General features: G+C 34.0%; 2 protein-coding genes and 1 pseudogene across 2 annotated transcripts; all 3 read left to right on the top strand.

Annotated features, from left to right (window-relative positions):
• Positions 1–16,155: 16,155 nt before the first annotated feature.
• LOC108468252 (uncharacterized) lies at positions 16,156–17,513 on the top strand. The gene is made up of 3 exons (XM_017769144.2): positions 16,156–16,371; positions 16,461–16,883; positions 16,995–17,513. Exons 1-3 carry the CDS (start codon positions 16,156–16,158, stop codon positions 17,511–17,513), a joined length of 1,158 nt encoding a protein of 385 aa, XP_017624633.2.
• A 7,358-nt stretch (positions 17,514–24,871) lies between these two features.
• Positions 24,872–31,284, top strand: LOC108468253 (probable pectin methyltransferase QUA3; annotated as a pseudogene).
• Positions 31,285–53,918: 22,634 nt separating this feature from the next.
• On the top strand, positions 53,919–54,692 carry LOC128296594 (secreted RxLR effector protein 161-like). The gene has a single exon (XM_053032027.1). The coding sequence runs from the start codon at positions 53,919–53,921 to the stop codon at positions 54,690–54,692; it is 774 nt and encodes a 257-aa protein (XP_052887987.1).
• Positions 54,693–72,089: the final 17,397 nt, after the last annotated feature.

The raw sequence follows: 72,089 nt of genomic DNA, 5'->3' as shown, positions 1-72,089 counted from the left end.
AAATTGGAAATAGTTAAATCATCCTTGTTGCTGTCAACAATCCTTTTATTTCATAGTTTGTAACATTTGGCTTTGATGTGACCTAACTTCTTATAATAGTAACATCTCTTGTCTTGTTTTCTTGATGCTACCAAAACTGAGGCTTGCCTATTTGACTTGCTATTCGAACCAAACTCATTGTCGAGTTTGTCTTTACTCAACAGATAACCCTTCACATCCTCAAATGAGAGATTATATCTGCTATAAAACAGGGTTTCCTTGAAAGACTTGTATGAATGAGGTAAAGAGCACAATAAGAGTATAGTCTGATCTTCATCGTTAATTTGAACCTCAACATTCTTTAAATCATTCAAAAAAGTAATAAATTGGCTGATGTGATCTCTAAGGTGCTCACATTCATTCATATGGAATGTGTACAACCGTATTATTTGTTAGACATAATTGAATCATGCATAGAGCTTTTTTTATCTAACCTATCTCATTCTGATTTATCCATGTCTATAGACTTCTTCTCTATAAGGACCTTCTCAAAATCGCCCTAAATCAAAATTGTTTTCATATGAACTTGCCACAAATTGAAATTTGTGATGTTATCAAACTTATCAATATCAAACCTTGTTGCTGCCATATCTGAACGAGTTGATTGCGAAAACTGAACTAGTTTTGATACCAGTTTATTGGGAATAAACTCGATTAAGCAACGAACAAGTAAAATAACGAAGAAATTGAAAAGATTGAACAAAATAATTTACGTGAAAAACCCCCTCCGAAGAGGATAAAAAAAAAACGGGCAATGATAATTTCACTAAAACGGCAAAAATGAAGAGTACAAAGATGGAGATAAAACTAAACCACGAAACTCGGAATAAGAATTCTCAAAATATAAACACAAAATCACTGAAAGCTTGTAAAAGTTAATACCTAAATGTGTAATGAGTTATTTTTCTAGGGTGAAAAATAGGGTCTATTTATAGGCTAAATTTGTAGGTTAAATAATATTAAAATAACCTACACTAATTAAGGTGTAAATAGGAAATTAAAAACAGAGTTTAACTAAGAGAAAAAAAGCTGAGAAATATAAAACATAATACAATATCATTAACATCTCTAATTAATTTGACAGTATACTCTAAAGTCAAATTATTATAATGGTTATTATTTAATGATAGCTATTTAAAATAGAATTTAAACTATAAATTGGCTTCAAATATGAAAAGATTAACGTTTATAAATCATAAGGTTGACCTTTTAAAATATGAGTGATATTTGATTAAGGAATTATTTTAATTTTTTCTTTGAAAAATTCATTTATTATATGACTTATAAAGCATTCTCAATTTACTATGGATAACCTTATTTTTAGCAAAACTAAAAATTGTATATTTTTAAATTTAAAAATACTTTAATATTATTTTAGTAATCAAATTAAAAATATTTGAGTTGCAGGAGTATTTATTATTCCAAAGGAAGTTTTTATTTTTTTAATTTTTGTACTTTAAAATTAATATTTAAGATCTAATCTAATCTAATATACTTAACATTTTCTTTTCTCAATTTAGTTTTGATTTTGCTTTCTACATTAATTTATAATATTTTTAAGAGGTAAAGTCGTAACACGAATTTCAACTTATTTTTATTAAAAAAATCATATTTTCTAGTACAAATATAAAATTTATATAGTTAATTTAATTTTTCTCTTTTAGTTGCGTATTGATAGCTTAAATTTTGTGTGTTTTATTTATTATTTGTTATTATGTTTAATTAGATAATAATAAAAAAAGGGATCAAAAAGAAATTATTTGATATGTAGTAGTGTGAAACTCAAAATGCTGATAGAAGGTCAAGATCTTTCTAGAGTGACATGTTCAACCTAGGTTTCATCTTACTTTTCATAAAGTATTTTAAATTGGGAATAATATTAGCCATTCAAATTTTTAATTTTTTAATTTTTAATGTTTTCAATTTATTATCATCTTTAAAAGGATTTTTACTATTTTTTATGATTTTCAAAATTGAATGAATTAGTTTATTAAAAATTTAAAAATATTTTTAATTACATTATAAATTTATTAGGCTTAATGATAAATTTGGCCACTAACGTTTGCATGTTTTATCAAAATAGCTCTAATTGTATTTTTGAGTTTTTTTTTTACCATCAACCTTTGTTTTTTTTAACTGCATTTTCTAATGATTTAATGAATAAATTTAAGGTTTCAATATTTCTTTTCTTTCAAAAGGTTTCAATCTTTCATACTTTTATTTATTGAGAAGTCTTTTTGCTGAGTTAAAATTTTTAAATAATTAAGTTTATTTTCTTTAAATTAAGAGTTATTTTTTAATTTAATGTATTATTTTTTATTATTTTTCCCATGCAATTATCTTATTAGATTATTTAAGCAATAAATTACATCTTATTAAAAATATTTCACATATGAACTTCCACATCATCTACATTTACTTTTTTAGCGGTATTTTTTCATTAAAACGGTTAGAAAAAGCAAATTAAAAAAAAACAAAGGTTAATAGCTAAAAAATGCTCAAAAATAAAATTAGAGCCATTTTGACAAAATATGTAAACGTTAGTGGGTATTAAAATATAAGCTTAAGGGTTTAAAAAGTGCTCAAACTTTTTCCAAAAAAGCAATTAAGCCTTTTTTTTTACACTCAATTGGGTATTTGAACTCTTAAAATGCATTAAAAAGACCATTTGACTATTTTGACAGTGAACTGTTAAAGTTTAACTGCCTCTAATTTTTTCAGTTAAAGCTACCATGTTTCACAACCATGACGTAACACGTGGCGAAAAATGATAAAATAAAATCAATAAATGTTATAAAATTATTAAATTTTAATAAAAATATTTAAAAGTTATTAAAAATTAGAAAAATTTATAAAAAATCATAAAAAATTGTAAAATTTTATAAATTCGTAAGAAAATTATAAAAATATAAAGAAATATAAAGTTCGTATAAAAAATATAAAAATTATTGTATCTCATTATCGTGTCTCTCCAATATGCCCAAGCCAATCATAATCAACCCAATGTTTCCTTAGTTTTGCTTACCTTTCTCCTCCTACTTACATTTAATCTTTTCTTGTTGGCTTAAACCAATTTCTACCCAAACTTTTGAAATATTAGAAAAAGTGAGCATCATTGTAGCTATTGCTGCATTTTGTCATGCCATAGCATGCACTATTTGATTCATTGTGTTGCTTTCTTGTCGATGTTTGTCATGATGTGTACTTGTGTGTTCAAAAATTATATGATTTCATATGTTTGTAATGATCTATAGTGAATTTGTATGTATGTATGTATGTATGTAACACTCCCCATAGAAGCAACTCCCATAGCAGTTTCGATGCAAAAAACTTTATCAGCTTCTATCAATTCATTCATCGGTATAACTCTTTCTTCTACTTGATTTTATAAATTTTTATAATATTTTTACTATTTTATATTTTTACTATTTTATAAAAAATTATATTTTTTTCTATAGTACTATATATTTTATATATTTTATGATTTTTCTAAAAAATTGATTTTTATAAATTCTTTACTTTTTTATAATTTTGTGATATTTATAATTTTTCTATTTTTAATAATTTTAAATATTTTCTAAATATTTTTTCTAAATATTTAATATTTTTCTATAACTTCATTGATTTTTAATTTTTATCACTTTTCACCATAAGTTACGCCGTGTTGCGACACATGATGATTTTAATTAAAAAAATGGGGTCATTAACTTTAACGGTCAACAATTAAAGTTAAAAGTCAAAATGCCTTTTTGATACATTTTGATAGTTCAAGTACCCAATTGAGTGGAAAAAAAAAAGGGGGCTTAATTGCTCTTCATGAAAAAGTTCAATAGCTTTTTACACCCTAAGCTTAAAAAATACTCACTTAATAGTTATGTAAAAAAATAACATTATAAGGAATTTAAATTTAATAGACAAAGTTTAACCTCGTTTACAATCAAACTTATAATTTTAAATTCGAAAAAGTAAAAAGTAAAAAAATACAAAAAACTTAAAGGTATTATGAATATCTTATTAAGTGAATGTCCATCAAGATCAAGATAAGTTTTGATGTACTTTAAATTCTAATAGTTATTAGAATTAGATCTCTACTTTATTTATACTTCTTATGCCTATAAATAGAGACTTTGAAGAAGCATTGTAATCATCCCATCGATCAATAAATTACATTCTCTATTGCTTCCTATATTTTCTTTGTTCTTTACTCTCTCTATCTCTCTTTATTTTATAACACGTTATCAGTACAATCTTGCTCAAAGTGATAGTTCCTTTTATCGGTGATTAAATTTATCTTGCTCAAAGTGATAAAAACCTTTTATCGACGATCAAATTTATTCTCCATGATTTCCAAGATCTTAGATGGCAAGATGCAAAGTTTTTACAGAAAGTTTCTTTTATTTAACGTTTCATATTTGATTTTTTTTAGCTAATTCATGATCAATTATAATTATTTTGATTAACTTATTTTATTTTTATGTTATTAAGAACGGTGAAGGATTTGATATCACTATCTATATGAAATTGTGAAATAAGATTCATTCTCAAAGTTTGCTATTGATAAATTTTGATTGGATTCAAAGTCTACTATTGGAGTTTAAATTTGCTTACTTATTGATAAAATCATCAAGACTTCGTTGAACAAGTTGAACAAGAAATGTACATCGACTTAATTAGATCTCTATCTTTACATTTTTCTCAATAATAGCATCTTTAGATATTAAATCAATTTGATATATGGTTTAAATATTTGAGATGATTTTACTTTAAGTTTTGGTTCCATGGGTTACTTATGGTTTCAAACATCTTATTTGTTCATGAAAATGAATATTGATTAACTTCTTTATGTTGCTATAGTAGGTTTTATAATTAAATGATGTATCGGCTAAAACATATCAATATGTAAATTTGTGTTAATAAACCTATGTAATTTATTATTGTTCATATTTGATTTTGTTCGAATATAGTTTATGTTCCTTTAATGTCTCTTATTATTTTGGTTATACAATTTGAAATTTTTCAATACTCATATATCGTAGTTCTAAAGACAATTTTTCAAAAATGTCTAAATTGATTTTGGGTTGATTCTAATATTGAATTTCAAGTTTAATTATTGCCATTTTTAATTCTTGAATTCTTTTTGTTGAAAACATTTTCATAAACTTAAAAATGAGAATGACTATATTAATTTGACCGTTTGCATTTCTATAAATTCCGTTTGTATAATCAATTTAAAACAACTTGTGTGGTTTGATTTTGTAAATGCCTTATATTTTCTTACTATACAACCCTAGGAAACTTGTAGCACCCCAAACCCGGCCCAGAAGTTATGGCCGGATCCGGCATGCCACATCAAAACGTAAAAAAAAAAATTTCCATTCTAAGTCCAGAAAATCGTATTTGATGTTCAAAAGATTAATTCATTAGGGGTTAAAGTGAAAGGAAGTCATGCACCGGTAGGAAACCGGAAAAGAGGTGGTGAGTCCATCGGATCGCTAATACCAAGCTCCTTCGGATCCAATCCTAGACATGCATACCGCCATTGCCACACCTTAACGTCATGGATATTTCTAGGAAACCGATTTGATTAAGTCATTTTTAGGAAAAGTGATTAATTTTGGAAAATACTTTCATTGCGGAAGCTTTGCTTGTTGTCGTGTTATTTTGAAATCAACTGTTGTTTTTGAAAACGCGCCCTAAAGCTATCCAATTTCAACAGTTAAAATAAATATTATCTATCTTAATAAAACATATAAAAACCATCAAAAATAAATAAGCGGCCTTATTACATTTAAAAGCCCAAAACCTCAAACGTAATTAAAAGGATGTCCAGTTCACCAGAAGAAAATCAAACTTTCAGAACGGGTGGCCACTCCGAATTCCCTCACGACCCAAGCCCACTATGGTTGGGGATTTCTGCGTGGATGAAAATAAAAGGGGTGAGTTTGGGAAACTCAGTGTAAGGAAAACCCATTCAAAGCCCAAGTCACTCAAGCCTATTGGGCCTAAGCCCATTCAGTAATAAGTGGTATGGGCGAGCCCTTTTCAGATTATAATAACCGGGCCTTAGCCCTTATTCAGATAACAAGATGGCCCATAGGCCCATTTCAAAATACATGCAACATCAGTAAACATATACAAGCCCATTTGGGAGACTACTCAACCCACCAACCACTACACTCCACCGTACCACCATACACTCCATGTGGGAATAGCTCAACCCACCCAAATTTCAACACTCCACAGCTTGCAACCTTTGCTCGCTTCATTATCAAAGAATTGAGGCAAAGCCTCCAAGACGTGGACAAGCCACTTTCAGTACTTCCTCCGTCAATATCCCGGTCCATGCATCGATAATAACAACATGGCATGCATAAATAACAACAAATCAAACATGCATTTAGGTCAATTTAACCCTAGGGGTATTTGGTAATTTATCTCTTAAGGGTAAAACTATAAATTTTCACTTTTAAAGGTATTTCAGTAATTTATCTATTTTAGGGTTTTTCATGCATATTCCTACCTTTCACGTACTAATGTAATCACTACCGAGGGTTCTTACCGAATTGGGCAGATTGGCCCATCATTCCAATTTTGGCTCATTAAGCCCAAAAATATCGAGGCACGTAAATCATGCACTTTGCAGTCCAAATTTTGCAGCTTACCAAAAACATTAATCGATTTACCTCACGAGCATTCGCACACTCGCAAATCTACAAAATACCGGTTTCGGCATTTGACTTTTCGACTTTTGCCGATCCAGACTAAGAAAGAGGGTGTTAGTTACACACTGCTTTGCGATTTATATGCCGACGAGATCCACACACGAACCGCCTACAATTGGATTACTAACACGTTAATCTAACTATTCAAATACAAACTACGATTAACCCCTTACAATATTCGCCAACCACACCTACAGATCATTGTAAGCTTATAAGAAAACAATAAGCAACTCATTAACAAATTTTGTCAATGTTTACCACATAATCATAATTTCACTGCAAGCTGTCTTCCGAGCAACAGTCACTAAATCATTTACAAATGGAGCTACGAAACTCCAAATCAAGTTCCGTTAATTTTCCTTGAAAATAGACTCATATATCTTCTATCCATAAAATTTTCAGAATTTTGGTTTAGCCAATCAATACCAGATTTTTCTCAAAGTTTCCCATGTTTCACTATTTGACTAATCTGACCACTCTTCATTACGAATCAAATTTCTCATTGTACAGAATTCAAAATATGTTCTTGTTTATTTCATTAGAAACTAGACTCAATAAGCTTTAATTACATAATTTATTCAGCTACATAATTTATTCAGCTTCTAATTCATTTCCCACAATTTATGGTGATTTTCCAAAGTCACATTACTGCTGCTGTCCCAAGCAGATTTATTACCAAATTCACTCTTTCACACATAACTTGCATGCATGTTATTTAAACATGTATATCACCAATCAATCATCACATATCTATGATTTTACTTAAGTATAATCTCCATTTCATCATTTTAAAGCACAACATGTTAGCCAATTTTTCCCTTTAGCATCTAAGGCACATGCATGTTCATTTGTTTGGCTCAACTTCACCTATCTTCCATTTTTCATCAAAAGAACATGAAACAACAACCATTTCCTTCATTTTAATTCATGACCAAATGCTCACAATACAACCAAAACCAAAATATGCTTCAAGAGTTAAGGTAGAATCAAGAAGAACTTATGAACCTCAAAATAGAAGCAAGTTACCAAGAACTTACCTTCAATTTTCCTCCTCCTAATGACCGAATACTCAAGAGCTTTCTCCTCTCCTTTCTCTTCTCTAACTTTCAGCTATGATGAACAAAGATGGACAAAACTTTGTTCTTTTCACCCCTTTTTCTTTTAATAAAACTTCATATTCCATCCATTTAATTCTTTAATACAAAAGACATGAAATTCTTATCATGAAACATTTACCTAACCCATTATCATGAAACATTTACCCAACCCATTATCATGGAACATTTACCTAACCTATTATCATGGAACATTTACCTAACCTATTATCAATTTGTATCAATTTGTACCATAAATTATGGATATCAAGTGTACATTTTGTCTACAACAACATGATGGCTGGCCACTTCATGTAAAATGGGAGGTTTGTCATGCAAATCCTCCTATTTTGCACTCCTATTTATTTGGCCACTTCAATTTAGCCTATAGCATTTTCAAACATTTTCACATAGGTCCTATTTCATAATTTCACCCCCTTTTTCTTATGGAACAAAAATTAACTAAAATTGTCGGGTTCTATCTTAAGCTTGGGCCTTCTAGAGGCCTACTAACATAATTAAACCTATGACAACATTCACAGAATTCCCGAAAATTGGGGCGTTACAAAACTTGTTGCTTTCGTAAAATTATTAAAGGTAGTTCATACACTTTATATTTGTTAATTATTTAGAGAAATTATATGAGCAATTATAAATGGAAAAGTTTTAATGAACATGAGATGTATGATTTTGAAGTAAATCTCATACATGTATGCAATGGTTTATGAATTTTTTGTTAGCACTAGCATTATATCAGGTTTGATATTTTAACTGTCAGTTTTATTCGTACATTTGATTTGCAATAAACTCCATGCATGACTTAGTTATTTCTTTCTAGTTAATTGATGATGAAAAACTCTTGTGAAAAGGACTTTAAAAGTATTTTGGATTGATCTAATGCTTTCTTAAGGCCAAACAAAATAATGAACTATTTGTTTCACTGATTTTACTCCATTCCTCGAAATGAATGTAGTAATACATGACAATTATAAAATGGAACCTCTTGTCATTATTGACAAATAAATAAAAAGAAGATGAAAGATTTGAAATGTTGCTTTTTGTTCATTTTTAGAACAAAATGACTAATGATTCATACTAATTAATCATTCCTTAAAGCGAATGATATCTATATAATCTTATTGGTAAGGAATATGATATATGCTTACATTATTGTCCAAATTATTTTTTGCACATTCCTTGAAGTGAATGTTTGCAATAAATATAACAAATTGTATAATCACTTTTGATTATTAATGTCAATTTGAACATTTGAAGATTTTGGCAAATTCCCTAAAGTGAATATTGCAAATAGTTGTTTGCAAATTATATTTCTTTTATTGAGTTAATAACAATATTGACTTCACATTGATGTAGACATTTCCAGAAGTAAATATCATAATATTGCTTACATGTGGATACAAAATAAAAAGAATAACGATAAAATTATCAATTGTCAAAATTTATATTGACATTATTAGTACAATTGAAAAACATGTTAAAGTAAAACAGAAGTTTAGTGATACAAATACATTTACTATCTAGCGTGACCAGTTAGACCATCCTGGATTATATATGATGTGAAAATTAATTGAGAATTCATATAGACATTTATTAAAGAACCAAAAGATTCTTTAATTTAAAGAATTCTCATGTGTTGCTTGTTCTCAATGATAATTGATTATTACAAACTCACTGGCTAAAGTTGAGATTTAATGTCTTGCATTTCTGAAATGAAAATGGGCTCATTCATCCACCATGTGAATGATTTTGATATTATATGATTTTGGTAGATGCATCTACAAAATAATCACGTGCGTTATCAACTCGTAACCTGTCGTTTGCAAGATTGCTTGTTTAAATGATTAATTTCAGATTATGCAATTAAAACAATCCATGTTGCTAATGTTCGTGAGTTTATGCCCCAAGCTTTCAATAGTTATTGTATGTTGTAATAGCCCAAATTTGCCCGGGCCCATAAAATAAATAAATAAAAGCAGAAACAAAAATTAAATAAATTAATAAAAGTTTTACAGTCCATTTACAAAACCCAAAATTGTTAGCCCATTTACATAGCCCAAAGGACCCATTAACCCTATACCCGGTTATACCTAAAACCCAACAGCCCAAATACCCAAACCAAACCTAAACAAGCGAGGCCCAATGCCTAAACCGAATCTGAAAACCCTAGGGTTTCCAGAAACTTCACGCCGCAAGTACCCCAAGCGTCACGCCCTTTCGTCTTGCGCCGTTCTAGTGGGCTTCATCGGTGCCGTGACTCCGGCTCCATATCACACCGTAATCAGCGCACGAATCGACGCCAGCACATTCATCACCGGATTTCTCACTGTTACCTGCAAAAAGGGAAAGAAACAGCAGAGACGAAACAAATATAGCAAGAAATAAAATCAAGATTGTAAATATATTTTTCAGTGGCTATAAAAGCCCGAATCAAGAACGATGTAAGACTACTGTTTTTTTTTTATATACACATATATACAATAAAAGACCAGCAGTGGATTAAAGAAACAGAGGTGATTATTTCATTTTTTTTTTTCTTTATAAATACATACAAATATCGTAAAATAAAACGAAAAAGACTTACCGCCGGATTCGCGTCAAAAAATGAAGCTTTCCAGCTTCCCGTCAGATGTGGCGATTTGATTTGCATGGCGCAGAGGCGTGGGAGCCAGTGGACGGAGGCTCGACTGAGTCTCGAGAGGTTGGCCTCAATCCTCTTCCAGAGGTTTTTTTAATTTTTTTTAAAGACGGGTTTAAAATGATTTTTAGGCTGAAAGTTGGCTTTTATAGCCTCATAGAAACGACGTCGTTTTGCTTAAAACGATAAGCTTCAAAACGGCGTCGTTTCAAAGCTAGGATCCGCGCGCTTACCCGTGACCCGGATAAGATCCGCGCTTTTTTGTTTAAAGGGCAAATTGCCTAATTAATCCTTCCGCATTTTTAATTTCATTTTATTTTATTTTAATTTGGCCCTGACCTTTTATTTTTGTTGCAATTTGGTCCTAGCTGCAATTATAAAACTTATTTTGGGAAACGACACCGTTTTGGGATTAGGGTCAAATTACCCAGTGAGTCCCTCAAGCTTTATAGCGTGTTTCAATTAGGATTTTTTATTTTTTTAAATTTTACCGTAGAGCTTTGTTTCCATTTAATTTTTGTCCTTTCTATTTTTTTCATATATAGTTTATTTTAAATATTTTATATATTATTTATTTTTACTATAAATATTATGTGTATATATAAATGATTTATTATATATATTATTTTTACTCATGCGCTGTTTATTATTATTATTTATCTATGTTTTATTTATATATTTTATAATATATTATATCATTTTACTATATATATTATTCATTATATTATTTTTATTATATTTTATATGACTTCAATATTTATTATTATGTATAATTTTAAAATTTGCATACTATTATTAAATAATATATATATCATTGCTAATTATTTAGTATGCTATGAAAAATTCTAAAATTTATTATAAAGTTTTGCACATATTTAATATAGTATTATTTATATAAATATATATTAAGCTATTATATCATATAATATATTTGTATTTTTTAAAATTACTCTTTTATTAATTATATATTACTTTAAATATTTTTTCCCTCATTTATTTTTCAAATTGTTTTTTAATTTGTTTGTTTTTATCCTTTTGTATTTATTTGGTATTGTTTTAATATGTTAATTTTATCTCATGGGATATTTGTTATTTTTATGTTATTTTGTTATTGGTATATATTCGTATGAAAATTGATTATTTATGTCGTTATTTTAAGATTATATTCGCATGAAATACTATTATATATGTGTAATTTGTATTGTTATATTCATTATTTTGCTATTTTGTATTTTGCATGAAATAATAATGTGTGTATATTTATGTTATTATATATGCATGAAATGCTAATGTATATTATGTAATTTATGTCGTATTTATCATTTTCTATATTATATTTGCATGAAATGTTAAAGTATGTAGTTTAATTAGTTTAATATTGATTTTTTAATAGGTTAAACGCATCATCGCTTTTAAAGTTTTATATTTCATTTAATCCAAAGGAATTTTAAAAAACGAGGCAATATCTTTTGTATTTAGGAATTCGGGAAGTAGTGCCCTAACATGCTGGGTTGCGATTTCTCGTTTGTCTAAATGTCTAAAGTATCCTTTTAAATAGATTTTGTAAATCACAAGATGATTTTAGTTACTAAAGTTTAAGAATATCGTGTCCAATCATGCTGGATATGATGTTTGCACTATTTTGAAATGAAAGAATCTTGATTTTCAGCTCAAATTATTCCATTTTTTTTTTTTAAAAAAAATGATCCTTTTGTTAAATTCTTTCAAACTTTTGACATTAAGACAAAAAACTATTCAATTTGGTACCAATATTGGGCATTGCGAGGGTGTTAATCCTTCTTCGTGCGTAACCGACTCCCGAACCTGTTTTCTCGCATTTTTCGTAAACCAAAATGTTTTATAAAGGTGATCTAACCACACCTAAAAAGGTTGGTGGCGACTCCCGTTTTTAAAGATTCCATCCCTTTTAAAAAAGAGGTTTCGACAGCTTAGCGACTCTGCTGGGGACAATAAGATAGTCAAGCCAAAATTTATTATTTTCTATCTTAATGTCAAAAATTTGGAACGACTTAAAAAAATATCGATCCTTTTTCATATGTTTGTTGCATATGTTTGTTATTTTCGAACACATTGCATTTGCATAACCGTTGTGGTCGCACCTTTAAGTGGGAGTGAGAAGCTATACTTTCATGAGGTTTTCACCTCCGCATGGGCTAGTGGATTGCTTCCGGGATACATCTGTACCTATGTCTTCGTGGGATTTTCATCTCCGTATGGCCATAGAGAAATGTGTCCCCCTGAACCGAACTTGGTTCATATGAGCCTATAATGGGTGAGGACCGAGGAATCTAGTGGTTCAGGTACCCTCACTTTAGAACTAAAACGCATATAGTGAACTTTAAGTGCTTACCCTAGGGAGTATAGTGATAGCCTTTAGTAAGCTACCTTTATAAGTGCTTGTTTATTATACTTTTTATATATGATACTGACCTATTTTATTTTGCTATCATTGCATGTCACTCAACATTTAAAGGTGTCGATTCAAAGTTTGATTTCTAGATTAGAAAGTTTTGTAATGAGGAACGAATATCTTGATAAAGTGGAGGACAACACCTCTCTCTGTACTTGGTCAGGGAAAACCCAGTTAGAGAAAGGAGATAGTGTCACCGAGGGGTATACATCAGAGTTATGGGACTTCACTCGTATTAATTCGACACAGAATGAGTTTCAGGAGTTGAGAGACATTTGGACCCAATGGAATGACGAGACTAAGCAGTTGTTCTACCAGAATTATGGAGATCTTCCCTATTTGTTAGACATCAAGGTGGATAAGCATCTATTTTTAGCTATGGTACAGTTTTGGAACCCTGTTTATAGTTGCTTTACATTTGGAGAGGTAGACTTAGTGCCTAATTTGGAGGAGGATACAACTTTGCTTCGTTGTCCGAAAATTCAAGGTAACAAAGCTTATGTTAGGGCTGCTAATCTTCCGACTTTCATGAAGAAATTAATGATGATCACAGGGATGAGTGAACAGTGGGCCGCAGCTCGAATCCAACAAAAGGGTGAGGGTAAATGCATTCCGTGGACAAGTTTGAGGGATCTAATATTGGCACACCCAGATGTGAAGAGAAAGGTTGATGTCCTGGCCTTAAGTATTTATGGTTTAGTGATTTTTCCAAAAGCTATGGGATACATAGATGAGGCAGTCACGAATTTATTCGATCGACTAGGTAAGCAGAATACACCTGTACCTACAATCCTAGCTGAGACATTTAGATCTTTGAATGCATGTCGGAGAGTTGGAGAGGGAAGGTTCATTGGATGCGCACAGTTGTTGTTAGTTTGGTTCCACAGTCACTTTTGAAAGGTTGATAAGGTTCCTTGCCGAGTGTTCTTTAAAGATTATTCTCCCTTAAAGGAAGCAGCAGCTATACCAAGGAGGGATGACATTACAGAGGAAAGGTGGTTGGAAATACTTCAGAATCTCCAAGAAGAAGATGTTATGTGGAAAGCCCCTTGGATGACTCCTAGCGAAATCCTTTATCGTTGCGGAAGCTTTGATTGGGTACCTCTTCCTGGAATTTGGGGAGTTGTTGGTTATGCATCATTACTCGTCTTAAGGCAATAAAAGGCAGAGCAGTTTATACCGGCAACACAAGGGCTAGCTCAGAGTGATTTCTTATATAAGGGAGATCATTATAAGAAGAAGATGCGAGAAATTTCTGAGGCTTGGAAGAAGATTTGCTGTGTGAAGATTCTGACTAAAGGTCCGACCACAACTCTTGAATACAAAGGGTGGTTTAGTAAGAGGATCAATGATAACATCCCTAGGCCAAGTTTGGGGGCTGCTCGATCGATGAAGGAAAATTTACGAGTGATTCCATCCAAGTTAGAAGTCATAAAGCAAGAGTTCGAAAGGAAGAATTTGGAGCTCGGGAGAAAGATAGAGAGGCTTGAGGAGGAAAAGATTTACCTAAGCTTAGACGTCGACGTTCAGAAAATTGAGGTCGAAAAAGTGAGGAAAGAAAAGAGGAAGATTAAGGAAGACCGAGATGACTTGAAGACGCAATATAAGAAGACACAGTTATCAATGAAGAGAGCTGGATTGGGGAAATCTTCAGAGCAGTGGCAACAAGAGGTTCAAGAAGAAAGAGCCAAAGTTGAGTTTTGGAAGAAGAAGTTTCAAGAGATGCAAGCGCAGAATCAGGCCCTAGAGAAGGAGAATCAAGGATTAAAAGCTAAAGTGACTGAGTTTGGACGATCTTTTCATCATCACCGAAGTCGTAACTCTGCGGTCGAGTTAAAGGCAAGTCTGAACAAGATTGAGGAAATGAAGCACAGTATTGAAGGGTTGGAAGCAGCATTGCAGAATTGTGAACTTTAGATTGAGCAGCTCGAGGCAAGAGAGAGACATTGGAAGGGAGAGCTTCACCATTTTCAGGATCAAGTTAGAGATAGAGACTATCTCATGGGAGAAGCTATAGTCCAGATTCGAGAGGTTGCTGATCATCTGCAAGATATGGCAATGCAAGCCAATGTATTAAGTACAAAGTATGAGTCAGTGTCAGATAGAGGTTAAGAGTTAGCTTTGTTATTGGATAGGGTTAAAACTCTGGGCCTGAGGGCGAAAGCGTATTTGTAATTTGCTTTATGTAAAGATTTTTGTTTCTTAAATAACATTTTCTAAAAAGAAACTAAATCAGAATCGATATCTTTTTGCATTCATGCACTTACATATCATCGTATCATATGCATTCAAATTTATAGAAAGACCCTAATTAGTTAAAATTATTAGGGAGGAAGAGAGAGTAAGAGAAAGGAAAATCTGGAAGCAACACATCCTTACGGTACACGCGCTAAGACAAAGAATATGGATCAAAGACTTAAGCAGATTCAGAAAGAAATGTAAGAGCAATTGCAAGAACAATTGGTGAAAATCCAACAGGAGATGAATGATCAAATGTTGGAGGCTCAAAGGAATATGATGACTGAGATGGCTCAGCTGCTGAAAGGAGCGACGGATAAAGGAAAGGCTCCTATGACCGTCATTGAAGAAGATAATGAAGATCATCCTCCGGGCTTTACTCCACCCCATGTACAAGCTGAACCTAAGGCATATCTCCGAAGGCCGTCCATCACAATAAGGCCTCAACATGGGCAAGTTGATGTTGGAATACCTATAAACTTTCAAACTGGCTCAGAATTCAACCCAGGAGATAACCCTACCAATCCAGTTATCCCTGATTTAGATGTGGCTTAGAGGAAAGAGATGAGGTTTGAATCATCAAGGCAATTAGAGGAACGTTGTAGATGGTTAGAGGAGAAATTTAAGGTATTGGAAAAGGCTGATAATCATCAGGGAATTGATGCCAAGGACTTTGGTTTGGTCCCAGATTTGGTGCTTCCCCATAAGTTCAAAATGCCAGAATTTGAAAAGTACAATGGGACTACTTGCCTAGAGGCCCATATCACCATGTTCTGTAGGCGGATGACTGGCTATGTAAACAATGATCAATTATTGATTCATTGTTTTCAGGATAGTTTAGTTGGGGCAGCAGCTAGGTGGTACAATTAATTGAGTCACGTAAGGATTGGTTCTTGGAGAGACTTAGCGTAAGCCTTTATGCAGCAATATAATCATGTGACTGACATGACTCCTGATAGAATCACTTTGCAAAACATGGAAAAGAAGCCTAATAAGAGTTTTAGGCAATATACACAGAGATGGAGAGATGTTTCCATGCAAGTTCAACCACTGCTCTTGGAGAAAGAAACTACCATGCTATTCATTAACACCTTGAAGGCCCCATTCATTACTCATATGATTGGAAGTACCATCAAGAGCTTTGCTAATATAGTTATGGCAGGAGAAATGATTGAGAATGCCATAAGAGTGGCAAGATAGAGGGGGAAACTGCTAAAAGACCGGCCCCAAGAAGGAAAGATAATGAGCTGAACAATATGAGTAGTTATAATTCAAAAAAGATTACGGTTAGTCAACCCAGAGCAACTACAGTTGGGCAACAGGATTTTCAAAAGCAGGGATCTGGTTTGAGACAAAATTCTGAGAAGGTCTCATTTACGCCTATTCCGGTGACGTATCGAGAGCTTTATCAAAGTTTATTTAATGCGCATGCAATAGCTCCTTTTCATTTGAAACCACTGCAACCTCCATATATCAAATGGAACGATGCAAACGCCAAATGTGAATACCATGCAGGGATATCGGGGCATTCGATCGAAAATTGCACTGGCTTTGAAAAAGCAGTGGAAAGACTTATCAAGATAGGGGTTGTAAAATTTGACGATACCGCTAGTGATGAGAACCCGTTTCTAAATCATGGCGATCAAGGGGTAAACATAATTGGGGATACTGGTATGAAGAGGATTAAAGAGGACGTCGCTGGGGTAAGAATGCCGATGAAAGTAATCTGGAAAGAAATGGTGAAAAGAGAAATGATAATCTTTGAAGAGGGAAATAAATGAGCTAAGGACTACTATGAGTTCCATGTAGAAAAGGGACACGAGATCCACGAATGTGAGGAGTTTAAGGCTTTGATACAAAGCCTTATGGATAATAATGAGCTGGAATTCTATGAAGTTGGCTCAGATGAGGGACATATATGCACATTAGAGGGTAGACCAAAGAATCAAAGAGTCAACCGGCCAAGGATCATTATTTCTCTACCAAGGAATAATAAAGTTGAAACACAAACAGTACCAAAAGTCATTATTCACAAACCTGTTTCCTTTCCTTATAAGGATAATAAGAGGGTACCTTGGAATTATGACTGCAATGTAACAATGTCGGAGAAGGAGGATATAGCTAGTGCTTATAAAGAGGTTCAAGATGAGGGTTCTTACACACGTAGTGGGAAGCGTTATGATGTAAAAGGTGTCAGAGTTGAGCCCGCAAAAGCAAAAGCCTTTGACAAAGGAAAGGGGATTGAAACACTGGTTAATGAGCCAGTAAAAGAAGAAGAAGCCAGAGAATTTCTAAAATTCTTAAAACACAGTGAGTACAGCATGGTTGAATAATTGCGCAAACAACCAGCTCGCATATCAGTGTTGGCTTTGCTTCTGAGTTCAGAGGTACATCGGGAAGCATTAATGAAGGTGCTCAATGATACTTACGTTACTAATGATATATCCGTCAATAAGTTGGATCGTTTGGTTAGTAACATAAGTGCTAACAATTTCATCTATTTCAATGATGATGAAATCCCACCTGGTGGCATGGGATCAGCTAAAGCTTTACACATCACCACTCGCTGTAAGGGGCATACATTGCCGAGTGTGCTTATTAATAATGGATCAGCCTTAAATGTCTTACCATTATCCATATTGAACATATTACCCATAGACAGTTCTCACATGAAAACATGCCATAATATAGTGAGAGCATTCGATAGTACGGAGAGAAAGGTCATAGGAAGAATTGATATTCCTTTGATGATTGGGCCAAACTCTTATGAGGTGGACTTTTTAGTGATGGACATCAAGCCCTCTTATAATTGCTTGTTGGGGAGGCTTTGGATACATTCCGCAGGAGCGGTGCCCTCATCTTTGCATAAAAAATTGAAGTTAGTAGTAGATAGACGGCTGGTCACCATAAATGCGGAAGAAGACATTATAACGACAGTTACCAGTAACGCACCCTATGTAGAAGTAAATGAGGAGGCTATTGAGTGCTCTTTTCGTTCATTAGAATTCGTTAATACAACATTCATTTCAGAGGGGAATGAGGTGCCGGTGCCCAGGATATCCAGAACCATAAGAATGGGTTTGCAGATGACAATAGGGAAAGGAGCCTTGCCAGGAAAAGGATTAGAAAGATATCTTCAAGGAGGGATTCAAATTCTAGAACTAAAGGAGAAGAGAGACCGTTTTGGCTTGGGTTACAGGCCAGATCACAAGCAAATAAGGAAGGAAATAGAGAAGCGTCAAGAAAGAAGAAGGGCGCGTTTAAGTGGAAGAGAAGTTGAGTGGGAATTGATGACGTTACCTCATATATCACAAACTTTTATATCATGAGAGATAATTCACCCTAAGAGAGGGTTGCTCGGAAAAGGAAGTTATCACATCAATGCTGTGCATAATGAAGAGTCTGAACGAGGAAACCTTGAGGGCATTCGCCCTTACGAACCGGGAAGCTCTTTAAACAATTGGGTTGCAGAAGAACTTCCTGTAGTTTTTAAAGATTTTTCAGAGTAATTTTCAGAACACTCTTATTGCTCTAAAGCCTAGGAATAGTAAGATTTCATTTGTAAAATAGGCTCATGTTCAGATATTTGTATTTCAATAAAAAGCAACTTTTGTTATGAATTCGAGTGAATATTCTTTTATACCGTTCAATATTCTTTTGACCTTTAAATTCTTTCAAATTTTTTTTTCCATTTCATTCATAACATATAAATAAACGTTCCTAAAATTTATTCATTCTTTGTATATTCTTTCGTACCCCGCAAGTCCCTAGATATCAATAACATAAGCACTGATACTACAAATCCTAGATTCTCTTTTGAGCAAGACATGTGTTTAGAAGAACTTCAGGATTTTAAAGATGACAAGGATTGTGACATGTCTCCAGATTTGTTGAGAATGGTGAAACAAGAGGAGAAACAAATCCTACTCCATGAGAAAGGGGCAATAGAGGATGTAGCCTTGGAGGAAGGGAAAGAGGTGAAAACTGGCACACATATTGCTAAGGAAACAAGACAAGGTCTTGTTGAGTTGCTACGTGAATTTAAAGATATATTTGCATGGTCATATCAGGATATGCCGGGATTGAATACTGATATCGTGGTCTATCGTCTTTCCATAAGACAAGATTGCAACCTAGTTCAACAAAAATTGTGAAGGATGAGGCTTGATATTGTGCTAAAAATAAAAAAAGAAGTCAAAAAGCAGTTTGATGCTGGATTCCTACAAGAAGTTAAGTACTCAGAATGGGTGGCTAATATTGTGCCTGTCCCTAAGAAGGATGGGAAGGTACGAATGTGTGTTGATTACAGAGATTTAAACAAAGCTAGCCCGAAGGACAATTTTCCTTTACCGCACATCGACCCTTTGGTAGACAATACAGCAGGATATTCGTTGTTCTCCTTTATGGATGGTTTCTTAGGGTACAATCAGATAAAGATGTATCCTGAAAACATGGATAAAACCACATTCATAACATTGTGGGCACCTTTTGTTACAAGCTAATGCCCTTTAGGTTGAAGAATGCAGGAGCAACATACCAAAGGGCTATGGTGACCTTATTCCACGATATGATGCAGAAAGAGATTGAGGTGTATGTTGATGATATGATTGCCAAATCTCGAACAGAGAAAGAGCATATTGAAGTCTTGAGGAAGTTGTTCCTGAGATTAAGGAAGTTTCAGTTGAAGCTTAATCCGGCAAAGTGCACCTTCGGAGCTAAGTCGGGAAAATTATTGGGCTTTGTGGTCAGCGAAAAGGGAATAGAAGTTGACTCAGACAAAGTTAGAGCCATACGAGAATTGCCTCCACCACATACTCAGAAGAAAATTCAGGGTTTTCTTGGAAGGTTGAATTATATTGCTCGGTTTATTTCACAATTAACCAAGAAATGTGATCCTATATTTTTCCTCCTTAGAAAACATAACCCAGGTACTTGGGATGAGGAATGCCAGAATGCCTTTGATAAAGTCAAGCAATACTTGTTAAACGCTCTAGTACTATCTCCACCTAGTCCAGATAGACCATTAATTCTGTACTTATCAGTGTTTAGTAATTCTATGGGATGTGTGCTTGGTCAACATAACGAGTCAAGAAGAAAAGAGAAAGCGATATATTACCCCAGTAAGAAATTCACTGAGTGTGAAATGAGATATTCGCCAATTGAAAAGTTGTGTTATGCTTTAATTTGGAAAACTCGAAGGTTAAGGCAATATATGCTATATCATACGACTTGGCTAATTTCAAAACTTGATCCATTAAAGTACATGATGGAGTCAACAGCCCTAAATGGAAGAATGGCAAGGTGGCAAGTATTACTTTCAGAGTTTGATATAGTCTATGTGAGTGAAAAGGCTATAAAAGGAAGCGTGATAGCAGAATTTTTGGCTAGCAGAGCTTTAAAAGATTATGAGCCATTGAGCTTTGATTTCCCTAATGAGGAGTTGATATATGTGGCAGCTATTGAAGAATATCAATGGAAGTTGAACTTTGACGGCGCATCCAACGCAGTAGGAAATGGAATTGGGGCAGTCTTGTATCCCCAAATGGTGATCATTATCCATTTACATGTAAATTGGATTTTGACTGTACGAACAATATGGCCGAGTATGAAGCATGCATCATGGGGATTCGAGCAGCCAAAGAGTGAAAAATTAGAACCCTGGAAGTATATGGAGACTTTGCGTTGGTAATATACCAGCTTAGGGGTGAATGGGAGACAAGGGACCCCAAATTGATTAATTATCAAAGGGTAGTTTTAGAGTTACTTGAAGAGTTTGATAACGTCACTTTCAGTTATCTCCCACGGGACGAAAATCAGATGGCGGACGCTTTGGCAACATTGGCTTCCATGATTAAAGTAAATAAACAAGAGGATGTGAGACCAATTCAGATGAGCATTTCTGAGGTTCCAGCTTATTGCTGTAACATCGAAGAGGATGAAAAGGATGACCATCCTTGGTATCAAGATATATTACGGTATGTGAGAAATCGTGAATATCCTGAGCAGGCAACTGAGAATGACAAAAGAAATTTGAGAAGGTTAGCCTGCGAATATGTACTAGATGGAGACATCCTTTATAAAAGAAGGAAAGATCAGGTACTCTTGAGATACGTCGATGCTATGGAAGCTAGACAAATCCTGGAAGAAGTACATAAAGGTGTTTCTGGGACACATACTAATGACTTTACGATGGCAAGGCAAATCATGAGGTTTGGATACTATTGGTCTACTATGGAAAGAGATTGTATCAGCTATATTAAGAAATGTCATAAATGCCAGATATATGGGGACAGGATTCATGTACCACCTTCACCCTTACATGTTATGACTTCTCCATGGCCCATTTCCATATGGGGCATGGATGTCATTGGGCCAATATCACTAAAAGCTTCGAATGGGCATCATTTCATTTTCGTGGTTATTGACTACTTCACAAAATGGGTAGAGGCAGCTTCATATGCTAGTGTTACCAAGTCGACAGTAAGGCGTTTCTTGAAAAAAGAGATTATTTGTCGGTATGGAATGCCTGAGAGGATTATATCGGACAATGCATTGAACTTGAATAATAGCATGATTGTGAAAGTTTACAGCCAATTCAAGATCAAACATCATAATTCATCTCCATATCGCCCAAAAATGAATGGGGCAGTGGAAGCTGCCAACAAGAATATTAAGAGGATAGTAGGGAAAATGACTGAGACCTACAGATACTAGCATAAGAAATTACCATTTGCACTCTTTACCTATCGAACGTCAATCAGAACCTCTACTGGGGCAACTCTTTTCTCATTGGTTTATAGGATGGAGGCAGTGTTGCCCATTGAAGTAGAAGTACATTCTCTTCGAATTTTGTCAAAAATAAAGCTGGATGATGCAGAATGGATTCAATCACGGTATGACCCATTGAACTTGATTGAAGAAAAGAGGCTAAGGACTATTCGTCATGGTCAGATGTATCAGAAGCGAATGATGCGAGCTTATGACAAGAAAGTTCATCCAAGAGAATTCCATGAAGGGGACCTTGTATTGAAAAAGATTCTTCCCATACAGAAGGACTTTAGAGGAAAATGGATGCCAAATTGGGAATGACCGTATATTGTGAAGAAGGCTTTCTCTGGTGGTGCACTGATTTTGACAGAAATGGATGGGAAAAATTTACCCAATCCAGTGAATTCAGGCTCAGTCAAGAAGCACTTTGTCTAAAGAGAATGGAAGCCAAGGTGAAAAACTACAAAGGGCACTTTGAGACTTCTAAAAAAAAAATGGAGAGGCCAAGGTGAAAACCCGCAAAGTGTGCCTTGAGACCAAAGGGGTTTTGAGTTGAAAACCCGAAAGGGCTACTCAAATTTCGAAAAACATGCAGTGACCTTGCTATACTGGATTTGAAGAGAAGTGGAGTGTGTTATATACTGGGCCATCAACAAAGTACTGTGGATCTTCTAAACACATGTTAAACTCAAAACAGTCTTCATGGAATTTGTATACAGAAGCCCAAGCTGTGATATGTTGGACATCGAATTTTTGTTCTGTTTACTATCTTTAGATTCTTTTTCTTTTCAAAGATATGTTTTCAGATTAATTTCCTATTGTATTCTGATGATTTATCTAACTACTCTTAAGATCAAATTATTTGTCTTCCAAAGTGTGTTGCATTGAAATAATAATTGATGAACTAAATATTTTTACAAACGAAGTTTTGCATATTACTCTGGAAATCTCTAGAGAATACGAGAAACTAAAACAGAACAATTGTTTGAAGAATTCCCATGAATAAGGTTCGGAGGTATTCGAGAAAATTTCTTCAGTCCAAAGGATAATTGGACAATTCAAATGATTCAATCTTAGGAGAGGATCGTCTCCAGCAGGTCGTAACATTCGGAGAATGGTACAATAGGACCAATCTGATTCAAAACATAGGAGCAGAGTATGATTGATACTTTGAGTAAAATAAATGTAGAACTTTGATGGATGAATGAGTAAAGACGTCCAAAATAGGAGTCATTTTCATAACGTCTTGCATCATAATATGTCTATTTGGGAGCATTTGACTCATTTCGATCATGGCACCTAAATCATTAGGCATAAGTACATACACATTCTATAGGTTATGTCCCTTAAGGGATAATGTAGATCACCGGTGACATCTGGCGTCTTTGTATTAGACGGGGAACAGATCGAAGATAGAAGATCTGATATTCGTGTGTTTACATCGAAGCAGATCGAAGATTTGGCGTCTCTGTATTAGACGGGGAACAGATCGAAGAAGCAGATTTGGCGTCTCTGTATTGACGGAGAGCAGATCAAAGAAAGCACATCTGGCATCTCTGTATTGACAGAGAGCAGATCGAAGATAAAAGATTTGGCGTCTCTGTATTAGACGAGGAACAGATTGAAGTAGATTTCGCATCTCTGTATTGGCAGAGAGCAGATCGGAGATAGCAGATTTGGCGTCTTTGTATTGATAGAGAGCAGATCGAAGATAACAGATGTGTCGTCTCTGTATTGACAGAGAACAGATCGAAGATAACAAATTTAGCTTTTCTGTATTGACAGAGAGCAGATCGAAGATGACAGATTTGGCGTCTCTGTATTGACAAAGAGTAGATTGAAGATAAACAGATTTGGCATCTCTGTATTGACAGAAAGCAGATCGAAGATGACAGATTTGGCGTCTCTGTATAGTCAGAGAGCAGATCGAAGATAGCCGATTCGACATCTTTGTATTGTTAGAGAGCAGATCGAAGATAGCAGATTTGGCGTCTCTGTATTGGTAGAGAGCAGATCGAAGATAGCAGATTTGGCATTGGCAGAGAGTAGATCGAAGATAGCAGATTTGACGTCTCTGTATTGTCAAAGAGCAGATCGAAGATAGCAGATTTGGCATTTCTGTATTGACAGAGAGCAGATCAAAGATATCAGATTTGAGGTCTCTGTATTGGCAAAGAGCAGATCGAAGATAGCAGATTTGGCGTCTCTGTATTAACAGAGAGCAAATCAAAGATAACAGATTTTTCGTCTTTGTATTGACAGAGAGCAGATCGAAGATAACAGATTTGTCGTCTCTGTATTGACAAAGAGCAGATCGAAGATAACAGATTTGGCATCTCTGTATTGACAGAGGGTAGATTGAAGATGACAGATTTGGCGTCTCTGTATTGACAGAGAGCAGATTGAAGATAACAGATTTGGTGTCTCTGTGTTGACAGAGGACAGATCGAAGATGACAAATTCGGCTTCTCCGTATTAGGCAAGAAGTAAATCAAAGATTCCAGCTTGGTGTTCCTGAGTTTGCAGGGAGTAGGTTGAAGATAGCAGATTTGACATTCCTAAGTTACGATGAAGCAAGTTTGAAGCTATCAGAATACCTTTGAGGAAGATAAGGATTAAGATTCCGAGACTAGGCCAGGCCGGGTAAATTTGGTCCTTTTATAATCTTTGCTCTATTCCTGTTACACAGTAATGAGCAAAGAGGGGTAGCTGTAATAGCCCAAATTTGCCCGGGCCCATAAAATAAATAAATAAAAGCAGAAACAAAAATTAAATAAATTAATAAAAGTTTTATAGTCCGTTTACAAAACCCAAAATTTTTAGCCCATTTACATAGCCCAAAGGACCCATTAACCCTATACCCGGTTACACCTAAAACCCAACAGCCCAAATACTTAAACCAGACCCAAACTAGTGAGGCCCAATGCCTAAACCAAATCTGGAAACCCTAGGGTTTCCACAAACTTCACGCTGCAAGTACCCCAAGCGTCACGCCCTTTCGTCTCGCGCCATTCCAGTGGGCTTCATCGGTGCTGTGACTCCGGCTCCATATCACGTCGTAATCGACGCACGAATCGATGCCAGCGCATTCACAGCCGGATTTCTCACTGTTACCTGCAAAAAGGGAAAGAAACAGTAGAGACGAAACAAATATAGCAAGAAATAAAATCAAGATTGTAAATATATTTTTTCAGTGGCTATAAAAGCCCGAATCAAGAACGATGTAAGACTACGGTTTTTTTTATATACACATATATACAATAAAAGACCAGCAGTGGATTAAAGAAACAGAGGTGATTATTTCATTTTTTTTCTTTTTATAAATACATACAAATATCGTAAAATAAAACGAAAAATACTTATCGCCAGATTCGCGTCAAAAAATGAAGCTTTCCAGCTTCTGGTCGTCGTATGTGGTCGATGGAGCTCCGAGAGGGTTGGCCCTCAATCCTCTTTCAGAGTTTTTTTAGTTTTTTTTAAAGACGGGTTTAAAATGATTTTTAGGTTGAAAGTTGGCTTTTATAGCCTCATAGAAACGGCGTCGTTTTGCTTAAAACGATAAGCTTCAAAACGGCGTTGTTTCAAAGCTAGGATCCGCGCGTTGACCCGTGACCCGGATAGGATCCGCGCGTTTTTGTTTAAAGGGCAAATTGCCCAATTAATCCTTCCGCATTTTTAATTTCATTTTATTTTATTTTAATTTGCCCCTAACCTTTTATTTTTGTTGCAATTTGGTCCTAGCTGCAATTATAAAGCTTATTTTGGGAAATGACACCGTTTTAGGATTAGGGTCAAATTACCCAGTGCATCCCTCAAGCTTTATAGTGTGTTTCAATTAGGATTTTTTATTTTTTTAAATTTTACCCTAGAGCTTTGTTTCCATTTAATTTTTGTCCTTTCTATTTTTTCATATATAATTTATTTTAAATATTTTATATATTATTTATTTTACTATAAATATTATGTATATATATAAATGATTTATTTTATATATATATTATTTTTACTTTATACTGCTTATTATTATTATTTATCTATGGTTTATTTATATTTTATAATATATTATATCATTTTACTATATATATTATTCATTATATTATTTTTATTATATTTTATAGTACTTCAATATTTATTATTATGTATAATTTTAAAATTTGCATACTATTATTAAATAATATATATATCATTGTTAATTATTTAGCATATTATGAAAACTTCTAAAATTTATTATAAAGTTTTGTACGTATTTAATATAGTATTATTTATATAAATATATATTAAGCTATTATATCATATAGTATATTTGTATTTTTTAAAATTACTCTTTTGTTAATTATATATTGCTTAAATATTTTTTTCCTCATTTATTTTTCAAATTGTTTTTTAATTTGTTTGTTTTTATCCTTTTGTATTTATTTGGTATTGTTTTAATATGTTAATTTTATCTCATGGGATATTTTTATTTTTATGTTATTTTGTTATTGTTATATATTCGCATTTAAAATTGATTATTTATGTCGTTATTTTAAGATTATATTCGCATGAAATACTATTATATATGTGTAATTTGTATTGTTATATTCATTATTTTGCTATTTTGTATTTTGCATGAAATAATAATGTGTGTATATTTATGTTATTATATATGCATGAAATGTTAATGTATATTGTGTAATTTATGTTGTATTTATCATTTTCTATGTTATATTTGCATGAAATGTTAAAGTATGTAGTTTAATTAGTTTAATATTGATCTTTTAATAGGTTAAACGCATTATCGCTTTTAAAGTTTTATATTTCATTTAATCCAAAGGAATTTTAAAAAACGAGGCAATATCTTTTGTATTTAGGAATTCGGGAAGTAGTGCCCTAACATGCTGGGTTGCGATTTCCCGTTTGTCTAAATGTCTAAAGTATCATTTTAAATAGATTTTGTAAATCACGAGATGATTTTAGTTACTAAAGTTTAAGAATATCGTGTCCAATCATGCTGGATATGATGTTTGCACTCTTTTGAAACGAAAGAATCTCGATTTTCAGATCAAATTATTCCAGTTTTTTTTTTAAAAAAATGATCCTTTTGTTAAATTCTTTCAAACTTTTGACATGAAGACAGAAAACTATTCAATTTGGTACCAATATTGGGCGTTGCGAGGGTGTTAATCCTTCTTCGTGTGTAACCGACTCCCGAACCTGTTTTCTCGCATTTTTTGTAGACCAAAATGTTTTATAAAGGTGATCCAAGCACACCTAAAAAGGTTGGTGGCGACTCCCGTTTTTAAAGATTCCATCCCTTTTAAAAAAGAGGTTTCGACATATGTCAATCAGGATAAATGTTGAACATCCTATAGCTCATGTTCACACATAAAACGATTTAGTTGAATCGTTTATCAAATGCCTCCATTTAATAGCTAAACCATTATTTATGAGAACAAAAATTCCTATTTCAGCATGAGATTGTATTGATTTACATGTTGTACGCATCAAGACAATAAATTATAAATACTCCCCTTTACAATTGATTTTTGGTCAAGAGCCAAATATTTCCCATTTTACAATTTTTGGATGTGCGGTATATGTTCCAACTACTCCACCATAACGCACAAAGATGGGTCATCATAAGATATTGGGAATGTATATTTATATAAGTCTCCTTATATTATTAAATATTTTTGAGCTATTAATTCGAGATTTAGTTATGACATGAGATGTTAGTTTTCCTAACATTAGGGGGAGAGAATAAAAAGTTAGATTAATAAAGTACTTGAAATGAATTATCAATGTCTAAGATCCTCGTACAAAGCAATGTGAATGATGTGTGTTTTACGTGACTAACTAAAATACGACTAAGGCAAGCGCACCTATTGAACAATAGTATAGCTACGGTGAGTAAAGATATCGTATCTACGAGGACTAAAAATATTAGAAATGACCGTTTTCCTATTATCTAGTCGACAAATTGGAGTAATTGTTTTAAGCTAATATTTACTAAACTAATTTACTAAGAACTCAACAGAGAATGAAATAGGAAAATAATCGAAAGATAACTAATGAGAGAGACAATACCCAGGAAAGAATCCACCTATTATTTTGAATCTGAATTAAATTATTTATTCACTTGGTGCTTGATCCATAGAAATCCCTAAATTATGTTAATATCTCTTTCGAGAGTAAGAACAACTGACTCTAGGTTGATTAATTGAAATATATTTCTAATTAAAACCCCTATTGTCGCATTAACTCGATCTATGGATTTCCCTATTAGATTTGACTCTAATCCGGTAGATTTATGTCGTCCTATTTCTAGGATTGCATACAACTCCACTCAATTATGCTAGATCTACTCTTAAACAGGGACTTTTTCTCTACTGAATTAAGCACATTAAACATAAATTAATATCCCAGAAATATTAAAACAAGAAATTAGCACACATAATTGAGAAGAAGAATCAAGTATTTATCATGTAAAACATAAATCAAATAATAAAATTCATCATAGGTTTCATCTTCCTTAGGTATCTAGGGAATTAGTTCATAATTCTTAAATAAAGCATCTCAAAGTCAGAATAACCACAAGACATAAAGAAACTCATAAAAACTTCAAGAGAAATTAAAAGGAGATCTTCAATCTTGATGGAGATCCGCTTCAGATTTGGCTTATAATGGTATTCTTCAAGTGTTTTCTTCGATATTCTCTGATGGCCCCCATATCTCTTCTTCTATTTGGTATTTATAGACTATAGAATGCTCAAAAAGCCTAAAAATTGAATTTTTCCACGTGTTTGGGAAGTAGGTTGCGAAATCGACACGAGCTCCAACCCATGTGGCTCCTTAAATCTGCTCTATTTCTCCAATTTTCACTCATTTCGCTCTCAAATGTTCACCTAAGTATAAGAACATGAATTAAAGGGATTAGAAGCATCAAATTCACCAATTTGCATAAATAATCATCCAAGAACGCATTAAGAATGAGATTAAAATATGTTAGTTTTATCATTTATCAGTGAACCAGAAGTTCAACAGATAATTTATTTTACAAATCAATTGTCAGATTCATTAAATCTGACAACTCATTCAGTGGCCTGAAAGCTTGCACAAGGTAAAAAAAATTGTGTTTTTTCTTGGTTTTATTATTATTATAGAAATTATTAAACTATTCCATTAAGTTGTGTAATGGTTAGGTATGGCATTCAAATATGCCACACAACAAAATTGCTACTAGAAAAGGTCACCAAGGATGGATGAAAGAGGAAGGTCCTTATTTCATTTTTCCTGGTGGTGGAACCATGTTTCCTGATAGAGCTTTACCATATATTGACAAGCTCCGACGTTTCATGCCCATCAAAAGTGGAATTATTAGGACTGCTCTTGATATGGGATATGAGGTAAGTTGATATATGGTATTAGCACCTTGTTGTGATTATTGATTTGTAATGTTTGAATATCATGTATATGAATCCTTTTTGCAAGTCGTAAGTTTTGGGGGTTCATTGTTGGCTGAACGCATTTTGACACTTTCATTTGCTCCAAGGGATTCTCACAAAGCACAAATACAATTTGCACTGGAAAGAGGCATACCGGCCTTTATTCTAATGTTCGGCACTCGCAGGCTCCCCTTTCCTGCATTTGCATTCGATTTCATCCACTGCTCTCGATGCCTCATCCCTTTTGCAGCTTATAGTGGGTTTTTTTTCTTTGAAATGCTTTTGATATATTCGTTTCTTATATCAACCTCGTTTTTTCGATGTTACATGAACAAATATTGGATTGGTTTTTTAGATGCAACATATTTCATTGAAGTGGACTGCTTACTTCGTCCGAGTGGATTTTTGGTCATCTTTGGACCCTCTGTGCAGTGGCCTAAGAAAGAAAAAGAATGGGAAGAGATCCAGGCTGTGGTAAGAGCATTGTGCTATGAGTTGATTATCGCCGAAGGAAACATGGTTATTTGGAAAAAGCTTGATAGAGATCCGTGTCTAAACCCAAATGAATTCAGGATTGGATTGTGTGATGAATCAGATGACCCAAATGTTACATGGCGATCATCACGGACCTGCTTAGTTTAGATTTATTTAGAATTCTAATGAGATTTGCCTTTTAATTTCCTCCCAATTTAGTTGCACGTTTGATAGTTTATGGTTGCCATTTCTATCTTGTTTATTGTGTTCTGAAGTTCTCTTGTTTTTGGTTGATAGGTATGTTAATTTGAAAAGATGTATGACTCCATCTTTTATTAATGGAGGATATGCTATTGGGAAAATTCCTGGGTGGCTAGAAAGGCTATTAAGGGCTCCTTTGAGGGCGTTGATCATGAACAATGGGATTGACTTGTTTTAGGCAGACACGAGGCGGTGGGCAACAAGAGTTGCCTATTATAAGAATACGTTGAAGGTTAAGGTTGGGACGCCAGCAATATGCAATGTCATGGACATGAATGCATTTTTCGGAGGTTTTGCAGCAACACTCGAGACTGATCCAGTATGGGTGATAATTATTGTTCTTGCTCGGAAGCCATTAACTCTCAATATTATTTACGATAGAGGCCTTATCGAAGTATACCATGATTGGTGATTTACTATAGCATTTCTAGCCTTGTTTACTCCTAATTGAATCAGAGCCAATGGTTACTAACAATTAGTTTCCCGTTTGATAAACTAGAGTATAGTATACTATAATGCTTAGCCTTAAAATTTCTACGATACCCTTGAAAATGTATTGGTTCCTTTCTGCTCAAGGCAAACCTTGTATTGCTTATCCCTCGTTGATCGGATCTCCCATAGAAAACTGTATTATCTATAGGAGAGTTAAAACCTTCCAACTAGATCCATGTTTAATCCTTATCCTTAAATCTTTTTCATGGATGCTCGTCTTTCGGATTCCTCTTTCTTATTCTCCAATGATGATACGGTGGTCTTAACGGGAAACTGAAATTAGTGATTGGTGTTTGCAGGTGTGAGCCTTTCTCAACGTACCCCCGGACTTATGATCTCATCTATGTAGCTAGCATAGATTCACTAACAAAGCTTCCAGGTTCGAGGAATAGCAGGTAGATACATTGATCCTCTATTGCTATTGAACGGATTCATCATATCTTTCGTTTGCTTTCGAGTCAAGTAACATTTATCTGGTTCCAACATTGTTGCTGCAGTTGTAGCCTGGTGGACCTAATGGCGGAGATCGAAGGAACGGCTGTGATTCAAGATTTGCCAGAGGTAATAAAAAAGGTGGTTCATAGCACATATACTAAGCTGGGCAACTACCATAAATAACAAAGAACCTGAATCACACGGGAGAGGCAAGATTCTGGTTGCTACCAAAACCTTTTGGCACCTATAACTGCTTCTTTCCAGCATCCCATTGACTCGGCCTTTGTTCTTTCTCATGTAGGGTTTTTTTTTTTTTGAAGCCACGTTTATGTCCTCCCAAGCATAAAATATATGCAATCTTTATAATCATAAAAAGCATCTTTTATTTAATTAAAAGGTATCTGGGTAAATTTAGCATTACTTTTAAAAAAGAGGGTGAGAAAAGATTTTAAAAATCTAGGTTAAGATTTAAGTGTTAAATATTATTGTAAAAATTACTTTTACATAATAAAATGTCTTTTTAGAAATGGTGTTATAAAGTAAAAATATGTATAAAATAAGGTTTAAATTGTTAATATTATTATATTTTAATAAAAATATTAAAAATAATTTATTACAATATATGAAATATAAAATTTGGATATTTTAAACAATTAATATTAAATATTTGTAAAACTTTCTTTGAATATATAAACTATATTTTAAATATTAAAATATAATCATTATAAATTTAAATAATTATATATGTATTTTAAATATTACATAAAATACAATAGATTATGAATAAGAGTTATATCATTTGACTCCAAAATTTTTTTCGTGAACACAAAGCTATCTATTTAAATTTAAAATCACTTTTGAATATTTAAATTTAAAATCACTTTTAATTTCAAAAGTTATATGTTTAGTATTATTTATGATTCCAAAATCTAAATAGACAAGTAAAAGAAATCATATAAAATTTAGGTCACCAAAATACACAACAAAATTCTTAGCATTAGACTTAAAAGGTATGATTAACATTATTACTGGTATATTTTTTTTTATTATCAAGAAACTATAGATTTAAACAAGAAGTTGAAAAAACAACCCTGCCAATCATGATTTGAAACTAAAAGCAAAGGTAAATAAAAAGCTTTTCAAATCAACTCATGTTTTTAAACTAAGGATTTTAATCTTAGTTGTTGATCTTCATTGCTGTTGCGGTTAAAAAAGTGAGTTTAGAAAAATGCTGGTAGAAAAGTTTGATTTGTTAATTTTAGATATAATAGTAGAAAATAAAAAATTAGTTAAGTTATATGATATTTAAATAATTTAATATAATGATAAATGAAATATAAATCTTAAATATTTTTAATTAATTAATATAAATTATTTTAAAATTAATGTTATAAAAATATTTTTAAAAATTGAATATAATCATAAATGAGATTTAAATAATTTAATATAATGATAAATGGTATTTAAATAATTTAATATAATCATATATAAAATATAATTTAATTTTTATATAAATTTTAAATAATTAATATAAATAAAAATATTTTGATTATTTTCACCCCAAACGCAAAAACTTAAAACTAAAAGTACTTAAATTTCAATTTTTAGATTTGGGCAGAAAAACACTTTTTAACTACAAAAGTCAAGTGTATATCTCATTGTTGCTCCACTTAAAAGACATTTTAAAGATGTTTTAAAGAAAAAAATATTTTTTTTAAAAAAATAATTAAACAATAGGGTATTTCAATATTTTTAAGAGATGTTTTCTTAAAATAAAAAAATTATCGGACAAATTACCAATAAAAGCCCTTTTTTTTTTAAATTTACCGAAATGAGCTAGGTCAGAAATTATTTACCGGAATGGGCCAGTTTCTACAAAACGCGTCCACGCCGTCGTAGCGTTGTCGGGGAAAAGCAGAAAATGCTTTGAAGTTGTCATTCATCGAGGCAAAGCGCTTCCTTGAGGAAGCATTTTCCGTGTTTTTATTAGGGTTTTTGCAATTAGGGTTAGGGTTTTGGGAATTTTGGGTTTTAAATTTTAAGGTTTTAAGAAAAAATTAAATAAATTAGGGTTTAGTGTTTATTAATTAAATTAATTACTAATTTTAAAAATTAAATTATGGTCTAGTGTTTATGATTTTAAGGAAAAATCAAATAAATTAGGGTTTAGGGTTACTTCAGTAAATTAATTATAAATTTTTTAAAAAATAAATTAGGATTTTAGGGTTTAGGGTTTTAGGGTATTTAAGAAAAAAAATCAAATAAAGGGTTTGGGGTTTAGGGTAACTTAATTAAATTATTTGTTAATCTAAAAAAGCTTCTACGTGGACGCTCTTTTGCTACAGTAGTCTCTGAAAAAATAAATTTGAGAAGACGTGTCTGCGCAAATAGTGTCAAAAACGCTTCAAGCAAGATGCATTGTCAGCAAAAGTACTGAAAGAAGCTCCCACGTGGACGCTCTTTTGCTATAGTAGTATCTGAAAAAATAATTTTGAGAAGACGTGTCTGTGCAAATAGTGTAAAAAACGCTTCAAGCAGGATGCATTGTCAGCAAAAGTACTGAAAGAAGCTTCCACGTGGACGCTCTTTTGCTACAGTAGTCTCTGAAAAAATAATTTTGAGAAGACGTGTCTGCGCAAATAGTGGTAAAAACGCTTCAAGCAGGATGCATTTTCAGCAAAATTACTGGAAGAAGCTCCCACGTGGATGCTCTTTTGCTACAGTGGTCTCTGAAAAAATAATTTTGAGAAGACATGTCTGCATAAATAGTGTCAAAAAAGCTTCAAGCAGGATGCATTTTCAGCAAAAGTACTGAAAGAAGCTCCCACGTGGACGCTCTTTTGCTACAGTGGTTTCTGAAATAACTTGGGCTATAAATGAGCCAAATTTTGTTCTCAGGTTGCATAACTTACAGCAAAAAAAAAAAAAAAGAGAGGCTAAGAAGGATAAAAATTAAAGATGAGTGAGCGCATTAGTGCTGTTATTTACTATGATGGTGAGGTTCGTCACACCGAGAACGGTGTTGTTTTTTTCGGAAAATACAATACGGCTGGTTTTTAACTAGAACATAGATTTGACAGAACTTCGTAAAAGGATTAGGCGTAAAATATTCAGAACGACGCCAATGAAAGTGTTGTCTATTAGGTATCGATTTTGTGCTTCTATTGATCCAATAACATATGACTCGTTCGACATCAAAGGTGCTCGTAGCTTGGAGGTAATGGTGCAGACTCATCTTGCTAGTAGAACACCATATATTGAGTTATATGTACAATTTGCATCGCCAAATGATACATTTGCGGCTGCTGTTTGAGAGGAATACACGACCCCTGCCCGACACTCCGTTAGTGGGTTACATAACACGGAATCACCGGTTTTTGGTAGCGGTATGGAATACACAACCTCTGCACGACACTCTGTTAGTGGATGGGACATGCACCTAGGTGGGTCGATGTTTGATGCTGGAAATACGTACTGGGAAATAACATCAATTTATAGTGCTTGGCAATCTACATCCAGTTGGGGACGTTATGAAATGCCCAGAAGAAGGGATGATGTACTCCCCATGACGTCTACCGGTGAGGGGACCTCATACGTCACAGATGATGGTGGGTTGGATGATGAGTCCGATGTGGATCCACCTCAAGAGCCCGGTCGCGATGGTACAGAAGTTGGATTATTTTCTGAACCGGAGCCTATTCCAACTGAACCTGAAGATGTTGAAGAGGGTTCAGATGAAGAAGAAGATCCATGATTCAGGGCATACTCGCCTCCAGCCCACATGCATAATGTTGATCTATCTGCAGATGATGCATTGGAGTTTCCAGATCTACCACACAGAATGCATGATCATACAAGTTCGTTATTGGATTCGAGCGAATTTGAAGTTGGTAAGGAGTTTTCCAATAAGGATAGTTTTCTTGGTGCATTGAAACAACATAGCATCAATAACAGTGTTAACTACCACGTGGTTAAATCTAAATCCGATAAGTTTGAGGCGAAGTGTGCAGTGCAAGACGAAAGTTGTTCATGGAAAATCTACGCCTCGTTGAGGAAAAGGATAGGGTTGTGGGAGAGAAAAAAGTATAAAGGTCCACATACATGTGCTGCAGGTATAATATTTAAGGTTTTTGAATAATACTGTTATTATGTAATGTTACATTATTTAACGTACTTCGTTGACAGGTATTTCACAAGATCATCCCAAGATGGATTCAGCTATGTTAGCTAGCTTAATACTACACACGGTGAAGGCAGATCCTAGGATTTCAGTGCCAGTCTTAATTGCCAATATTTGTAACCAAATGGGGTACACGCCCTCTTACCGCAAAGCTTGGATAGCTAAGCAGAAGGCTTTGGAGAAGATGCATAGTGGGTGGGACGCTTCATATAATGAAATATGGCAGTGGTGTCAAGTGCTAGAGAGATACGTCCCAGGTTGCATAACAGACCTTCAAACAGAACCTGCATACTACAACGACCGATTGCTCCGTGGATGCCAAGTATTTAAGTGTCTCTTCTGGAGCTTTAAGCAATGCCGAGACACATTTGCATATTGTAAGCTATTGGTACAAATTGACGGTACCTTTATGTACGGTAGATATACCCATCGGCTATTACTAGCAGTCGCACAGGATGGTAGTGGAAGAATCCTTCCAATTGCGTTTGCAATAACATCGGGGGAGTCAGCTGATGACTGGGATTTTTTTCTTTCTAGGTTAAGGATGCATGTTTGCCCCCAACCTGATATATGTGTTATATCGGATCGAGGCACCGGGATACTAGCTGCAATTGAGCGACAGGGAAGCCTATGGCATCACACACACTATCGGTATTACCTAAGGCACATTGCTTCCAACTACTACAGGCAATATCCATCTAAAGGTGAACGACGGCAAGTGGCCAACATGGGTATTTAACTTTATCTCTATTAATATAATTTCATTTGGAATATTGAATTTATTTTAAATGGAAAAGTGGTATGTAATTTTCGCTAGCAACTTATATTGGCAGGGTATGAGATAAGCAAGGACCATTTTCATGAGATGTTGGCAGTTTTCCATTCAGTTAACGAAGAGGGCCATGACTACCTATGTAATATACCTTTCGAATAGCGGACACAAGCATACGACGGCGGCTTACGATATGGTTATTTACCGATAACATCAGTTGTGCGAGAGACATATTTTCGTTTAGCGGCACTATTTTCGAAACGAGCAGCGAGTTATGCAGGCCAAATGCAGGGAGACCATGTATGGTGCGCAAAGGTATTGCAAGAAATTAACAAGGCGAAGGCACGGGTGAACACTATGCATACAGTGTGTCACGATCGAGACAACTTATGGTTTCGTGTGACAGAGTTTGACAAACCGCACCAAGGTATTACTGGCGGGCAATATCGTATACACTTAAGAAATAAGACTTGCGATTGTGGGAGGTTTGACGCACTTCGTTATCCATGCGCTCATGTAATTGCAGCTTGTCAAAATCTTCGTCTGGATCCCATGAGCTATGTCGACGACGTGTACAAATTGGAATACATGTACAACGTGTGGAGATACATATTCCCACTGGTCCCAAATGAGCGTAAGTGGCCCTCTGTATCGCTTACTCCGTTTAAGCTGTTACCGGATGGAGAGTTGCGGCATAAACCAAAGGGTCGACCTTGCTCGACTAGAATATGCAACAATATGGATATCCGAGAAACAACCAATCAACAGAAGTTATGTGGATAGTGTAGGAACCCAGGCCTACAAGTAGATCATGTCCAAATCGCAATAGTTGATAGTTGTTGTAATTGTCAATATGTTGTATTATTTATATTTTATTACATGAAATAATATAAAATATTCAAAATATTGCTTTATTTTAAAATAATTTTCATTTTATTAAAAATATAAAAGTAAATTATAATTACTTTATTTAAAACAACCTTTTATATTATCACATGAAATAATATAAAAATATTCAAAATGTTGCCTTATTTAAAATAATTTCTATTTTATTAAAAATATAAAAGTAAATTATAATTACTTTATTTAAAACAACCTTTTATCTAATTACATGAAATAATATAAAAATATTCAAAATGTTGCCTTATTTAAAATAATTTTCATTTTATTAAAAATATAAAAGTAAATTACAATTACTTTATTTAAAACAACCTTTTATCTAATTACATGAAATAATACAAAATATTCAAAATGTGGCCTTATTTAAAATAATTTCCATTTTATTAAAAATATAAAAGTAAATTAGAATTACTTTATTTAAAACAACCTTTTATCTAATTACATGAAATAATATAAAAATATTCAAAATGTTGCCTTATTTAAAATAATTTCCATTTTATTAAAAATATAAAAGTAAATTACAATTATTTTATTTAAAACAATCTTTTATCTAATTACATGAAATAATATAAAAAGATTCAAAATGTTTGTACAAATATATTAAAATAAAAATCAATGTCCGTGCCAGTCGGATTCAGTGCCACATGAAGATCGTCGACGGTTACGCGTTGGATTCCTCCTTTGTCCAGCTTCCGGTGGGGGTTGTGCTTGCTCCGGCGAGGATTTTGGTTGTGGGTGTTAGGAGGATGACCCGCCTTGATAGAATAGTGATTGTGGAGGTGTTTGCATCATTAATGGCGGAGGTGTTTGAAACCCATAAGGTAATGGGGATTGGTAAAAAGAAGAGCTCCCCGACGGCCCCTACTGCGATCCCTCGTGCGACGGCTGCCTATAGATCAGCGGTCCACTTGGAGTAATCGGAAATGGAGATGAACCGGGCCATGCATTCCAACTTGCCATAGGACTAGAAAAAGGAAACATATAAGGGCTAGGATATATAAAAGGGCTAGGATACGTACCTGGCATCATCTGAAGAGGCTGTGCTGTGGGTGTCGACGGTTGAACTGTTGGGCCCGGTGACTGTGTAGGTCTTGTTGCTGGGCTAGATGATTGTGTGGGTGCTGTTGATGGGCTTGCGTCTCGTCCCTTCTTCTAGGATTTAAAGGGCCACGTCGTTCCCTTTGGATACGCAATTGCTGCTGCCTCTCATCTTCTAACAGTAAATATGGCTTGCCATGGATCCTAAACCATGGCATGTATTCCGGTATGCACGCTAACTCTGGAATGATGATCGGTTCCCGAGTAGGTATATAATCATACCGATCTTCCCACATTTGGATATAGTGTGACCAGAATCTCGGCCAATCCATATGCAATTACCGTAAGTTGATTTTGTGATGATCATCCAACACCTCAGGTGCCACAGGAATCGGTTGTCGGAATCTAAATTGCCGTAATACTCTGTCTGATTGGTGCATCCCCACAATAGCAAAGTTGACCAATGGGACCTTCACGTACCAAACGTTCAGATTTTGCAAGTATTCATCCGGAATTACTGCCCGAATTGCCGGATCCTCGTATGGTGTCCATTGAAACTATATAAAAATGATGGAAATATTAGTTAAATAAAAAATACTAAATACTAAATACTAAATACGAATCCACTATTTTATTATGTATGTATATATATTTTTAATACTTATATATATTTTTAATACTTACTTGTGCTTCCGACCGTTACTCTAATAGAAGCCGTATATCTTCAAGACAGGTAGCTAATCAAGCATTACTTGCCGAACGGTTCCATCTAATTAAATAAATTTTTAGCATACGATTATATTTTAAATCTATGTAATAATTGTAAAATCTAATATAAAATTTACCTCGTTATGAGTGGGAATGTATATGGGTGGTCCACTCGAGGATGTAAAAATGGAAAGCGAAACTGTGCCCATGATTGCAGTAGTGATAGGCAACCTCCGATTTTCGCTTTATTCGGTCGCGTTGCCCCGCACATCTCCCGGTATAGTGTTGCCAACACGGCAGGCCCCCAACTAAATTCATCAGCTGCTCTAAAATCAACGAGTTTCAGCAGCCATCTCAGATGTACAAGGTTTCGTGACAAGTCCAGCATCAGATAACCTCCAATTATCTGAAGACTATATGCTCGAGCATATCGAATTTTTTCTAGTTCGGTAGAATCATCATCCGGCTCCAGAAATGTGTCTCATAACCAGCACATCTCGATCCGACCTCCGTTAATATTATCCGGAATAGCACCCAAAAGCTCGTAGCATACTGCTCCCCAATCAGCAGAATGAATGGACCTAGTGACTGCGTCCCTGTCCACCGGCAATCCTAATTGCAAATGCACGTATTCCAAAGTGATAGTGCACTCTCCACATGGAAGATAAAATGTGTGCGTCTCGAGACTCCACCTTTCTATCAACGCACTAATAAGTTTCGGGTCCAACTTGCACCCCCGGCCTATCATCGCCACGTGCTAAAAACCCACTTCTCGTAGGTAATCCTCTATCAACAGTGATGGAGGACCAATCATGTTACGGATATAGCATTGCAATATCCGATCTATAGACTTTTATAAGAAATAATAAAATAAAAATTATTTAAATTTGCATAAATGACAGAAATCTTAAATAATATTTAAATATTAAATTTAACACTTACCATTTACATTTGTTCGACGGATATGTGCTTATCATCGAAGCGAATTAATTCTCCGGCCATTGCTAACACGATCAAATTTTTTTTATTTTAAAAAATAAATTTAGAAAAAATAAAATTAGAGCTTTTTTGAAAAAATTAACGAGAGTTTTGAGAGGAATTTAAGAGAAATTTGAAATATTTGAGAGAAATTTGAGAGAATATTGAAAGATTGAAGATTGAAAGGATTTAAGTGTGAAAAAATGAAAGGGTGGGGGTTTTATAGTTTTTTTTTTGGACCGTTAGGGGTTACTAACGGTCAAAAAGTAGCCGTTGCTACTGTTCAAACACGGGAAAATGCTTCCTCAAGGAAGCGCTTTGCCACGTGATGTAAAGCGCCCTCAAGGAAGCGTTTTACATTCACGAGGCAAAGCTTCCTTGAGGAAGCGCTTCTACTTTTTCCCCCGAAACGCTACCGACATGGACGCGCTTTTGTAAAACTGGCCCATTCCGGTAAATAATTTCTGACCTGGCCCATTCCGGTAAATTTAAAAAAAAAGGGGGCTTTTATTGGTAATTTGCCCAAATTTATCGTTAGGTATATTCAATGGTCGTATCTTATTTCAGAAATTTATACTAAAAAAACAATAACTATTTCAACCAAACAAACATAATGATCTATCATCTCTCTTGAAAAACCCATCACTTTCCTTTTGTTAAAATATCTTTTTACTTTATTTTATTTTAGTTTTATCTTCTAAGTGACTCGACACTCACACTATGGATGAAGATAATGAATCTTCTCAACTTAAACACTCATTCATTTTAAGATTTTATTTGAAGTTGTAGTTTAAGTTATTTATTTTTATTGAAAAATATAAAGATCCATATAAAAAATTGTTTTTTTTTAGATTTGTCTCAATTGAATTGGTTTTTAATTAACTTGTGACACAAACTTAGTTATGTATTTCATAATAGGCTTATGTCATTATTGGACTCTTAAACTCTATTTGTTTTCTCATTTTGGTACCCACACTTTTTTTTCCCACTTTTGGTGCTTGAACTATCATTTAGAGTTGTCCATGGCCCAGGCCAGACCAGGTTCGGGGCCCTAACAAAATTCTAGACCTAGACCCGACCCAAAAATGGGCCTAAATGTTTTCTCAAGCTTGATCCAGATAAAATGTAAAACTCAGACTCGACCCACCAATATTAAAATTATTTTATTTTATTTTTATATAGTTTTTTTAAAAGAATATAATTAATAAAAATACTAAAAATATTAAAATCAATGTTTCTCAATAAATTGAAAATAAATTAAAAAGTCTTTATATTTAAATAATATTAAGATATGTGCAATTTAACAAGTAAATACCTCTAAAATAGTAGTAAAATTAATAATAAAATAAGAGTTATATAATACCCAAACAATAATAATAAAATAGTAGCAACATAATAGTGAAATGACAACAAAAAAAGTGAAAAACAATAGAAAAATAGTGAAATATATTGGATGAGAAAGTAGAAAAGAAAAGAAAGTAAAAGAGTGGAAAGCTAAAGAATGTAAATAAATTACCTATTATGTTGTTTGGGTAGTTAAATGTATTGAATGAAAGGAAGATAAAGTAATTTTTACTTTTTATTTGGATAAATAGTGAAAAATAATGAAATTATTAATTGTAATAATTTTTATAATTAAAACCTTTTCATAAAACTATTTATAAAATAAAGAGAGGATAAAAAGATATCTTTCCTATTCTTAGCTTCCCCATTTAACTTTTAAGGAAAGCAAGGATACTAAACTTTCTTTACTTTACTAAACTAACTTAAAATCCTACCCAAACAAAGGATAGGATGATCATTTCCCTTAATTTCCTTTCCCCTCCCTACCTCCAATCCCATCATAAGCTAAAGTTACCCAAAAAAGAATAGCAAAAAACATAGGGTCATTTGATCTAGGAAACATAGACCATTTTCATTTTCAAAATGAAAATCACTAAGAAAATTGTATTTTGTTGAAAATTTTGAAAATGAAATATGTGAAAATAGAAAACAACAAAAAGTTGTTTTATTTGTTTTACTAAAGTTATTTTGTAAAATTGAAAAAGTTGAATATAGTGGTTTTAACTTTAAATTTGATTAATAAATTAGTCTCGGTTCAAACTTATTTAAAGACATAAACATTCTTTTTCTCAACCTTTTTAAATATCAAAATTAGAATCCATATGAATGTAGTATTTTTTTTAATTTTATTTTTAATCTTTTTATTATAAGAAAATAGTGTACCAAACAAATTTTTATCTTTTACCAAGTGTGCTTTTCAAAATTTAAAAAATAAGAATTAAAATCAATTTTAATAATGAAAACAAAAATATTTTCACAAACCAAGTAGTGTCTAAGTATTTTTTGTACAACAATTATTTGAACCTAGGCTAATTATAAAGTAAATGAACACCCTATGACAGACCACAACTTAAGGTTCAATAATGTCTAAGTTTTATGGCTTAAATTATATAATATTATTATATAAAATTTTGATTTCTAACACTCTAAGATTTGGGTTTTTGAAAAGGAGAAAAAAATGCAATTAAATAATTTCATTATTAATTAATAGTATTGCACCAACCATTCTTAAATTATTATCTTCATTTTAAATTGGTCCCTAAACTTCAAATCATTCTAATTATATATCTAAACTATTAAAGTTATATCAATTAGGTCATTTAATTACTAAAATAGCTATTTTAATTGTTAAATGAAATTTCATACCTTATGTGATATACTTTAAAGTGAAAAATCTAAGAAAAAATATTGTAAAAATAAATGTTTTAAAAATATTAGTTTTAGTTTTCAAGCTTTTATAAAAGCTTTTTCATTCACTCTATTTTTAGTTTTACTTTATTTTTAGTTTTTATTTTAAAAGTTATGGGATAATGTTATATTTGTTTTAAAATTCATTTTAAATTTAGCTACAAAAGATTTGAAGTGTCATTTAATAGTTAAATTAATGAAATGACCTAATTGATATAACATTGATAGTTTGGGGATGTAATTAGAACATTTTAAAGTTTGGATACCAATTTAAAATGAGCGTCATAGTTTGAGGATGTTTAGTGCAATCAACTCTCAATTAATTGTATTGGGTCTAAATTTGATTTTTGCAAGCAAAAAAGCAAGTAATACTTTCATTGTTAAGACCAATTTCTATCGCTTCAGGCACGGAAAATGAAAAATGCAGGATAATGAAAAACACATTATATGTTTACTCACTTCCATTTCCTTACATTTGCGGGGCCTTACCCAGAGAGAATATCTTAGCACCTTGCACAACAAGTGATTACCTTGGCCTTGAAAAATTTTCTAAGTATAAACTTAACATTTTTGTATTTTAGATATGCTTCGAAGTACAATTTTTTCCAAGTGTTGTTTAAAATTATTTTTACTTAAAACATAGTGTTTGTTATATCAAAATGATTTTGTCAAACAAAGCTTGGGTAAACAATCTCCCCCTATTTTATATAACAAAACAATTTGTGAATTTTGGTTTTGAATAAATTTGTTCCCCCTTTCTAAAAACCATTTTCACTTTAAGGCTTAGAAAGCTTTGTTGCTCATTGTCAAATTTAGCATTCATTTGTATTCATTATTAGTTGAAAAACATTTTGAAACAATTGGTCACTAAATTTGGCATATAATCAATTAATCATAATCAATCAACCATTAAAATTACTTTTCTCTTCCCCCCCTTTTTGTTATAGCAAAATAAAGAAAATAAAGCTTACAGGAGAGAAATGTCGTTAGTTCAATAATAGAGATCGAAAATAAGAAAAATAAAGAACTAAGATTAAAATTAAACATGATAGTATCTCAAAAATACCAAATAAGACATTAAAGTGCAACCAAAGTGAAAAAGGACAATAGAAGAAAATATAAAGTGCAAAAACAAACCAAAAGGATGCATGATGCAAATGTATGAGTGGTTTAAACTAGATCTAATCATCCCTAGATGATGATTGAGGATCCGATGGAGGAAAATGAGGATGTAGTTGGGCCATTTACTCCTCCAAACTTCCTATCCTAGAACCTAGATTACTAACCTTATCATTAACATGATCAAAAGCATCATTGACTCGATTACGGAATCCTCTAAACTCCTTACTCAAAGAAGTAACAGAACTAAGGATTGCAACAAACAAGTCATTAGAGTGAGAAGGTGCAAATGGTTCAGCTGATGAAGAAGCCGGTGGAGGAGCTTACTCGGCAAGAGGTGGAATGCCATCAAGATCAACTCCAAGGTCTTCATCGTCATTAAGCATGTGTTGGCCTACTTTCTCCTATTCTCCGGTAGTAGGATTTTATTTGTACCCGGCATGATGAAATGCCCTAATGCTGATAGGTTGATGTTTTCAGATAAGGGTATTGACACAAGTATTTATACGTAAACAAGTGAAGATGTAAGAAAGATAAGTCCCAAAAGGTAAGGTTAAAGAGCTACCTAGAGTCTTCCCAATAGCTTTGGTTATGCCATTGTACATAATAAAAGCAACTTCCGACCGCCTATTAGACTTAAAACAATTGATCCACCAATAGTTGGTGTTTCAAATGACGATATGTTTAAAAATAGTTCTAAAGATCCAAGAGATGATACAATGAAAGAATTGATCATGCATATCTAAATTTACAACAAGGTTGGATGGAACACAGATGGCGGGATTAAACAGACCTTTTTCGTTTGACACACCACTAGAAGGTAAGGATAAAAGATTTTCAAAATCTTTTAAGGTCAAAAGAATTTTTGTATTCATAATATAAGAGTTGATAGCAAAAAATTTTTGTCAGACTCATCATGCTCGAGCTTGGCGTTACAATAAAAGGCTTGGACAAGGTTTTTGTAAGTTGGAGAACGGATTCTAAAGAAGTCAAGCCATTTCCACTCACGTAAAATAGGAATATAATGAAAATTAAACATTTCTAAGCAGTCAATGTCTAGAATTTTAGAAGTATTAGCAAGTCTAATGGAAAAGTTTTCATCAAAATGTTCTTGTTCTCCTGGGGAATGAAAACATTCACCGAAAGACGAATTAGACCCACTAGAGGCAGCAGCATATGAGAGACCAGAGCGAGATCATTTCTTAACAAGCATAATGGTAATATAAGGTTCTAAAACACACTAAGTTCATTAAGAAATTTTGTTTGGGAAGTTTGACAAACACTTGGTGAGCAAAAGGTTAAAACAAAATTTTCAAGAATGTGGGCAAAAATAGGCAATCCCTTGCACAAAAACACAATATATAGATTCTAAATGATCCCAAAAACTCAATTTCAAAATAAAAATTTAACAAATATTGAATGAAATTAGAAACAAATAAAAAGAAAATTTACCTCAAAATTGGTCTTAAAATGACGAAATTCTTAAGCAACCTTGTGTAATCCTTGATGAAAATGACAATGAGAGTTGCTATGTTTATAAGTTTTAAAGAAAAAGTGGAATATTTGAAGTTTTTGGAGAGTTAGGGTTTTAGAGAGTTTAAAAAAAATGGATGAAGAGATTTTTGGGGAAAAATCAGTTTTTGTTTTTTAAAAAATGGTGCAAGATTATAAAACCCTAACGGGTATCGATATTTTTAAATGAGTATTGATAATTGTTTATAAAGTATCAATAAATTTTTTCTAGTTTGATACTAATCTACCATAATTTGATATGTCAAATTAGGTTTTCCCATACACTTAATGAGCTTGTTTCCGAGAAAATTAGTGTCTTTTTCGTAGCTTTATAGTTTTTAGGATTTCAATTTAACAAGTGTAAATATCTCATTTTAATAGTTTTTGATACCCAAAATTGGCCAATTGTGCCATTGGGGGCCTTAATGTGCTTTTGAGTGTTATAAGTGCTTATCGAAGGCCCAAAACTATGGAAAACTAATCACCAGAGGAAAGGGGTATCTCGACATCTAAGCATGGGGGTCGCGATACCCACACAAAGGCCTTAATGAAGACATAAAGGCCTTAATGAAGACAACCTATAGTGGTATCGTGACATCCACTTGCCTTGGAAGACCCCATTTCAAGATTGTCGATGGTGTCGCGACATCTATACTTGGATATCACGATACCCATTTTCTAAGGGGACAAAAAATGACACAAATGGTAGTCTTTGTCCAACTGAAGCACCAACCATTGAAGACCCATTCAAAGGCATTTTGGACACAATAATTAGGTCAGAATAGCTACAATATCAGCTAAAAATTGGCTGAGAGAGAGGAAAGACACATTAGAGCCACATTAGGTTAGTTTTAGCTTAGGTTTCTTTTTAGTTTTATTTTCTTTTTCTAGGGTTTTTAGTTCCATCTTCTTTCTTAGTTTATATTTAGTTTTGCTTTACTTTTTCTGTTGCTCATATTGTTCTTATAGTAGTTAAGTTAGGTAACACTATAGCTAGGGTTTATTTACAAATTTAGTCATTTTCCTTGCTTGTAATGACATTTCTAGTTTTAGTTTAATGTATTCAATTTCTTTTACTTTAAATCTGCTAAAGTTTGTTCCTTTTATGTTTATTGCTTTAGATTTTCTTATTTAATCCAAACTTTTATATATTTCTTAAGCTTTATTTTAATGGCTTCTTTGCTTTTCATTTCCATGACCGTTAGCTTTATTTTCATCATAAGTAGCTAAACCTTTAAGAGGGTTGGTTAATGGAGATGTGGTGAGTTGATTTTTGGATGAATGACCAAATCATAATAAATTGGACTAATTTGAATTAACTTAAAAACTTAGGATTGATGACCCTAAGGGAACATTAAGGCAAGTAAGACTGAGAGGAGATCTTGTTGGGCACCAATTCATTAGTCCCAGGTTAATTGGTGTGATCCACAAACAATCCAGATTAATTTGTTTAATTTGGTAAAACTTAGGCTGAGAGGTAAAATGGAGCTATTTTGGGACTTTAAGCGATTTGGATCCAAAATTCAAGAATTAGTAAACCGCATCAATGTCAACCAACAATCAACTGTTATTTAATTGTTTATTTCGTAACTTTGCATGTTTTACAATTTAGTCCTTGCTAGCTATATAGTAAAGTAGATTAATCTCTCTTGATTTTATGATTTGGTTTTTGCAATTAGTTGGTTAGAATCTTTATTTTACACGCACGATATTTAGAAATTGTTCAATCGTCGATTCTTATGGGTTTGATCCTCGGAGTACTCCGTACTCTGTTGTACAATTATATTACAACTTACATGCCATACTTACAGTAAGCCGCGATAGTGATATTTGTTTTAATTAATGTTAATTTTTCTCTCAATTTGTGAGGACAGAGAGAGGTGGTCAGATAAAGTGCAGAAAATTATTCCCAACTTATTTTCTAAGTTATAATGATTTCATAAGCTTAAAAATGCCACAATTAAGTATGATGCACATGAAACATAGAGTATTATAAGGCATGTAAAATTTGAATTTTAACATCTTACAAAGTCTAAGTTAGCATATTCAAAGGCATTCAACAATCATGTAAACTAGACCAAATAAGTCAAAAATAGGCTAGACATATAATATCAACTCCCCCTAACCAATTGCATATGAGAGCCATTGAAATAATTTGTTCATACTTTTTCAAACAATTTCAAGTCATAAAATATTTTTGCAAACAATTAAGTGCATAAATTTATTTGAGCACAAAATCAATGTAAGGTAGTAATACCTAGTTCTCTCCTAAGTATCCAAAATCTTTCTTTATCTAAAGGTTTTGTAAAAATATCAGCTAATTGATGCAAATTATATACATACTCTAGAACAATATCACCTCTTTGGACATGATCTCTAATGAAATGATGTCTTATTTCAATGTGCTTAGTTCTAGAATGTTGGATGAGATTTTTTGTGAGACAAATAGAACTAGTATTGTCACACTTGATAGAAATAGTATCTATATCAATTCCATAGTCCTTAAGTTGTTGTTTCATCCATAAAACTTGAGCACAAAAACTAACGACGGATATGTATTCTGCTTCGATGTGGACAACGCAACACTATTTTGTTTCTTTGAAAACCATGAAATTAACATGTTGTCTAAGAATTGACAAGTACCGGAGGTGCTCTTCCTATCTAGTTTGCTACCTCCAAAATTCACATCCGAGAAAACATGTAAGTTAAAGGATGATTCTCTAGGATACCAAAGACTTAAATTAGGCGTGTCTCTAAGTTACCTAAAGATTCTTTTAATGATTTGTAAATGAGATTCCTTAGGACAAGATTGATATCTAGCATACAAGCAAACACTAAACATAATCTCAGTTTTACTTGCAGTAAGATAGAGCAAATAACCAATCATTGACCTATATAAATTTATAGCTACACATTTACCTTATTCATCTTTGTCAAGCTTTGTAGAAGAGCTCATAGGTCTAGCTTGTGGATTGAGATTGTCCATCCCAAACTTCTTGAGCATTTCCCTTATGTACTTAGCTTGATTGATGAAGATGACATCCTTTCTTTGCTTGACTTGGAGTCCTAAAAAGAAGTTTAGTTCTCTTATCATGCTCATATCAAATTCACCTTGCATTAGCTTTGAAAACTCTTCACAAAGAAAATTATTAGTAGCACCAAAGATAATGTCATCAACATAAATTTGTACCACTAATAAATCTTTGTCTTTTCTTTTGATAAAAAGTGTTGAATCAACCTTCCCTTTACAAAAACCTATTTCAATAAGAAAAATTGATAGTCTTTCATACCAAGTTCTAGGAGCTTGTTCCAAACCATATAAGATTTTTGAAAGTTTGAAAATATCGTTTGGAAATTTTGGATCCTAAAAACTTGGTGGTTGTCCAACAGACACTTCTTCATTTATAAAACCATTTAGAAAACATTTTTCACATCCATTTGATAGGATTTCAAATCATTAAAGCATGCAAAAGCTAAGAGCATTCTAATGGTTTCGATTCTAGCTAAGAGAGCATACATTTCATCATAGACTTTTCCTTCCTCTTAAGTGTATCCTTGAGCAACAAGCCTAGCCTTGTTCCTCACTATGTTACCACTCTCATGTAGCTTATTCCTAAAAACCCACTTAGTACCTATAGTAGATTTTTCACAAGGTTTTTCTACAAAGGACCATGTTGGGAAATGTGCCCATATTGTAGTAAACACGTTACTGTTTTCTATTTATTTGAACGATGAATAAATAAATAAAGTTAATTTCACATTTCACTATTATGTCCTTTGTATTTATGTCTTTTATATTTTGCATGCATGGCGAAATTGTGACAAGACAAATATTAGCTCATTGATTGTCTAAAATTCAAACTAAAGATAACTAGTATTGCAAAGAACATTTACATTGCGAGAAAGACAACTTACTTCAGAAGATAATCTAAATGACTCTATAATCTCGTAAGAAAATCAAAGTGAGCATTTGATTCAAATATTGAGAAGGATTATTATGTCGTCTACAATTCCAATTGGGGAGATGATTAGTCTTAGCTATTGAAGCAGTTGACTCCACGAACAAAGACATATTTGTATTCATTGGTAGAATAATACATTGGACTGGACCCAAGATGAATTAATTCTGAATCTGTTTATGAATTAATTCACTTGTGACATTCATGGTGTGATTTACCTAAATCCTGAGTTAGTCACTGACCATGCGTATGCAACTCATGTGCTTTGATATAAATGGAGGCTTATGCTCTAAAGATAATCGAACCCATTGCCGGTATGTTTGGTACATGACTTGTGTATGGCATGGCTTTACTACCAACAGTGGCATTCATAGCTCAATTAAAGAGTTAATGATATCCTCTCATTAGCATTGTGTGGATTGATAAATATGGAACATGGCCTCAATCACTAGAGCCTAATTGTATATGTCTAATTGGTCTCTCCACTAGCTCAAAAAAAGCTCGACCGGACTGCATTTGAATTAGAAGAAAATTCTACGACTTTGGGAATAATTTAATTGAGTCGATTTATTCGATGTGTAATTAAATTAGGTGGTCATGAGAATTGTTCAACTAAAGAATTTGATTAAAGAATTTTCTTGAAAAATTAATTTGGAAAATCTAACTGATTTTTGGAAAAATTAATTTTGATCAATTAAAATTAAATTAATCAAATCAATTAAAATTAATATGATATTTTTGGAAGTTAATTTTCAAGTCAGACAACTGGCCCAATAGGTAATTGAACTTGAAAATTGGACTTGAGATCGTAAATTGGGTTCGGGAGTCCAAAACCTAGACCAAGACCCAAAAACTGGTTGAACCGGGCTTGGTATGTGAAACTGGGCCAACGGTCCATCAGAAGGCTAGACTAGACCGGTCGGGTCGTTATTGACCCAAACCAAACTAGCGACAACCGAATAGGCTCGAGATGCTGTAAGGGTGTCACACCTACATCACCGGACACTGTGGTGCCGATAGCTGCGACGGTAACATCCCGGTGGCCGGCTGCGGTTGGTCGTTAGTAGTTGAGCAGCGGAAGAGTTACACTCCTGCCGTGACTCTACCAGAGAATTTGATTTTAGATTAATTATTTAAAAAATAATATTAATTTAATAGTTTAATATTAAATATAATTTAATACTTATCTTAATAGTATTTTATTAATTTAATATTAAAATAATTATCTTTAATTTAATGTTTATCTTGTAGATAAACATTCTATTATTTTAATAAGATTTAATATGAAATTTAATCTAATATTTATCTTTATAAATATTATATTAATTTAATATTAAAGTGATTAAGTTTAATCATAGTTAAACTCTCAAAACTCTACCTATATAAATAGAGCATTGGGTCATTATACGCACTTGAATTCAAGAGAAAGTTGTAGAGAGAAAATTCTCTGAAGAGATTAATCCAAAAATCTCTAGAGATATTTTTCTGATTTAAAACTTGACCTAAAAGTTTAGAGAAATTACAAAATTACCCCACTAGTAATTTTTGTGAAAAATTTTCTGATTCGAAGCGAGCCCACACTCGACAGACGTGAGTTTAAGGATAGCGGAGAAGACTGCTCGGTCGAAGCGCTCATCTTAGACGAATCAAAAAGGTAAAAATTTAATTAAATGTTTATTACTTTAGGTATCACAACCAAGATCTTGTTTTGAAAAATTTTTTAAAACTCTAGTTTTTCCCTAAATTTATTTTCCGCTACGTTTTCCAAACCCATTTTTCCAACAATTAGTGTCATGTGCCAGGTCGTGTCCTATCTATAAGTATAAACAGATAATCAAAATAAATATATCTTCTTCTTGAATGATTTGATTACATAGAAAGTGACATTCTTTAGATCTTATGCATGTTTTGAGTTATATATGGGAATGGACGCGATATTATATATTTGTTATATAATTGTTTTTGCCGAGGTTGTGGTTCTTAAGAAATAGACCGTGGACTATCATCTCCACGTAGGGATTTTTTTTTAAATTCATAGAATTCTTGTGAGCCAGAAATGGACATAAGACTTAAATATAAATTTTCCAAAAATGAGTCCATGATGAGTAAAAGATACGATGGCGGTTGAAGACCCAAGGAATGCCTTGTGATGAAAACTTATGTAATTTTATTTTTCCATGTATTTTCTAGAAATACAACCATAGAAACCTTGGTTGGTAATTTTATTTTAATTATCTATCTCATTATATATTTGTTTTATAATTGTATATAATAGTATGTAATGTTATAATCGTGATATATATATGAGATGATCCACAGTTGATTGATTCAAAATAAGAAGTGTGATAATAATAAAATACATGTTTTGTATTGTTCTATTAACTTTTTTAGGTTAATCGATAACTGTGAGAAGTGTGGTAATGAGAAGGTGCATGTCTAGGATTCGATAATTGCGAAAAGTGTTGTAAGCCGATTCAGGAGAAACCTGAGGCAAACTTAGTTGTGGGCCCCTCATCCTCTAAGGGGAAACAAAAAGCTAAGAGAAAGAAGAAACCAACTAAGTCTTCAGTTCCACCTCGTGTGGATAGGAAGAAGGCTAAGAAATCAAAAGATCCTAAAAAGATCAAATGTTTCTTTCACAACAGAAAGGAGCATTTCAAATCAAACTGCAAGGAGTATTTGGATTACTTAGCCCAAAAGGGCAAAGGTATTAAACTCTTTGTGATTGAAGCTTGCGTAGTGGAAGAACCAATTGACAACTGGGTTATTGATTCTGGAGTCACTAACCATGTGTGTGATTCTTCAGGGGTTTAGCGAAATGAGAAATCTACGTGACACGAGCCTCTCGCTGTGGACCGAATATGGAAGCTATGTTTCAGCCGAAGCAGTGGGAGAAGTTATTTTACACTTTGATAGTTTTAGGAAGATTGTTTTAAAAAACGTATTTTATGTACCTCATTTTAAGAGGAATTTAATTTCTGTAGCATGTTTATTTTATGATGTTATACCGTGGCATTCAATAAAGGGATTGCTATTTACAGAAGTCGTTCTTTAATCTGTAATGGATGGATGGAAAACAATCTCTATTTTATCAAACCAAATAACTATTCGATGCTTTAAACTAAAATAGTGAATAAAAAGTTTAAAACTTCTCACTCTAATAAGGGGTACCTATGGCACTTAAGACTTGGTCATATTAACCAAGAAAGAATCACTAGACTCGTGAAAGATGGTCCCTTAAGTATGTTTAAGGAAGTTAGCCTTCCACAATGTGAATCTTACTTGAAAGGTAAAATGACTAAGAGATCTTTTAATGTGAAAGGTACATGGGCCAACCATCCGTTAGAGCTTGTGCACACTGATGTATATGGTCCCATGAGCATCAGTGCCCAAGGAAGTTACGATTATTACGTGACTTTTATCGACGACTATTCTCGATATAGATATGTGTATCTAATACATTGCAAAATCGAAACCTTTGATAAATTACAAGATTTTTATGCGGAAGTGGAAAAGCAATTAGGTTTATCCATAAAAAATCTTTGGTTTGAACAAGGTAGGGAATATTAGTCAGATGTGTTCTTAGGATACCTCCAAGAGAATGAGATTTTATCCCAATTGACTGCATCGGGCACTCCACAGTAGAATGGCGTAGCTAAGAGAAGGAATAGAACCTTACTTGACATGGTCCGTTCAATGTTAAGCTATTCACAACATCCTACTTCCTTCTGGGGATATGCGATACAAATGGCTTGCTATATTTTGAATGATGTACCAACCAAGTCTTCTTGTGAGAGACCTCATAAACTATGGCATGGAAAGAAACCCGTTCTAAATCACTTTAAAATATGGGGTTGTCCAGCACACGTTCTAGATAAGGATGCAAAGAAGTTAGATGCATGGGCAGAATTGTGCATGTTTGTATGATATCCAAAAGGAACAAAAGAGGATTATTCTACAATTCGAAAGATTCGAGGAAAGCTACATGGGTAACTTTAAGCCTCAAAGTAAATTGGTACTTGAGGAACTTTCGGGAGTAGTAAAACAATCTCCGAGTTCAATGATCGAGAAAGTACTAGAAAGACCTGCAAACGATCAACAGCATAGGGGGATCTGCCATAGTGGGAGAGTTTCTAAGAAATCAGACTTCTTCATCTATAATAGTAGTATTTATAATATGGAAGCCAATCATGAGGATGATGATCCACTCAATTACGATAAGGCTATGCAGGACGTTGATTTCAACCTCTGAAAATAGGCCATGGATGTCGAGATGGATTCTATGAAATCCAATACAGTGTGGAAACTTCTATACTTACCAATTGGGATTAAAATCATAGGGTGTAAGTGGATCTACAAGAAGAAGAGAAACGCGAAAGGGAAATTGGAAACATACAAAGCTAGACTTGGAGGGAAATTCTACACATAGAAAGAAGGCATCGATTACGATGAGACATTTTCTTCGGTAGCCATGTTCAAGTCTATCCGCATACTCTTATCCATTGTTATTGCTCTTGATTACGAAATTTGGCAAATGGATGTCAAGACAACATTCTTGAATGGTTATCTTGATGAGACTATTTATATGGCTCATCCCACTAGCTATGTTGTCAAAAGAAAGGAGCAGAAAGTTGGTGAACTACTAAGATCCATTTATGGACTTAAGTAGACGTCCCACTCATGGAATAAAAGTTTTGATCAAATGATCAAGACTTTTAGATTTGAGCAAAATGTTGATGAAACTTGTGTTTATAAGCGTATAAAGGACAAAAAGGTGGTCTTCCTCATTTTGTACGTATCGGAAAAAATGTAGGAGAATTGTCGTCGGTTAAACTGTGGTTAGCTCAACAGTTAAGCATGAAGGACTTCGGTGAAGTTAGTTATATTCTTGGAATTCAAATCCTTATGGATTGAAAGAATAAAACGATAACACTATCTCAAGCTTCTTACATCCATAAGGTACTGGAATGTTTTGCAATGACCAATGCAAAGCAGGCATTCAACTGACTACATCAGGTTTTCATCTTTCTTTAGATGACTGTCCTATGACAACAGAAGAAATAGAGCATATGAGTAAGGTTCCATATTCTTCGGCAGTTGAAAGCCTTATATATGTGATGCTTTCTACACATCCAGATATTTGTTTCACAATAGGAATGATTAGTCGATATCAAACGAATCTAGGTCACAGGTATTGGCAATCTATAAAGCATATATTAAGGTATCCTAAAAGAACCAAGGATTATATGCTTGTGTATTCTGAGGAGGACTTTACTCTTGTTGGATACACATACTCAAACTTCCAAACCTATAAAGATTCGAGGAAATCGACTTCAGGAAATGTATTCATTCTAGGCTGTAGAGCTATAGTATGGAGAAGTGTAAAACAAATTTGTACTGTCGACTCTACTACGGAGGCCGAGTATGTGGCTGTTTCTGAGGCAATGAAAGAAAGCAATATGGTTTCGAAGTTCTTAATCGAATTTGAGGTTATTCTTGGTATGGAAAAAAATATAACACTGTATTGTGATAACAATGTTGCAATAACAAATAGCAAGGAAATGAGATGTCACAAGAGGGCGAGACACATTGATCGGAAGTATCACTTGATACAAGAGGCAGTAGCTGAAGGAATTGTAGATGTGATGAAAGTAGCTACTGAAAATAACCTTGCGGATCTGTTTACTAAAAATCTTGTAACTAGGAGTTTTAACAAACATGTCGAGGATATGGGAATGTGAAACATGACACATTTACTTCACTAGGGTAAGTGGGATATTGTTGGGAAATGTGCCCATATTGTAGTAAACATGTAACTGTTTTCTATTTATTCGAACGATGAATACATAAATAAATTTAATTTCATATTTCAGTATTATGTCTTTTGTATTTATGTCTTTTCTATTTTGCATGCATAGCAAAATTGTGACAAGCAAATATTAGCTCATTGATTGTCTAAAGTTCAAACTGAAGATAAGTGGCATTGTAAAGAACGTTTACATTTTGAGAAAGATAACTTATTTCAATAGATAATCTAAATGAGTTCGTAATCCCGTAAAAGAATCAAAATGAGCATTTGATTCAAATACTAAGAAGGATTATTATGTCGTCTACAATTCCAATTGGGGAAATGACTAGTCTTGGTTATCGGTGCAGTTGACTCTACGAATAAAGGCATAGATGTATTCATTGGTAGAATGATACATTGGATTAGACTCAAGATGAACTAATTCTGAATTCGTTTGTGAATTAATTCACTTGTGACGTTCATGGTGTGATTTACCTAAATCCTGAGTTAGTAACTGACCATGCATATGCAACTCATGTACTTTGATATAAGTAGAGGCTTATGCTTTAAAGATGACCGAACCCATAACCGGTATGTTTGGTACATGACTTGTGTATGGCATGGCTTTACTACCAACAGTGGCATTCATAGCTCAATTAAAGAGTTAATGATATCCTCTCATTAGCATTGTGTGGATTGATAAATATGGAACATGGCCACGGGTTGCTTGTTCTCGAACGAACAATTTATCACAGTCATTTGTTGACAGTAATCATATTAATCATTAAGAAGACACAATGACAATGAGATAAAGTAGGATTGTATTAAGTGAACAAATTTAACTCAAAGGAATCAAGGATATCAAATGAGGGTAACACACACATGACAAGGTCATTGGATAAAGTAGTTGGATGAATTGCTTTTGTAAAAAGTATACAATAAAGAGTTTTCAATCATGGTACTTCTTATGGACTAACTCCATGATTAAGTAATTACGAATAATCAGAACGATGCTTCTAGACATAATTGTAATCACTAGAGCCTAATTGTATATGTCCGCTTGGTCCCTCTGCTAGCTCAGCAAAAGCTCGATCGGACTACATTTGAATTAGAAGAAAATTCTACGACTTTGGGAATAATTTAATTGAGTCGATTTAATCGATGTGGAATTAAATCAGGTGGTTATGAGAATTGTTCAACTAGAGAATTTGATTAAATAATTTTCTTGAAAATTTAATTTGGAAAATCTAAGTGATTTTCGGAAAAATTAATTTTGATCAAGTAAAATTAAATTACTCAAATCAATTAAAATTAATATGATATTTTTAGAAGTTAATTTTCAAGTTAGACAACTGGCCCAATGGATAATTAAACTTAAAAATTGGACATGAGATCGTAAATTGGGACTGAGAGCCCAAAACTGAGACCAAGACCCAAAAACTGGTCGAATTGGACTCGGTATGTGAATCGGGCTAACAATCCAACCGGTGGCTAGACCAGACCGGTTGGGTCGTCACCGACCCGGATCGAACCGACAGCAGTTGAACCGGCTTGGGGTGCCATAAGGGTGTCACACCTGCATCACCGGACACGGTGGTGCCGGTGGTTGCGACAACTGCGTCCCGGTGGCTAGTGGCCGGCGGCAATTGAGAAGTGGAAGAGTTACACTCCTACTGTGACTCTACCAGAGAATTTAACTTCAGATTAATTATTTAAAAATTAATATTATTTTAATAGTTTAATATTAAATTTAATTTAATACTTATCTTAATAGTATTTTATTAATTTAATATGAAAGTGACTGTCTTTAATTTAATGTTTACATTATAGATAAACATTCTATTATTTTAATAAGATTTAATATGAAATTTAATCTAATATTTATCTTGATAAATATTATATTAATTTAATTTTAGAGTAATTAAGTTTAATCATAGTTGAACTCTCAAAACTCTACCTATATAAAGGGAGCCTTGGGTCATTATACATACACTTGAATTCAAGAGAAAGTTGTAGAGAGAAAATTCTCTAAAGAGATTATTCCAAAAAATCTCTAGAGATATTTTTTTGATTTACAACTTGACCCAAAAGTTTAGAGAAATTGTAAAATTACTCGACTGGTAATTTTTGTGAAAAATTTTCTGATTTGAAGCGAGCCCACAATCGGCATATATGAGCTTAAAGATAGTGGAGAAGACTGTTCGCTCGAAGCGCTCATCCTAGACTAATCGAAAAGGTAAGATTTTGATTAAATGTTTATTACTTTAGGTATCACAACCAAGATCTTATTTTGGAAAAAAAATTAAAACTCTATTTTTTCCCTAAATTTATTTTCTATTGCATTTTCCAAACCCGTTTTTCCAACAATCCATACATTACTTCTCTGAAATTGATTTAATTCCTCTTGCATAGCCAATATCCAATATTCTTCATTTAATGCTTCTTTGATTTTTTTAGGCTCAATGCATGAGATAAATACAACATAATTACATGTATTTCTAAGAGAATTTCTAGTAGTTACCCCTTTGGATGGATCTCTCAAAATCTTATTATCCTTCACATAGTTGTACTCTTTTAGATGATTGACTTCCCTTTCCTCTATGGCGAGCTCCTTTAGAGTTTATTCTGTTTGTTCTTGAATCTTGTTATTTGATTAATGATCCGCCTTATCATCATTGTTTAATATTCCTAGATCATTGACCGCCTCTCTCCCTCGATCTCGCAAATGACGGGAGAGAGTAGAAAATCAACACTCGGGAATTTAAGGTAAGATATTAAAATCACGGCTTTACTGCAAGTGTGACAAGTCAGTTGTAATATCTGTAGTGTTGCAATGGAACACTAGAGTATTCCAAAGATCGAACCCATGAGAATCATCGATTGAATCGATTTCTAAATGTCGTGTGTGTAAAATAAAGAGTCTAACCAACAAATCGTAAAAAGTTATATTTCGATAAATGATAAAAATTAAGAGAAATTAATTTACTTTACTATCTAGCTAACAAGGACTAAATTGTAAAACATGCAAAGTTATGTAATTAACTTTCAAATAACAATTGGTGGTTGGTTGACGTTGATGTGGTTTACTAATCCTTGGATTAGGGATCAAAATCACTTAAACTCTCAAAATGGCTACGTTTTACCTCTCAGTCTCCACTTTACCAAGTTAGACAAATTAATCCGAATTATCTCTCGATCTCACCGGTTAATCTGGGACTAATAAATTGGTGCCCAACAAGATCTCTTCTCGGTCTCACTTGCCTTAATGCTCCCTTAGGGTCATCAATCCTAAGCTTTTAAGATTATTCAAATTAGTCAAATTTCTTACATTTGGTTCTTCATTTAAAAATCAACTCACCACATCTTCATCAACTAACCCCTTAAAGGTTTAGCTACTCATGTTGGAAATAAAACTAACAACCATAGAAATGAAAAGCAAAGAAGCCATTAAAGTAACACTTAAGAAAAATATAAAATTTGAGATTTTTATGCAATAAAATGTAAAAGGAATGTAAAGAAAAGTATTCAATAAGAAAATCTAAAGCAATAAACATAAAAAAAGAAGAAGCAATACAATAAACTAAATCTGAAAATGTCTTACAACTAAGGTACAGGAACTAAATATTTAAATAAACCTAAACTATAGTGATAACTAACTTAACTAACACTAAGAACAACTAAAACAAGAAGAAAAGTTGCTGGGAAATGTAAAATCTACAACTAAGAAAATCAAAATGAAAAAACCTAGAAGAAGAAGAAGAAGAAGAAAATCTAAGAGAAAACCTAGAGAAAACTAAGCCTAAACTAAGGTAATGTGGCCTCCTTTCTCTCTTAGCCAAATTTTGGTTGATATAGCAACTATTCTAACTCACTTTGTATGCCAAAAATACCCTTAAACAAGCCTTTATCGATTGGTGCTTCGAGTGGACAAAGACTACCATTTTTATCCAATTTTTCCCCTCACGATATCAGCTTCACGATACCAAGCAAGAGGATATCGTGATACCTCGGACAGTTTCAAACTTGGGGGTCTTCTTGGAGGGTGGATATTGCGATACCAATGAAGAGTAGTCTCCAATCTTTTTCATTATTTAAAACAAAACACTTACATCCAAAAGGATGAAAATGGCTAGTGTTAGGCTTTTTGTTTTTGAAAAGTTCATATGGAGTTTTCTTTAAAATAGGCCTAATCATTACTTTATTAACAATATAGCAAGCGGTGTTTATGGTTTTCGCCTAAAAATATTTTGATAAATTGTTTCCACAAAGCATGGTTCTAACCATTTCTTCTAAATTTATATTTTTCCTCTCAACAACTCTATTTTGTTAAGGGGTTCTAGGTGCTGAAAAATTATGGCTAATCTCATTTGAGTTGCAAAAAAAATTCAAAATCAATATTTTGAAATTCGGTTCCATTGGTCACTTCTAACATTATTGATAGAGAAACTTTTTTTTTTATTTTGATTAATTTTTGAAAATGTGATGAATTTTTCTAAAGTTTCATCTTTAGTAGTTAAGAAAAGAGCCCAAGTAAATCTAGAGTAATCATCTACAAGCAACAAAAGCAAATTGTTTTCCACCCAAGCTAGTAGTCCTAATTGGTCCAAAAAGATCAATGTGAATTAATTGAAGAACTCTACTAGTATGCCTCTCTTATGATTGCCTTTAACACATGCATCACAAATTTTATCTAAATCAAAGTCAATTTTTGGCAAACCACTTACTAAGTCATTTTTGGCTAATTTATGCATTATGCCCATGCTAGCATGTCCTAATTTTCTATGCCACAACAAAGAATTATTTTCAAGGCATATGTTTGAGTCATGCATATCATCTGAATGCACCATATAAATATTTCTCATCCTATATCCTACAAGCATAATCTTATTAGACACAATGTCTATTACTTTACATCCTTTTGATTCAAAGATGACATTGAGACCTTTATCACATATTTGACTAATACTTAATAGATTATGCTTAATACTGTTGACATACAAAACATTTTCAATAAAGATTGAAGAGTTTTTACTAATATAGCTGATTCCTGCAATAAGTTATTTGGAGTTGTCACCAAATGTAACTTCTCCTCCACTTTTTGGCTTCAATTCGATAAAATTTCTTTTTTCACACGTTATGTGCCTTGAGCATCAACTATCAAGGTACCATGAGTCTTTGCTTGAATTTCTTATCTTGAAGCAATGCTTATTTTCCTACAAACATAGAGTTAATTTTTTTTTTTTGGTACCCAAATTCTTTTGGGTCCATAAGCATTAGTTTCCAAGATTTTAGTCCCTTTAGGTATCCATTTAGAAAGGATATCCTTACCTTTAGTAGTAATGAGTCCTTTAGGGACCCATATACTTCTAACTAATTTTCCCTTATAAGTTTTAAAAGGACCTCTATATTTATAGTGATTAAAGATATTTTTAACAAAGTTTTGTTTGGAATTGTCTCCTTTTTCAAACCTTGCTGGAAAAACCTTGTTAAAGTGAGTTTTTTCACTCTTAAGCAACCCAATTTGCTTTTCATGATCTTTATGAACTTTTGAGAGTTTTATGTAAGTCCAAACTCTTCTTCTCAAAATCATTAATAATTTTTTACATTTTGTTTACTTTCTCTTCAAGTTGATGATTTGTTTTGAAAAATAAGTCAATTTCATTTTTCAATTTTGATATATTTTTCTTATGCTTTGAAAATATGACTTCAAATTGTAACTCATCACAGACATATTGTAACTCATCAAATGAATAAGAAATTGATGAGTTAGAAGTTACCTTAGAGTCATCAATGGCCATAAGGCAAAGGTTGGTTACTTCTTGATCTTCTTTATTGGAGGAATCCTCATCACTCCAAGTAGGCACATTGGCCTTAAGCTTTTGTTTGGTTGATCCCTTCTTCTTTCATTGAGGATAATAAACTTGATATGTCCTAGTTTCTTGCACTCATAACAAATAATAGGATCTTTTTCTTTCGTAGATTCAAGCTTCAGTCCCTCCTTCTTTTGGAATTTTCTTCCTTTATTGGATTTAATGAACCTCTTGAATCTCCTACAAAACATGACCATCTCTTTGTCTTCATCCATCTCTTCACTTGATTCACTATCTTTATTTGTGGTGGATTTAAGAGCAACACTAACCTTTTTCTTTTTCAGCCCCTTTGTTGAGTCTCATATCATGTGTAAGCAAAGAACTAATAACCTAATCTAAAGCTAATGTTTCTAAATTATTTGCCTCTTCAATTGCAGTCACTTTGGCTTTCTAAGATTTAGGTAAGCTTCAAAGTATTTTTTTTACCACCTCTTCATTTGGATAAATCTTCCCATAAGACTTTAGACCATCGATGATGATGGTGAAACGATCAGACATCGTCTTAATATCCTCTTCCAAGTTCAACTTGAAGGTTTCATAATTTAGAGTGATAATTTCGATTTTAGATTTATTCACTTGACTTGTTCCTTCATGAGTGACCTCCAACTTGTCCCAAATTTCCTTAGCATTTGACCATGATGACCCTCTACTATATTCGTCGGACCAAGCTCACAAAATAGAGTGTGTATTGCCTTGACATTAAGTTGAGTGCTTCTCTTATATTCCTCATTCCATTCCTTCTTGCTCTTTGGAACTACAAGCTCTCATTTTCGCTTGAGTGGTATGGAGGAACCATCCATGATGATGTCCCATATGAAAAGATCATTTGCTTGGATGAACATTATCATCCTTGTCTTCCAATAGGAACAGTTAGCACCATTATAGTAAGGAGGCTTGGAGAGAGAATGAGATTCACCAAGAAAAATTGACCCAGAAGTAGATGTTATTGTTTGGATTGAGTTGTTGATTGATGAGCTTCCTCAAGGATCTCCTCTTTGATTGTTAAACCATCTAAAAGAGACTAGCTCAAATACCAATTGTTAGATCAATAAAATAACTCGAAATAGACAAAATGGGGTGAATTAGCCTTTTAAAATTTTGGTGGAAGCAATGAAAATAAATGGAGACAATGAATACGGCGATGTATAGTGGTTCGACCCCAATTGTCTACTCCACTACTTTAGCTTTCCATAACTAAAGATTTTCCCAAATTCACTAATTTGACAACCTTTGAGCACAAGATTTAACCTTATAAACTCCTTTAAGGTTTCTACCCAAACCATAAGACACAAACCCTCTCAAAGAAATACAAAAAAGCAAACAAAGAAATAACACTTATAAGATTAAAGTGCCTGCCAATTAAGCACAATTACAACGAAAAATACTTGAGCTGATAGAATAACAATGAATTTCACAAGTGTATGTAAGAAAAGTATAGAAAAATTGAGCACAAAGGTTGTTTGATTGATCTTTTAGTTTTTATTTTCCTTCTTATTATTGTAGGACCTTTGGAAGATGGTATTTTTACCCTCTAATTGATTTTCAACCGTTGTGGTTGTTTTAGAAGTTAATAGAGCCATTGGGATTAAAATACCAATTTATTTAATTCACCTGTAACAAAAGGTATCGATACTTAATTTTAACATTTAATGCCTTAATTCAGTGACCACTAAACCGATAAAATCGATACCAGGAGAAAATTATCGATACCAAATAAAAGGTATCAATACCGGATCGATACTTAATAAATACCTCAAAATGATAGAATGCTAATTTCGTATCGATACTAAAAAATGTATCGATAAAAGTATAACAAAATTGATACCATTTAAAGTTTATCGATACCAAGCAAAAAGGTATAGATACCATATTGATAGTTGGTAACTCATTTGCAAGTCAGTAGCCTATTTTGATATCGATTTTTAGAAATTTATCAATACCTGACAAAAAGTATAGATACTGGATCGATAATTTTTGGCCTGGAGCATTTTTAACTGGTTTGAAAATGTTTGAAGTATTGTTTTTAATTGACTTGGCGCTGAAAAATATTCCAAGTATAAATTTAACATTTTTTTTTATTTTAGATATGATTTGAAGTACAATTTTTGCTAAGTGTTGTTTAAAATTATTTTTATTGAAAACATAGTGTTTGTTATATCAAAATGGTTTTGTCAAATAAAGCTTAGGTCAACAATAATAATAATTGCTCTCAAATCACTATAATACCTATACAAGTCTTCACAATATATAAGTAATTGAGACTTGATAACATATTATATCAATTACAATAAATCTTCCCTCAAAACAAGCAAGATGATAAGCATAAAGAATGTCTTCAATCAGCTCAGGATAAGTCTTGAATCTTTAGGATATACTTCCAAGTTTTGGATTCGATCCACCAAACTTGGGAAGTTGGTTGTTGTGATCTAAATCTAAACCAATCTCTAAGATATTCTGCTATGTGTAGTTTGGATATCAAATATGGACTAGCTGTTGTCCAAACTACCAACAAGAACCACAACACAAGGATTTTTGGTGCCAAAATTTTCCAACTTAAACATAACAAGTTTTCTGAGTAAATAGTGCCATAACTAATTGGCACTGGTCTAGGCACTACTAAAAAATTGCCTCAACAATCTCCCCCTACAATAAATTTTTGAACAAAATCATAATAGGAGAATAGATTTAAACAATAAATACAAATGTTTCCCCTAGATAACTCCCCTTTAATCCATCATCTCAACTAGTAACATAATCAAACAAATTAATAATTGATGCATAAGTAATGAGGGTTGCATTAATAATCGAAATAGTAGAAATTATATTATGGTAAGAAGATAGAAGAAGGGTTCGGAAAATAACACCCAAAGTAAATGAAATTCAAGTTTAAAATCTTCAATATTATAACCCAAAAATCTTTAAAATAAAACTAGACAGAAAAACCATCATACTAAGTTTGTCAAGTAGAGATTTCCTAATATAGAGGCTTGCAAGTTCCTTGACGAGAACTGCAACCCCAAGCATATGGTGCTCGTGGCATCAAAAAATCATTATGAATTCCAAGTTTGTGGTGATTGTGCCACAGAAGAATTCCAAGCATATGGTTCTTCCTGCAACTATTACACATGTGAAAGTTCATTCTCTGGGTTCCTCCCCTGCTAGCTATGGATGTCGCTTACCGTACAGTCTACTCTTGGTGGAAACCCATAATTTGAGACTCCTTTGCTGGGGCAGCAGAATATCCATCTTACATCCCTGGGTCTCTTGAACCTAAAGCAGAAGATCCTCTTACATCCCTGGGTCTCTTGAACCTAACTTTAGAAATCATGTCGGAAGCTTCGCGTTTGCTCCTTTCTTTGTCCCTGACCTTATTTCTTTCTTGAATGACTATCTCCATTCTTTGAGCCTTCATAGATAAGGAAGTAAAATCTCTAATCTCAAGGGTAGACAATAATACCTTAAGCTCCTGATTTAAACCTCCTTCAAACCTAATACACAAACCTTAATCGTAGGGAACTAGGTCCTTGGCGTACTTACTTAACCTGATAAACTCCTTCTCATATTCAAATATTGTCATCCTTCCTTGCTTGAGCTCCAAAACATTTTTCTTCATCTGTTCAATGAAGAGTCTATTGATGAACTTTTCTCTGAACCTATTTAAGAATAATTCCCAGTTCACTTGCTCCCTTTGGACTATACTGGTTATTGTGGTCCACCACTGTTATGCCTCATCTTCAAGTAGGGAGATGACACATCTCAGACTTTCAGTTGGGGATCAGTGCAGCTCTTCAATTACCTGACAGACTCGAGAAAGGCAATTTTCTACTTCAATTGGGATCATTCTTTTTACTGCCTCGAAACTCTTTGGCACCACGCTTACAGATGACCTTCACAAGGTCCCCTCTAGACATTGTTATAGTTGAGACTAGAGGTGCAGAGTTTGCTGGTGGTGAAACTATAACAGTCTGATTTAGGGCCTAGTAGGAATAGTGGTCTCGGAACCACAAATCCAGAGTTGAATAAATTATTTTAGTATTATTTTGAAGTCATGGCATACTTATATTAGTGCATGAAAAATTTTGAAGTAATTTTAAAGTGCAAAAGTCTTGAATTGATAGCTTAGGGTGTTAAATTGTTATGAAACTTAAATTGGGGGTCTTTAAGGGGCAATTAGACCCTATTAAGATAGCTTGGCCTGCCATGAAAGGTAAAAATGTTGAAAAGTCAACATTAGATAAATTTGATGACATAATGTGTAATACAATAATACCTAAGCCTAGCTATCATCTTTTTTTTTTCTTTCTTTTCTTCATTCTCTCTTCATTTCGACCGATTTTTCAGCCATTGTTAAGGGTTTTTACCTTCAAAATTTTAGTAACTTATTCCTCTCACAAGTAAGTGATTTCCATACCATTTGTTGATGATTTTTGTATTTTTAGAACCCTTGAATCATGAGCTTTCAAATGAGGGTACTATTTTGCAAAATGGTTAAAAGTCTAGGGTTTTTCCATGAGAGCATTTAGAGTGTTTTCTGAAATTTTATGGAAGAATTTGAGTATTGGGTGTGTTATGAACAACTTTTGTGAAAGGTGTTAGCATGAAAACACCAAAAAAGACCATTTTGCATAAGTTATAAAATATATGATAAATGTGTGAACTAGTAGGAATCTGGAGTTACTATAAGAGTGAAAAAGGTTCTTCTAGGCTTAAGATACGAATAAATTTGATAAAAATCGATCTTCAAACCTAGGGGTAAAATAGTCATTTTGCAAAAGTCTAAAGGCAAAATGGTCATTTTGTCCAATTATGAATTGTTGAGTGCCTAGATTGATAAAGTGACTAAATAAGTACATTTTCTTATTATAGATAAAGAAATACTGAATCCAAACCTAGACTGGGGGAAGGCCAAGCAAATTGGCTAAACTGACTAGTCGCTACGTTTTGTAATCCGAGGTAAGTTGTATGTAAATAATACAACTACATAGCTAATTTATGAGTTTGAATTGTATCTAAATTAATATAGCATGAATTGCCTGATTGTGGAAATGAGTTGATATGATGAAAATAGAGATAGTAGAATTCACGTTTGGACTTAAGAATTAAATTGGATATTCATGCCAAGACATATAGGTTATAGTGAGCCAGAGTAAGACATGTCTGGGACATGCATCGGCCATATTATGAAATGTCAGTGTAAGACATGTCTAGGACATGAATCGGTATTGAGACGAGAGCTAGTGTAAGACGTGTCTGAGACATGCATTGGCCTCGAGATGTAAGCCACTGTAAGACATGTCTGGGACATGCATCGGTTACGAGATGTGCCAGTGCAAGACATGTCTGGGATATGCATCGGCGCGTATATGCGAGAGCTAGTGTAAGACCATGTCTAGGACATGGCATCAGCTTCTTACCCTATGTTTGAGGCTTAATGAATATCCGGTAATATTTCGAATGGTTCAACGGTGATAATTATGAATTTAAGCTATTGAGAAAAATATAACCGTGTTGTGAATGATACAGGTACCAAATTGGTATGTATGAGATGTGAGCTCAATATATATATGCTATGTGATTTGTATGGATAGAGATGAGTAAGTTATGCCTATGCTACTTTTATATTATGAGCTTGTTGATGAATGGTAAAGTTGTTGTTGTATATTTATTTATGTACAACTTACTAAGCTTTATGCTTACCCTCTCTCCTTTCCACTTTCTTTTAGTGCCGCCTAACTAGCTCGAGGATCAATAAGACGTCGGAGGCTACGATCACACTATCAATAGAAGCACTCGGTATAGTTAGATTTATTATTTTGAATATGGCATGTATAGGGCTTAGACTTTAATAGTTTGTGTCATTGGGAATTGGTCAAATGTGTTAGCTTGGGTTGGAAACCTTTCATTTTGTATTATGCCTTGAATGATGGCTAATATTCATTTTGATTTATATAAAAGATGTTTTCCATATGGATGAGTTAATCCTTATTGTGGCTGATTTAGTTATATGAGTTGTGCTTGTATTGATATTGGTTGGTTTTGTGTGGGATTAGGTATGTAAGGGTGGCAAAGGGGCTTGGTAAATAGCCTTATTTTGTCCACACGAGTAGACATACGTGTGTGTGTCTAAGCCGTGTGCAACACATGATCAGCCCCACGGGCGTGTGTCTAGGCCGTGTGTCCCCTGTACCTGAAAATTTGCAAATTAGTATGCATGGTAGTAAACACACGGGCAGAGACACGACTGTGTGTCTCAGCCTGCACCTGAATTTTAGAATTTAATTCACCACACAGCCTAGGGACACGGGCATGTGCCTTAGCCATGTGACCCCAAATTAGTACTGACATCATAAACAGATTACCCCTCAAGTTTGGCGCGGTCTAAGCCACAGGCGTGGAACATGGCACATGGGCGTGTCCATCATTCCACACAGGCGTGTGCTTTGGCCGTGTGACCTTCGATGTTTGATGACGTCAGAAATAGAATGTCAAGGTTTTCGAGTACGGGCTGAGACACGGGCATTTCATGGTCGTGGGAGGGACACGGGCGTGTGCTAGGCTGTGTGAAAACCCCTGTAGGTTGAATTTGAAAATAAATTCCAGACGGGTTAGGGACACGGGCGTGTCTCGATAGACACCAGGCCATGTGAGCTACACAGGCACTCAACACGGGCATGTTGGAGTGTGAACATGGGCGTGTCGTCCCTCCCACACGGCCGTGTGCCCCTGTTTTCAAGTGTTATTTTTAGAATTCTTTAAAAGACCCGGGTTGGTCCCGAATGATTCTCTAAGGGTGTTTTGGGCTTTGTAGGCCCATATTAGAGAGTTTTTGATAAAGATTGAAAAGTTATAAATTTGATCAAGTTTTTATGACTCAGAAAAGTTTGTAAGCATGTGTTTAAGCATAGTAATGCCTCGTACCTTGTCCCAGCATGGGATACGGGTAAGGAGTGTTACATTTAGTGGTATCAAAGCTATGGTTTAGTCGGTTCCAAGACTAACCTAGCATGAGTACAAGTCGCGCTATACATGCCATAATTGTATATTAATAGTGCGACAACCCCTAACGATTATAAATTGTGTTTTCATATAGTATATGGATCCCGACGGAGCTACGGTGGATGATGTGGAGAGTAATGTGCTGGCTCCCGCTGAAGGGACTACGCCAGTTGAGAGTGAGCCCGTGACTATGGGCCAGGGCGGAGGGGCTAAAAAAGCCTACCTCCGTATGATAGATGTTTAGTACATGGAGTTTGTTCGAGCGAATTCGAACACTCTACCTCCCCGACGCCCTTCGATTCCTCACTATGCCCTAGTAGATTCGTAAGGCACGGACACGGTTAGGAGGGAGAAACCTCAAGTGGATAAGATTCGAAAACAAGGGGCCGAAGAATTTCAGGCTAGTATAGATGACGACCCAGAGAGGGTAGAGTTTTGGTTGGAGTATACCATTAGGGTATTTGATGATTGATGTGCACGCCTAAGAAGTGCGTAAAATATGCAATATCGCTTTTGTGAAATTCAGCCTACCGATGGTGGAACACTCTCGCGTCTGTTGTACCGAGAGAGAGAATAACTTTAGAATTCTTCCAGGAAGAGTTCCGGAAGAAGTACATTAACCAAAGGTTTATAGACCAAAAGAGGAAAGAATTTTTAAAGCTGAAGTAAGGCCAAATGATAGTGACGGAATATGAGCGTGAGTTTGTTAGACTCATCAAGTACGCCTGGGAGTGTGACAGAAGCTACCATGTGAAAGAGGTTTGAGAATGGTCTTAATAAAGATATTCGAGTATTTGTTGGCATCCTAGAACTAAGAGAATTTGTAGTGCTCGTTGAGAAAGCATTCAAGGCAGAGGAGCTTGTTAAAGAGAGAAAGAAAATAGCTATTGAGTCTCGAGATTCAAAGAAGAGACAGATGGGAAAATTACATCAGTTCTCATCTAAGAGATTGAGAGAGCTCACTACCCGATCGAATGCTTCAGTAGGGTTCTTGAAGAGAAACAAAAATAAGCAGAACACAACAAGACCACTTTTGTCGCGAGTGTTGGTAGTGCTCAGCCAAATAGGCCAGAGTGTCTGCAATGTGGTAGGCGTCATTTCGGCGAGTGCCGAGGAAATAAAAGAAGGTGCTTCAAATATGGGTTACTAGACCACTTCATCCGAGATTGCCCCAAATTAGATGAGAAAGAGGAAAAGCAAGATGTGAAGGCGAGTAGTGCTCCTTTGAGGTGTAGACCATAAAAGAACCCCGGAAGTGGGGCTAGTAGTAGATGTGCGATAAGAGATGCTGCGGTGAGGTCTGAGGGCAGAGCGCCTGCGATGACTTATGCGATACGTGCCCGTGAAGAGGCAGAGTCTCCTGATGTGATCACGGGTACTTTTTCTATCCATGATATAACTGTTGTTGCTTTAATTGACCCGGGGTCTACCCACTCTTATATTTGTATGGAATTGATACCCCGTATAAACATGATAGTAGAGTCCACTGAGTTTGTAATAAAAGTGTCCAACCCTTTAGGCAGACATGTACTAGTGGACCAAGTATGTAGAAATTGTCCTTTGACAATTAGAGGTCATTATTTTCTGGCTAACTTGATGTTATTGCTGTTTAATGAATTTAGTGTAATCCTCGGGATGGATTGGTTGACTTCTTATAGTGTTGTAGTGGACTGTGGGAGGAAAGTTGTTAAGTTGAAGTGTGAAGACGGGAATATTCTTCGGGTCGGACCAGTTGAATCGGATAATTTGTCTATGGTAATATCGTCTTTGACTACTGAGAAATGTTTGAGAAAAGGATATGAGGCCTATCTAGCTTTTGTGCTGAATACTCAAGTGTCTGAGTCGAAGATTGAATCGGTACTAGTGGTTTGTGAGTTTATAGATGTATTTCCAGAGGAATTACCCAGACTGCCTCCAGTGAGAGAAGTTGAGTTTGGTATCGAGTTGGTCCCTGGTACGACACCTATTTCGATCGCACTGTATAGAATGACCCCAACAAAGCTGAAAGAGTTGAAAGTACAGTTGCAAGAGTTAATGGATAAGGGTTTTGTGAGACCGAGCCATTCCCCGTGGGGTGCTCCAGTACTTTTTATGAAAAAGAAAGACGGGTCGATGAGATTATGTATCGACTACAAACAGCTCAACAAGGTGACTATGAAAAATAAATACCCCTTGCCAAGGATCAATGATTTGTTCGATCACTTAAAGGGAGCCACCGTGTTTTCTAAGATTGATTTGAGGTCTGACTACTATCAGCTAAGGGTTAAAGAACAAAATGTATCGAAAACCGCATTCCGAACGAGATATTGGCATTATGAGTTTTTTATTATGCCCTTTGGCTTAACAAATGCTCCGGCAGTGTTTATAGATTTGATAAACCGCATCTTTTGACCGTATTTAGATAAGTTTTTCATCGTTTTTATTGATGACATACTGATTTATTCGCGTGATAAGAGTGAGCACGCGGAGTAATTGGAAACTATGTTGCAGACCTTGAAGGATAAGTAGCTATACGCCAAGTTCAGTAAGAGAGAGTTTTGGCTTAAAGAGGTCAGATTTCTAGTATACATTATGTCGGGTGACGGGATCAGAGTTAACCTAAGCAAGATCTCGGCTATTGGGGAGTGGAAACCACTGAGGAATGTGACAGAGGTTCATAGTTTTCTGGGTTTAGCTAGATACTATAGACGGTTTGTAAACGGATTCTCTATGATAGCTACTTCGATGAGAAGGCTACAGCAAAAAGATGTCAAGTTCGAATGGACAGAAAAATGCCAACAGAGTTTCGAGAAATTAAAGACTTTGTTGACCGAGGCCCCAGTTTTAGTGCAACCAGAGTTAGGCAAGGAATTTGTTGTCTTTAGCGACGCCTCCTTGAATGGACTAGGGTGCGTGCTCATGCAAGAAGGTAAGGTCATAGCTTACGCTTCGAGGCAACTGAAGCCACATGAGAAAAACTATCCGACGTACGATTTGGAGCTAGCAGCCATAGTGTTCGCATTAAAGATTTGAAGACACCATTTATATGGCGAGAGATGCCTAGTATTCACCGATCACAAGAGTCTTAAGTACTTGATGGCTCAAAAGGAATTGAACTTAAGGCAACGATGATGGTTAGAGCTAATAAAGGATTATGAGTTGATTATCGACTACCATCAGGGAAAGGCGAACGTGATCGTCGATGCATTGAGTAGAAAATCGTTATTTGCGTTGAGAGCAATGAATGCCCATTTGGCTTTATCTGATGATGGTTCGGTTCTAGCAGAGTTAAGAGCTAGACCGACATTTCTACAAGAGATCCGTAAAGATCAGAACAGAGATAAGGAATTGCAAGCCAAGAGAACTCAGTGTGAGTTGGGGATTGAATCAGACTTTCGGTTGGTACTGATGGATGTATAATGTTTAATGATAGAGTTTGGGTACCCAAGGACAATGAGCTTATTCAGAAGATTCTGAGAGTGGCACATAGTGGGTGTTTGTTCATCCACCCGGGTAGTGTGAAAATGTATAACAACCTGAAGAAAATGTATTGGTGGTCGGCAATTAATAGAGACATTTCAGAGTTCGTTTCTAAGTGTTTAGTTTGTCAACAAGTGAAGGTGAAGCACCAAGTACCTTCGGGTCTACTTTAGACCATAATGGTCCCTGAGTGGAAGTGGGATCGGATTACTATGGACTTTGTGATAGGTTTTCCGGTAACCCCAAAGGAAAAGGATATTGTTTGGGTTGTTGTGGATAGGCTAACAAAGTCGACACATTTTATACTAGTGCGTACCGACTACTCCCTTGAGAGATTGGCTGACTTGTATGTTTCTGAGATTGTGAGACTTTATGCAGTGCCTCTATCGATTATTTCGGATAGAGACCTGAGTTTTACCTCGAGGTTTTGGAAAAAGTTACAAGAGGCTTTGGGAACAAAGCTAAATTTTAGCACGACATTTCACCCGCAAACCGACTGTCAGTCGGAAAAAGTAATTCAGATATTAAATGACATATTAAAGTGTTGTGTCCTTGAGTTTCAAGGCAGTTGGGAGAAGTATCTACCATTGGTAGAATTCGCCTACAACAACAGTTATCAGGCAAGTGTGAAAATGGCGCCTTATGAGGCTTTGTATGGGCGAAAATGTCGAACGCCTTTATATTGGACTGAGTTGAGAGAGAATCAGACTCATGGGGTCGATTTAGTCAAAGAGATTGAAGAGAAAGTTAAAGCGATTCGCGACTGGTTGAAGGCCGCCTCAGATAGACCAAAATCCTATGCAAATTGGAAACGAAAAGAAATTGAGTTTCAAGTCAGTGATAAGGTATTTTTGAAAGTATCCCTGTAGAGAAAAGTCCTCAAATTTGGTAGAAGAGGCAAGTTGAGTCCTCGTTTCATAAGACCTTATGAGGTTATCGAGAGAGTAGGACCGGTTGCCTATCGATTGGCTTTGCCAGCAGAATTGGAAAAGATTCAAGACGTGTTTCAAGTGTCCATGCTACGC

The sequence above is a fragment of the Gossypium arboreum genome, chromosome 8 (assembly GCF_025698485.1).
Source record: "Gossypium arboreum isolate Shixiya-1 chromosome 8, ASM2569848v2, whole genome shotgun sequence".
Classification (NCBI taxonomy): Eukaryota; Viridiplantae; Streptophyta; class Magnoliopsida; order Malvales; family Malvaceae; genus Gossypium; species Gossypium arboreum.
Note: the sequence above shows the minus strand (reverse complement) of the source record. Positions and strands in the feature narration are given on the sequence as shown.

Bases quoted from the DNA above. Each gene is read 5' to 3' on its own strand.
- LOC108468252 (XM_017769144.2), top strand. From the start codon at position 16,156: ATGGAAAAGAAGCCTAATAAGAGTTTTAGGCAATATACACAGAGATGG. The intron at 16,372-16,460 runs GCAAGATAGAGG...AATTCAAAAAAG, and splicing joins TTGAGAATGCCATAAGAGTG to ATTACGGTTAGTCAACCCAG. The intron at 16,884-16,994 runs GTAAGAATGCCG...CATGTAGAAAAG, and splicing joins TTAAAGAGGACGTCGCTGGG to GGACACGAGATCCACGAATG.
- LOC128296594 (XM_053032027.1), top strand. From the start codon at position 53,919: ATGTTTTGCAATGACCAATGCAAAGCAGGCATTCAACTGACTACATCA.